At 44.7% G+C, this 60,948-nt stretch overlaps 1 protein-coding gene across 1 annotated transcript; it reads right to left on the reverse strand.

Moving 5' to 3' along the window:
* Positions 1 to 16,026: 16,026 nt before the first annotated feature.
* On the reverse strand, positions 16,027 to 43,868 carry GJC1 (gap junction protein gamma 1). Its single transcript, XM_066628210.1, has 2 exons — positions 43,830 to 43,868; positions 16,027 to 17,320 (listed from the first exon to the last, which is right to left on the reverse strand). The coding sequence occupies exon 2, from the start codon at positions 17,299 to 17,301 to the stop codon at positions 16,120 to 16,122; it is 1,182 nt and encodes a 393-aa protein (XP_066484307.1). The 5' UTR covers positions 17,302 to 17,320; positions 43,830 to 43,868; the 3' UTR covers positions 16,027 to 16,119.
* Positions 43,869 to 60,948: the final 17,080 nt, after the last annotated feature.

Here is a 60,948-nt window from a genome sequence, read left to right on the forward strand (position 1 = left end):
ATACCATATACAAAAATGCAGTATAAACATTTGGAAGAAAATATTTGCACATTCCATTCCATGTTCAACAGCAGATAGGTTTTTCCTTAGAACAGCTATAGTTTTTTGTTGCCCATCCCCATCCTAACAGCTACTAGTCATTAACAAGAAGGAAACATTAGAGCCACTGCAAATATGTTGATTGTCTTCATACTCAATAATAATACATTTCTTGTTCAGATGAGATAGCTTGGAATTCCCCAGCAATTTTCTCCTACAGTGACAAAGACCAGGGCTATGGCCAGGCACAGCTTCCACAACTGTTTTGATTATTATTTTCCAAGGTTCTGCAGTACCAGAAGTTGCAGTCAGCCTCATTGGTTAATGAATCATCTTGCCACATGAAAGTACGTTAGCAGAAGGCAGACCTGCTTACATATGCAGAAATCTTTTGTCAGTGTAGAATAGTGGTTCCCAATCTTACCAAGGCCACGGCACCCGTCTTTTGCAGCAAACTCTTCTTCCCAGCTCTCCTGGATGCCTCCATCCTGATCCAAGATGGCAGCACCCAGGGAAGCGGGAAAGAAGAGGCTGCTGGGGACATCCTGTGGTGCCCCTGTGAGTGGTGCACTGTTTGGGAATTACTGGTGTAAGGTAACACACTTCATAATCCAACTAAAATCTCATAGGTTAGCAAGCTTGTGAGATCTACTGAACTTCAAACTAGATAAGAAGAAATTGGAGAAGGGATGGAGGAAAGAGACAAGATGGGAAAGAATGAGTGCATACATACAAGGAAGCATCTTTTCGTTTTCAGATCTAGTTGTGCAGGGAGGTGATCCTGGCATACATGGTGAAAGGGGAAGGTTCTGTTCTTTTTCCATGCACTGTTTTCTTTCAGAAACGCACATACATATCCTGAAGGTGCAATTTGTCCCAGAAGGGGCTATTTTCTCACACGACTTCTTCAGCAACAAACTTCAGTATTCTCCACAACGTACAAAAAGTGCAGGTACCCTGCTCATCATTTTTAAAATATTGGGGGGGGGGGGGGCACTAAGCAGCCCTTGGTGCAACCTGAAATCTGTTTTGCAGCCAGAAGAGCCTAACTTACCCAATATCTTCTGCATGCCATTTAAGGATTTTTACAAAGTGCAGACTTTGGGGCTTCTACATAATCTTCATTTTCTGTCTCCCCCTATTTTGCTTAACATTCAGCTTGAAAACAACGTGAATCCTGATTAATCAATGGGACTGTAACTACTAACTTTTCCCACATGCCCAGATGTGAGTGGGCATAATCAACAGGGCATAATCAAGCTTCACTTTCTTTGGCTTCACTTTTCCATTTTATTTCATTAGACAAAGACTGTAAACAATAAAGCAACTACTGTGATTATGTATAATAATATTAATAACACCATTTATATAGCATGGTCCAGGTGATCACAGTGCTTCACTTGCATTATTTCAAGAATCCTTCAAAAAACTTGTAAGACAGACCAGCACTATTACTCCTTACTGAGGTGAGGCTGCCAAGATATGCTTGAGAATTCATAGTCGGGGCGAGATTTCCCATGGTGGGCTTTAGCAGCAGTCCCACTCATAGCCGCTGTAGCCCTCTCACCTTTAAGGAACATGGTCACCTTTCATCAGGATCCTAAAGAAATCATCTTTACCAGGGTAACACAATATAGAAATGGTGGTTGCAGCTTTTTTAAGTTGCCATCCATATAGTCAAAAAGCAATCAGATATAAGCCAGACAATTGGCTGAAAAGATATTATTGTTCATAAGAACATAAGAAGAGCTCTGCTGGATCAGGCCAAAGTCTCATCTAGTGCAGCTTCCTGTACCTCACAGTGGCCTACTAGATGCCTCAGGGAGCACACAGGACAACAAGATAAATGCATTCTGTTGCCACTCCCTTGCACCTGGCCTTCTAAGGTAGCCTATTTCTAAAACAAGGAGGCTGCACATACTCATCACGGCTTGTAACCTGTGATGGACTTGTTCGTTTGACTTAACTGCTTGCGTTAAAGGGTAAGAAACAAGAAGATGCAGAGACAGGAGTTCCACTAGTGCAATACTACTCTACTCGTGCATTCTCCCTACAGGTTCTTGTCATTGATACAGTATCCTGTGTCTCTGAAGCTGGTTTTAAAATGTGATTGACTGATTTAGGGCACAATCCTGCCCTTCACTTGGGCCGGCGCAAGTTCCTTGTGCTGGCCCAGGAGGGTTGCAAATGTGCCGTAAAGGCTGACACAAGCCTCTATGCTGGCTTCACAACACAAGGACCAACACAAGGCTCTGGGGTGGGCAGGGAGGAGGCGGGAAGGAGGGAGGTGGAAGGGAGGTGTTCCTGATCCGGGGGAGGGCGGGTGGTGGGCGGCCCCGAGGCGGATGGGGAGAGGGAGGCGGGGCTGGGATCCAGCAGTCATGCTGGATCCCAACCCCTTTCCCAGGGAGTTTGTATCGGCTTCAAGACACTCAGCTCTCCTCAGACTTGTGCCACCTCAGGAGGTGGCGCAAGTCTGAGGATGCCCACGGGGCAAAGGTGCTTTATCCAGAGGTAAGGAGAAAAGTTTCTAGTTGAGTCGCTTTGGGCCCCTATGCTGCACTGGATACAGCGCAAGCCTCTTGGCATGCCTGTTCCAGCGCAGGGTAGGATTGTGCCCTTAAAGGAATAAGCATGTGGTAAAAAACGTTGACTTTCTCAGTGTCTACTTTAAATTTTGCCCCCCTATGGTGAAATAAAAGTACAATTTCATGGGAAAAGAGCTAAAATGGGCAAATGGAAGAAATTCTATGGCTGAAGCTCTATTTCACTACAATACAGCACATTTCTTAGCTGGTAGTAACCACAGAAAAGGACAGGACAGTTGGGGTTTCCCTGTTAAAAATTATTTGTGTAATTTCCAGCAAGGATTTAAAACAAAACATGATGAAAAGTGAAATTAGAGGACTCAGTAAAATGATAGGATTTGTTCTGTGATCTTAGGGAACCAAACTGGTCCTTATTATTTCAACACAATTTCTTAAAAAAAAATTTCAAGATATGAAGAGTTGCCATCTGGGCACAAATTGAAGCTTTCCTAAAATTGTTCCAATACAACAATCCTAACCCTGCACTAGTACAGCCAAGGTGAATGGTACTTGCTGTATCTTACACAGGGTTGGAGCGGGCTGGAATAATGACTCAGACTCATGGCTCAAAAGCTGTGAAAGTTTTCTTATGTTGTGACGGCCATGCACTATGACTTGCGAGTCGAGTCATGGGGTCAGTGACTTGTGACTTGACTTGCAACTCAAGTTTAGTGAATTGAGCACATTCCTGCTACTCAATGTATGAACACATCTATTTTGAGAATAGCAAAAGTACATTCAGATCACACTTGGCATACTTGAAATGTTTTGTCTGTCTTCACCCTGAGATCACACAGTTCTAGAACGGGCTTTCCATGATTCAGGGACAGTTCTCTTCCACTCTTCCAAGAGGTCAAAAGATCTTCCTTATTAAAGCAATAATCCTCATATGTTCTCTCTGTCCCCTTCAGCTCTTTCCTTTCCCTTTCCACCCAAGGATTTGGTTGACTTTGCAAGACAGTTCTGGATATGATAGGAAAAGCTGAGAGGGACCTTTCTGAAGAAAGCTGCAGAATCACAAGACGAAAAAGAAGGATGGTTGTGACTTAGAAGGTTGAATGGACACAGCCATCTGATCAACACATTTGGGTTATGGGGTAACATTTAAGTTACAGGGAGTGCTGTTCTTCCGGAGTAGTCATAGAACAGTTTAACCCTTCCCATATGCCTTCATCCATCTGCAATCTTTTCAATTTTTTCTTAAATGGAGTATTTTCCAGATATTTGATCTAAAATATTTAATTGCCCGGTGCATGTCACACAAAATGTTTTTTCTAGATGTACCCCTACCATGTTTCAAGCACACACCTAAAAATGTAATGTATGATATTGAAACATGAGCATCACACAAGAATGTCAGGGAACTGTGAATGGCTGTGGCTCCCAGCTGAATGTACACTCAGATTCCAGTCCTGTCCAATTTTTCAGCACTGATGCAGCCATGCCAATAGGGTGTGTGATGATCTTGCAGTGAGGGTGCAGACATGGAGACCTTGGGGCTGCATTGGTGCTGGAAAGTTGGATAGGATTGGGTCCTCAACATCTTTGTGGCATGTGGCCTTCACTAAACTGCATTTTTAGGCTGGTGCTGGATGTGCCCTAGGAAGTCCCCATATTTCAGTTCCTGTTGACTGCAGTCCTGGGAATTCGTTCTCTAAGCTGTACAGTAAAATAGGTTGTGTTCTACCTGTTGAAGAAGATACCACAAACTGAAATCTCAGGTTAGTAGATCTCAATTAGGCTGTCCACTTTTCCTTGACAGATTCTCTCACTACTGTCAAAAGACTTGCACTTTTGCTACCACCAGCAGAGGCAGAGTGAGCATCTTCCAAGTTAAATGCCCTTCCTCATTGCTCTGGGCAAATATCCAGCTCTTGGGAGCTGCCCTGGGCTACAGTTACAAAACCAAACCCAAACCAAAAGAATGGGTCTTCCTTTCCCTGCTCCTGACTTGTTTTTGTTAGCATGTTGAACTTGCAGAGCCAAAAACCACGTTGGTTGGGTTTTTCATAAAAGAGTTGTTATTATTATTATTTTACTGGAAAAGTATTTTTTTAAAATGCACTGTAAGGAAATATTCACACTAAGGGCATAATCCTAAGGTGCCCTTGGGCCAGTGCAAGTCCCTTGCATCCAGCCTCCGCGCCAACTTCGCAGGGAAGCCATGCATCAGCAGATGCAAGTATCCAGGGAGGGCAGGGAGGAGGAGGGAGGGAGGCATTCCGGGGCGGGTGGCGGGTGGAGGGCAGTTCCAGAACAGGTGGGCGGAGAGCGGAAGGCAGGGCTGGGACCCAGCAGTTACGCCGGATCCCAACCCCCATTCCCGAGCAGTGTGGAGCGGCTGCAAGCCACTCCACTCTCCTCCTGCTTATGCCACCTCTGGAGGTGGCGCAAGTTTGAGGAGACCCATTGGGGCTACAGAGGCTTACCTGGGATAAGGGGAAGAGAGATAAGGGGAAGACTTTGGGCCCCTATCTTGCACTGGATACAGCGCAGGCCTCCTGGCCTGCCTGTTCCAGTGCAAGACAGAATTGCGCTGCACAGGTGTTTAAATGCTTTGTCTTTTTCCTAACCTTACTTGCTCCCTAAATCTAAGAAAGCTCAATGAGATGCGGGAGGCCTACATAATGATGGTGGAGGGGAAGCAGCAGTCACAGGAAATGGAGATCTCCTTCATCCATCTCCTAGTTTGGGGATGTTTGGCAGATTTGAAAACTCTCATCCAATTTATTACCACAATCTCAATTTCCAACATAGCAGGGAATTTCTTTTTTGCCAATTTTCCTTACAACATTAATATTTTCTCTTTTCATTTTGTATTCATCTCTCATTTGTGCTTTTAATGTTGTGATCAGTTACAGGCTCAAGAGCTCTACAAACCACTTTCCAGCCATGCTGGTCTGCATTACTTACCATCGCAACGCCTGCAAATGTTGGCTTACGACCAGCAGATTTTTTCCCCTCCAGTCTTGAATGTCTGTTAGCATTACATTGACCTCCATTTTTTTGCACAAGTCTGCATCATAATGTATACAATTTCTGTGTTTCCAGGGTTTAATTTTAGTACTGGCTGCGAGTCTGCTCTGTGAATGCTGGAACTCATGTCTGGACCAAATCAGATGCTGATAACAGAAAGAGCATTTCTGAGCACCTGCAAAGTTTTCTAGGACTTTGCAGGGCTTTAAGGAGGATAGACAAGGAGCCTGAGGCTTAAAGCCTATCCATACTTCCTTGGGGCTTGTGTTCCATTGAGCACAATGGGGCTTACTTATGACTAGACATGCACAGGATTGGGCTGTAAGAACCCAGGGAAGTTTACACACACACACACACACACACACACACACCCCAACATTCTTTTTTTTCCTGGAGTTCAAATGACAATATAGTAACATGAGTATTAATTGTAAAAAGTTGAAGTGCTTAATTCTAAACTCCTAGAACAAGAGAATGAACAATTTCAACTAGCCTTCATACACAAAAAGGAATGGACTTAAAAAAAACCTACTCTATTAATGAAAGAAATTCAGCACCCAATCCTATTCATCTTTCTAGCACCGATGAAGCCGCAATGCAACTCCGAGGAGGAGGCATCCATGACTGCCCCCTACCACAGGATACAATGCACTTCCTGTTGGCTGTGTCAGCGCTGGAAGGCTGGAAGAGTGGGTGTCAATGGGCAATTTTCACAATGGAGAGAGGTGAAAAGCGGTGTGCCCTAAGGATCTGTCCTGGGACCGGTGCTTTTCAACCTCTTCATAAATGACCTGGAGACAGGGTTGAGCAGTGAAGTGGCTAAGTTTGCAGACGACACCAAACTTTTCCGAGTGGTAAAGACCAGAAGTGATTGTGAGGAGCTCCAGAAGGATCTCTCCAGACTGGCAGAATGGGCAGCAAAATGGCAGATGCACTTCAATGTCAGTAAGTGTAAAGTCATGCACATTGGGGCAAAAAATCAAAACTTTAGATATAGGCTGATGGGTTCTGAGCTGTCTGTGACAGATCAGGAGAGAGATCTTGGGGTGGTGGTGGACAGGTCGATGAAAGTGTCGACCCAATGTGCGGCGGCAGTGAAGAAGGCCAATTCTATGCTTGGGATCATTAGGAAGGGTATTGAGAACAAAACGGCTAATATTATAATGCCGTTGTACAAATCGATGGTAAGGCCACACCAGGAGTATTGTGTCCAGTTCTGGTCGCCGCATCTCAAAAAAGACATAGTGGAAATGGAAAAGGTGCAAAAGAGAGCGACTAAGCTGATTACGGGGCTGGGGCACCTTCCTTATGAGGAAAGGCTACGGCGTTTGGGCCTCTTCAGCCTAGAAAAGAGACGCTTGAGGGGGGACATGATTGAGACATACAAAATTATGCAGGGGATGGACAGAGTGGATAGGGAGATGCTCTTTACACTCTCACATAATACCGGAACCAGGGGACATCCATTGAAATTGAGTGTTGGGCGGGTTAGGACAGACAAAAGAAAATATTTCTTTACTCAGCGCGTGGTCAGTCTGTGGAACTCCTTGCCACAGGATGTGGTGCTGGCGTCTAGCCTAGACGCCTTTAAAAGGGGATTGGACGAGTTTCTGGAGGAAAAATCCATTATGGGGTACAAGCCATGATGTGTATGCGCAACCTCCTGATTTTAGGAATGGGTTAAGTCAGAATGCCAGATGTAGGGGAGAGCACCAGGACGAGGTCTCTTGTTATCTGGTGTGCTCCCTGGGGCATTTGGTGGGCCGCTGTGAGATACAGGAAGCTGGACTAGATGGGCCTATGGCCTGATCCAGTGGGGCTGTTCTTATGTTCTTAAGGTTGGATAGCATTAGACCATAAATATGCTAATTTAGTCTGTTTGGAAGCCACATCCTGTGAGATGATATCCTTCCAAAGGTAAACTGTGGTTGTTCAGTGTGATAAAGGAATATACTCTGCACATGCACGGGGTTGAGATGATCAGTTGATCGGTTGAGATGATCGGTTGATCAACCCCGATTTAGATTATTGTTAGTGAACCATGCCTCCTCTTGGGCTTACATGTTCTCCTCTCAAGTCTCTTCATGCTCCAAAGGAAGAATGGAAAGCTTCTATGTTTGGATTTGAATTAGCCACAGTTCTCCATGCAATCCAAACTCAGGGAATTGGCTTGTTCAAACAAATCAAGATCAAGTCACAGTTGAAGTTTGATATCTGGGTTTGTTGAACTGGCCCACAGCATCACATTTTCCTGAGCTGACACTGAAAACCAGTCTGGGCAAAACCCCATTTCAAATTTAGCGTCGATTCTACAGCAATGCTAGAAATAACATCTCCAATCTTTCTCTTCCTCCACTTCTCACACAAACAATTGGGGGGAGAGCACTCTAAGAGCTTTCTATGTGACATTTCCTCAGCATGAGAGACATCCTCACTTGGAGCAATGCACACTCCATTTTAAAGTAAAATGAGCCTTACATCTTGCAGCTAAAATACATATGAAACAGATATAAAAAAATAATCAACTTTTTTGAAGAATCAGCATTTTTGAAGAAAGTTTTAACTGTTGATAGTACATTTTGGGGGTTCCCCCCAATGCAAAATGCAGGTGCAACCTAATGGAAAGTACTATCTCCTGTTTGAGGGAAAACACAAGGACTTAAGTCCAAGGAGGTACTTTTATAACAAGCAACGAGAGAGCAAAAAGGTTGCCTGGCTCTGCAGGAGTTAGCAAAACTGACAGAAACGGGGAGGAAAGACAACTGTGCTTTTCAGATTTTCTGCCTTTAGGGAACCTTTCCGCACCAACTTATCTCCAAAGGAAATCCCATGTGTTGAAGAGGATTCTGGGGTGCATTCTGAGGTAAACTAAGCAGGGCCCAGACCAGGCCTGTTGCCAGTGGCGTCACACTAGGATTTGTGTCACCCAGTGCAGGAGGCCTGCGCGTCACCCCGTGCAGTGGGCGGGGCAATGGCCCAGGTGGTGGGCGTGGTGATGTGCCATCGCCCCTCCCCCACTGGTTTTTTGGCTGTACCTTTTGATAGAACGCAGATATTTCAAAGTGGTTTGCTTCATTGCATTCTGCATGAAATTACGCATCGATTGATATATAACATGATGGTATTATTCCTCCAGACTCTGATTTTAGTGATTTTGAAAACTTGTAGAGTTACATACACTTGCCCTGTGTCAACTTACTAACAACTTATTGCAGCAGTTCTCAAACTTTTAGCACTGGGACCCACTTTTTAGAATGACAATCTGTCCAAGACCCACTGGAAGTGATGTCATGGCCAGAAGTGACATCATCAAGCAAATTAAAATAAATAATTATAAATAATTAAATTAAAATAAAAGAAATCATTAAATAAGGGGGAGCCAGTCCTGTTCCACCAAGTGAATCTACTCTGAAGTAAGTCCTATTGTGGTTAATGGGGCTTACTCTCAGGAAAGTGTGGGTAGAATTGCAGCCTGTGAGCCCAATCCTATGCATGTCTGCTCAGAAGTAAGTCCCATAGTCAATGGAGTCAATGGAGCTTACTCTGTAGCCTGCCTGCAATAACCCCCCCCCCCAAAAAAAAAGAATCAGTGAGATTTCCAGCCCTCCCCAGTGCCCAGTTTAAAGTTCTTCTGCTTCAAGCATATCAATACAAAGACCCACCTGGCTTTGCAAGTGCAAAATAGAAAACTTTCCCCTTACCAGTTGAAGCTTCTTTTCTTTGTCCTTCTTGGGGGGGGGGGAGGCTCCATGTATTTTTTCTTTCCGGTTTTTTGGCCATAACTTTTGAATGAAAGGAGCCATTTCAATTCTGTTTTTTGCATTGCGTTCCGCTGGACATTCCACATCCAACGGTGTGTAGCATGACAAGATAGCTCCTGAAGCTGCGATGTTAGCACATCCTCCCCCCAGGGCGCATCACCGCCCCCTGGTGCGTCACCAGGTGCTGCCCGCACCCCCCGCACCCCCCTAGCAACGCCAGTGCCTGTTGTGCCTCACAATTGCCCAGTAAGGATTGAGAACACATCTTAGGACGTTCCCCAAACTGCCCTGCCACTGCACCCTTCACTGAGAAGACTGGGCAAACTGTCTTTCAACTTTTCTGCTAATTCCATTCTTCAGAGAGCCCACTGGCAAGCTTCTGAGGAACCGCAGAACATGGCTGGAAAACCACTGTTCTTGGTTTAAATTTGTGTCCCAATACATCTATCACTTTCTCTACCCAGCGAGAGTTACGTGCACATGGAACAGCCTTTATTTCCACACAAATTCCCTTTCTTGTGATAGTCCCATTTGCAGCATCATGCCTTGAAAATGTCCCCTAATTTTCTAGAGAAGACTGATGAAGCTCTAGAGTAGATTGATGAAGGAGCCAAAGAATATGAGAACCACTCAATTCAAGTCCTGCTGGGTTCATTCAGAGGCTCCTGAAGAAATTCCAGAACCACAAATTATTTTCCAGACTTTCCAGCAGATGTGTTCTGGATAGGAGCAGCGGGTGACTGGATACTTGTTGCTGGCACTTAGGTACTTGGCATGTTTTTCCAGCCCTCTGCAGGACTGTCGCCTAAAAAAAAATGAGGAACTGCCTTCGATATGTTAGAAATGTTTTCCAAGTCGGTCCTGAAAGATTGGTTCAGGTTATGATCACCTTTTATGACTGTTGGTATGAACTTCCAACCCATTAAAATCTTCAGAAAGGGCACTCTTCCACCTGCAGTCTAGTCACTTCAACAAAGTATGGAGCTGAGCTTTCTTAGGGATAGCCCCAATGCTCCTTCCCCACTGAGGCCTGACTAAGCATCATTACACTAATGGCCCAATCCTTATGGGCCTTTGACGACAGCAAGACCTGCATCCTGCTGGCGTAAAAGGCCCTGAAATGGAGAGATGATCGTGTCTGCCAAGACATTTGAGGTCAGTGCTGCAAGGCATGCAAGGGGAGTAACTGGATGGAGAGGTAGAGCAACTAGGGTGGATCCAGATCCTATCCCTATTTTCCAACCCAACATGCCCCAGGGTCTCCTTGGACTTGCACCAGCTAAAACACTGGTACAGGTCTGAGGAGACCTATACCTCCTGAAGGCTGTCCGGTTGCTGCACGCCTTAGGGCACAATCCTAACCGGCAGTTATGCCGGCATAGGAGGCCCTGGAGGGTCGCAAATGTGCCATAAAACACGTTTGCACCTCCATGGCTGGGAGCTGCGTCGGCGCAATCAGATGCGCAGAGGCAGGTAGAAGCCTCCACGGCGGCTCCCACGCCACTGCTTGTGTCAGCGCTCTCTTGCCGACGCAAGTGACAAAGGTAGGCGTGGGGGGCAGGAGGGGGCATTTTTGGGTGGGGGGAGGGTGAGCAATGGGCAGCCCCAGGGGCGGGTGCAGGGGAGCCAGGGGCGGGGCTGGGACACAGCGGTTATGATGGATCCCAACCCCCCTCCCCAGACAGAACGAAGTGGCTTCCAGTCGCTCCGCTCTCCTCAGACTTGCGCCACCTCCAGAGGTGGTGCAGGTCCGAGGAGACCCATAGGGGCGCGCAGCCCTTACCCATGTGTAAGGGGAAGAACTTCCCCTTGCCCGTGGCTGAGCCGCTGTACCCCACAAACCTGCGTTGGATGCAGCGCAAGCCTCCTGGCTTGCCTGCTCCAGCGCAGGTTTGGATTGCGCCCATAATGTGGCAGGGACAGGATTGGGCTGTAAATTCTCTACTTAAGTACAGGTTATGTTCCAAGGGTCTGTACTTAAGTTCAAAAATACTTAAGTTTGAAACATCTGATTTTTGCCAGCCTAGTGCTATAAAATCTACATGAAAGCACCACCAAAGGACGTATTTTGCTTGCACAAAAGCACCCACACAGCTATCCATAACTTGGGAAGTCAATGTATTTTATTCTTCAGAAGGCAGCACAATAATTTCCTTTTCAAGAAAGCTTTAAGGTTTTGATGTTCTGAATCTAAGATATTTGTTTCACTGAATACACTGCAACAATTGTATTCAATTTATTTTTTCCAGCTGCACTAATTTTGGAATAAATGAATTTTAGCCTTGTCAGTTTGACTTCCGTATCTTAGATGAAATCAGAGAATAATCTTATGTAGTATAGACTCATACCATTAGAAGACAGGGAGGAAAAAGCAGCAACAGCCTGAATTCATCATAAATATTAATTGAAATCAGCGTACCCAGTAGATCAACCTTTCGTCTCTCTTCTCTCTTGCCCTTGCCAAAAAGACATCACCAAAGGCAGTAAACACAGCATTCGCTGCTGTCTAATTATAAATCAAAGCTGAATGCCAAAACCCAACTGGTCTCCTGGGGAAAACAAAGCCAGAACATTTTTTAAAAATTATTTTCTCACAAGTTGTGTTGTTCTAAGTGAGGAAATGGGGAAAGCAATTTTGACAAAGCAGCCCCTCCGTTAAGCAGCACTGAAGAGTGCACCAAACAAAGCTATGCACACAGGGTAATTTTTTTGAGACTTGAGCCCCAATCCTAACTGAATCCCCCTTACTGATGGAGGCGTGCACTGCATCCTATGGTGGGTGGACAGTTGCAGACATCTCATCAGGGTGGGAGAACAAGAGCCTCTGCTTTCCCTATGGGTCTCCTTGGTTCTGCTCCAACTATTTGGCTGATATATAACCAAGGAGAGTAAGGGGCAGCAGGATACAGCCCCCATATCATGTGTTCCCTCCGAAAGTTTGACAAAAAAAGTTCCACCAAAAGGAACCCTGTTTTCCCAACCATGGTTTGACCCAGTGGAGTCGCTAGGGAGGTGCAGGTGATGCGGGCTGCACCAGGTGACACGTACGGGGGTGTGATGTGCACTGGGGGAGTGATATGCTAAAATCTTGGTGGTTAGGTGTAATACCATCATGTTATATACTGTTGAATGCAGACTTTCCAGCCAAATGCAATGCAAAAAACCAGAGTCAAATATCTCCTTTCTATCAAAAGTTATGGCCAAAAAACTGGAGAACAAAAAATGAATGGCGCCCTATGGAAAGCAAAACTGAGCTGTATCACATGTTTACTCGCAAGTAGGCATCCTTGCCTTAGTCTGTTGGAAAGGGCAGGATGAGAGGAATCCAACAACACCAGAATGGTCCTGATTCAATGAATAGAGCCCCCCAAAACATCTGAGAAGGACGTCTCTCCCTCCAAGCAGACAGTGCTGGAAAGCACTGACATAAGGGGTTAGGATTACGCCCTAAGTCTCACAGTCGTGTTTACTCACAAGTAAGCAAATGCGTCTTGGCTGGTAGTAAGGCCAGGCAAAGGGGAATGTGAAGCCACCAGAATGGTCCTGGTCTGATGCAACTGGAGCTCAACCAATGTTCGAGATGGCAGCCTCGCCCCCCCCCCCCCACTAAAAAGGATCAAAACAGAGGTTTCAGCTGATAAGGTGAACTTTTTTGAGACTTGCAAAGCCAGGTAGATCCTGACAGTGATCTGGTTTAAACAGAAGTTCTTAAATTGAACTGGGCACTGGGTAGGGCTGAAAACCTTACTGATTTTGGAGGGGGGGGGGTGCTATTGCAGGCAGGCTACAGAGGAAATTCACTTGGTGGACCAGGGCTGGCTTCTGCTTATTTAATTATTTGTTTTACTTTAATTATTTATACTTAATTATTTTAATTTGCCTGATGATGTCACTTCCACCATGACATCACTTCTGGTGGGTCTTGGACAGACTGTCATTCTAAAAAGTGGGTCCCAGTGCTAAAAGTTTGAGAACTGCTGCAATAAGGTGTTAGTAAGTTGACAACCTGGGAGGGGGTGTGTGACACCACTAGTGACCAAAATCACTAAAATCACAATTTGGAAGAATAACACCATCATGTTATATATCAATCAATGCGTAATTTCATGCAAAATGTGTTCTATCTTTGTTCTATCAAAAGGTACAGCCAAAAAACCTTTGGGGGCAGAGTGATGGTACATCACCACGCCTACCACCTGGGGTGCTGTCCCGCCCACTGCACGGGGGGTGACGCGCTGGCATCCTGCACTGGGTGATGCAAGCCCTAGTGACGCCACTGGTTTGACCCTCCTTAATCCATAAACAATTTAAGAATGGACAGCTGCTGTGGATGCAGTCTAAGGTATCAAAGGTTTGTATTAAACAATCAGGTTACAAAGAGCATGTTGTCCTGGCTGTAAAGCTCCCAAGAACTTAGAACCAACACACTTCAAGCTAGATAAGTATTGTGGGATCTGAAATGCCAAGCAGGTCTATACAACAAATGAGTACTGCAGAAACCAACCTTAAATTCACTCCAGTTTTTGACTCAGTTTTAAAAATTCTAGAATACACGTTGTACCACCAATTCCTTGTATATCTGAACAAATTTCCTGCAAGCCTAAACTGGCTGAAGTCCTTGATTGGTGGGGGGGATCAGGGCCCATGAAAGAGGGTGCAGGGGATAAATTGTACCCACGTTCAGGGTCAAAAAGGAAGCCCAGGCGCCAAAGGAGGGGGCCCAAAAATTTTCTGCGACCTTACAGTTTCCGATGGGACAGGATAAACTTCAAGAAAGCTGTTACCAGTGGTGGAAGAATCAGGTTTGCGCAAGGTGCCAACACTACTGCATTAGGGAGGTCCAGAGTCTGGAAAATGTTAAGTGAACACAGGTATCTACAACATGGTTCTCACCCAAACAGAGGAGACACATGTTGCACCCATAAGTAGAGGAGAGTTTTGCCCCACAGTAGTAACATTTATAAAGGTATGCTCCTTGCCAGACAACAAGGTTGGGTTATTTAACCTACTAACTACTACATTAAAATGTTTAAACTTTCTCTGTAAATAAAAACTAACAACTATTAACACAAAGGTAGAGGGTAAAGATGAAAACTGAGGTTAAAATAGCTTAAAACAATGTTTCTCAAACTGTGGGTCAGGACATTCATTTCAATATTTTATCTTTAATATATTAGACTTGATGCTACTATAGTATGTGACTGCATTTGGGAAAATGTGACAGATCTGTACTTTTAACAGGCTAGCATGTATATGCTTTTAACAATGATAGTAAATGGGACTCCTGGGTAAGCAAGGCTAGGATTATTAAAAATTTTCCTGTTTGATGATGTCATTTTTAGGCATGGCATAACTTCCGGTGGGTCCTGACAGATTCTCATTCTACAAAGTGGGTCCTGGTGCCAAACAACTGAGAACCACTGGCTTAAAATGTTCTAAGGGACAAAAGACAAAGGAAAGTGTTTCACACAATGATCCTTCAGTGACAGTTGAAAAGGAACTAGGGGCTAATAGTTCTTCCTCTCCGCGAAGCACATGCTGTGTACGTAGGTTCCTCCACTTGAAAACGATGGCAGAATGCTCGACAAAGCTCTAGAACAGCGGTTCTCACACATTTAGCACCGGGACCCACCAGGACAGAATGAGAATCTGTCAGGACCCACCGGAAGTGATGTCATGACCAGAAGTGACATCAACAAGCAGGAAAATTTTTAACTATCCTAGGCTGCAATCCTACCCACACTCACCCAAGAGTAAGTTTCCTTTACTATCATTGTTAAAAGAATATACATAGTAGTTTGTTAAAAGTACAGGTCTATAACATTTCCCCAAATGCAGTCACATATCATGGTGGCATCAAGTCTAATATATTAACAATAAAACATGGAAATGAATGGGAACCCCCCTGTAATTGGCTTGCAACACAACTAGTGGGTCCCGACCCACAGTTGGAGAAACACTGCTCTAGAAGGTTGTGAGGTTGGCTCAACACATTAGTAACATAGCTACAGGAGGACTGGCACTGGAAGTATTGCAATGCACGGCCCCTCCCACCTGCTGCCAGAGCCATTCTGGGCAGTGACAGCAACATGCTGACATCGCGACAAAGAATGGCTCCACTTACACTGTGGAGGGGCCACTTACACAGTGCATTGCGGCACCTGCAATACTTACCACACCACCCCCCATAGCTACGCTACTGTAAAACATGTGCAGAACTCCACTACAAGTGACTGTACAAAGACTGTACAAAGACCACCAAGAATAACTATTTGTACTGTACTTCACTTTTTGCCCCCCAAGAAGCCATAGAGCAGAAAATTATCTATAAGCCTATGAAATGTAAGAAAAAGTCTTTACAAAAATACTCAAAGATACCCAATTTTCTTAGCTTTTAATATAAAAAAGTATAACTGGAGAAATCCAATGTACAAATACAAAAAATTGTGCATAATAAAATGTACCATAATACTGTACATACAGTGTAAACCGCTCAATGAGAATGATTTTTTCTTATTAAATAAACCTGGGTCATCTCCCGACCTGGAAGAAACAAGAATAAAAGTTCTGGAAAAACTGGTATATGAGCACGATGCTTCCCACCAGCCCTAACCCCACCCATTTTGGACAGTGTCCCTTGGCAACAAGAATCACCCCTGAAGTTAAACAAAGCCAAATATTTATTCAATGGAAGTCCTTATTACCATAAACTGTAAGGGGAAAGTAACAACTCATTAAATCCCAGTCAAGAAGCATCAAATCCAGACTGAAGTCTTTCCATCCCCTGATTTGCTACTGCCGCTGCTTTTATTTGAGCTGCCTTTGGGTTTCTTCTCCTTGGAACAAGTCGGGTTGTTCTGGTTATTATATGCTTGTATGGCAAGGTCTAAGCGTTCCTGAGCAACTTTGATTTCCCGCTGGAGGTTCTCCAAGTCAGCGGGAATGTTCTCCTCATTGCTCCCGTATTGCTGTTCTTGTGCAATGTTGGCCTTGTTCTGTTTGTAGGCCATTTTGGCATTAGACAGTTCCGTGTACTGGATCTGGTCGGGCTTCACAGCAATATTATAGCCCGGAGGAGCAGATGGCGTATTCCAAGTGAATGGGTAGTTATAAGTTCCCGAGTCCTCCAACTCTTTCCGCTTACTGTTCAGTGTGTCTCGGATGGTGCCGAACCCCAAGTGAAGCATTTCCCAGACATTCAGAAGTAAACATAAACCACTCACGCCGTACATGATGAGCAGGAAAATGGTTTTTTCTGTGGGCCTTGAAATGAAGCAGTCTATTGTGTGCGGACAGGGCTTCCTGCTACAAAGAAATCTTGGGCTGACTTCAAAGCCATAGAGGAAATATTGGCCAATGAGGAAGCCAATCTCAAACATAGTCCTGCTCAGCAACTGCAGTATGTAAATCTTCATGAGCCCATCCTCCCGAATTCGCCTCCTGCCATCGTGCTTTGCTTTGGTCGGGGGTGGATTCTCCTTGTTCTCTCGCTCACTCTCTAGCTCAATCTCTGGGTACATCATTGGATCTTCCTCGTGGTCATCCTCTGCTTCTTCTAAGCCCCGGTGTTGTTTCCAGCGCATTGGGAAAGGCTTGCTTCGGACCTTCCTCTCCGTTTCACCATGCTCTACCATCCGGGCAATTTTGTGAATGGCATAGCCCAGGTACATCACTGAGGGAGTGGAGACGAGGATGATCTGAAAAACCCAAAATCGCACATGCGAGAGGGGGGCGAAAGCATCATAGCAGACGTTCTCACAGCCCGGCTGTTCCGTATTACATACAAATTTGCTTTGCTCATCATAATAGATGGATTCCCCTCCCACAGCAGTGAGAACAATGCGAAATACGATCAGCACCGTCAGCCAGATCTTTCCAACAAACGTGGAGTGGTTGTGGATCTCCTCTAATAGGCGCGTCAAGAAACTCCAACTCATGGTGGTCAAGGACTGTTATCTAGGGATAAAAAGAAAGGGAAGGGGAAGAGAAAGAGAGTGGCTTTCATTACTTTGGCATATACAAAGCAACTACTTCTTAATAATCGGCCACCTTTCAGGGCTGTAGGAAATTTCAACCAGAAATGTTAGAATACATTTTAACATTGCAAAGCAACAGGAACTTGAAAGAGTCAAATGGTCATTTGTACTTGCAACGAACAATGAAAATAAAATTATTTTCCAGTTCTGGAAATCATTTTTCCACAGACATTTTATACCTACATACACCTACGTCTACCCATTACTCTGAACTTAACCAGGACAAAACATGCTTGAATAATGTAACTGTTTTATCAACTCTCAATTTTTACTACAAGCAAAGGGCCAGAGAGTGAGAGAAAAAAACAACAGCATCCCATGACAAAAGAAAAACCTGGAAAGAAAACTATTCTGCATGACAGTGCAGCATTTTAATGTAAAAAAGGTCCATCTAGTCAAGTTTTGTTTGTTTGCAACAGTGGCCAGCTAGGCTTCTCACAAGTACGCTATGACTATGACCAACTGAACAGCTTTAAATCATGCACAAACATGCACTCAAAGAAGGACTCATTTATTTAAATGCACTCATGAGTTTAAAGGACTCATGCACTCATTTATTTAAATCTCAAGTTCCAACTTTCATATATTTTCTGTATGTGCAGACTAACTGGTTGTTATCATGATTTTTAAAAAACCCTCTATTTGCAGTTGAACAGAACCTCTATAAATTGTTAGCTGCCTTGGGCATTTGCTTTCAGCGGAGGAAAGGTGGGGTAGAAATCTTTTAAATAAACAAACAAATAGTACCCAAGCACATCATCCAAATCCACAGGCCACAGTGACCTACATGTCTTTTCCATAATGATATATACATGATAAGGGGAACAAGTATGAAAAGAAGGGTTTTTGTTTAGCTTGCTCTATAGCAGTGATTCCCAAACATTTTTAGAGGCCCCAGAGGCTGCTGTCTGATTTATAAATGCCAAAGGGGTGTGCCAATAATGGTGACTGGGCAGCTGTGCTCTCCACTAGTAGCACACAGTCTAAACTGCCCTGTCAGTTTTGTGACCCAACAAACACTGGGTCACAATCCACTGGTGGGTCCTGGATCCACAGTTTGGGAACAGCTGCTCTATAGTCATTCAAGAACTCTAACAGCCCAATCCTAACTAACAATCCTATCCAATTTTCCAGCACCGGTGCAACTGCAATACAACCCCAAGGTAAAGGAACAAATGTTCTCATACCTTAAGGAGGCCTCTGTGACTACCTACCCACCATAGGATGCAGTGCTTGTCCCACTGGTATGGCTGCACCGGCACAGAGAAACTGGATAGGATTGGGCCCTAATAGGTTAGGATAGGGCCCTAACATCCCAGGGCCAATGCTGCTTGTGCCAACAGGGTGCATGATGCATCCCATGACGAGGGGGCAGTCATGGAGGCCTCCTTAAGGTAAGGGAATGTTGTGCTGCATCAGCACTGGAAAGTTGGTTAAGATTGTGCTGTAAGCAAGTTCCCTTACTTGAGCATAGAACACCAGACTTTCGAGAAGCCGCTGGGCAGAACAATATCCATGCTGATTAGTTAACAGTTTAATTTGCATAATTTTCACAAGTATATCAACTTGATGGAAGGTTATAGATTCAGTTGATGAATCTGGACTTTTATTTTTGTATGTTCAGAAGTAATTTTAAATTCAATTATTTTTAAAGACTATGACAATAGAATGTTATTTTAAAGCACACACACACAATCCTATCTGAATGTTTAAACAATGGTTTAAATATGGAACTTACTTATTAGCAGCACATCAATTTTATTCACCTTGGAATGTGATTTTGCGGTCGTCTATCATGATATCTGGAATTCAGAAGTATATTGTCCCTCTTCATGGCTAACAACTAAGTGTGCGAGAGCGGGTGTGGTGTGGTAGGGAACAATGCTGGGCCTGGACTGAGTGGCCTGGCTTCAGATCCTCATGCATCCAGGAACCTCACAAGGAGGCCCTGGATCAGTGCCACCCTCTCTTGGCTTAGCCTTCCTCACAGGGTTGTTAGGAGGATAAAGTGGGCAGCCGCGGGATTGATACATACTGCCCCAAGTTCCATGGAGAAAGTGTGAGATAAAACGATAGTAAAGAAAAGCTATTAGTAAGTCTAGCCTCTGTGCATTTGTCCAATCCTTTTTAGAAATGTCTTTACCATGTAAAAAATATTACTTCAGAATGAGCCCGCAGGCAATCCAAACATGGACATATACAAATTGACCTTCTTCCATCCTAGACTCTTATCTTCCATACGCTTCTCTTCTTTCAGAACTTGGAGAAAGGTCTTGAAGAGACCTAACTCTTGCACAAGTCAGACTAACATGCCTTATTAGGAAAAGATTGATTTGGGCATGAGGGAACCTTTCCTCTTCTAAGATTCTTTCAGCAGTGGACTGAGCTGACTAGAGGGTTTATGAAATGGCCTTCCTTTGGGGTTTCCCCTGAACAGGCCTCACATTCCCTTGACAAAGTCATGCTTTCCCACACATGAGGCTTAAATCATCTTTTCTTTAAACAAGGCTGTAATACAAAATACAGAATCTGCAACAGAGGACTGCATTGGAGCTCTCTTCCATGCTCTGTCCCAAATTAGTCATAGTCCCAAAAAATACAGAAGAGACTGCACAGCACCTTTAAAACTTGTAAGCATATCTCCTATGAACATTCAGATCTGGGGGCCCTGTCCTTCCCAACCTCTCACTAGACAGTGATACTACAATATTTGTTATTCTTTATTATTGTATTGTATTGGCAACCTTCAGTCTCGAAAGACTATGGTATCGCGCTCTGAAAGGTGGTTCTGGCACAGCGTCTAGTGTGGCTGAAAAGGCCAATCCGGGAGTGACAATCCCTTCCACACCGGGAGCAAGTGCAGTCTGTCCCTGGTCTGTCTCCCTGGCTATGGGCCTTCCTTCTTTGCCTCTTAGCCTCAGACTGTTGGCAAAGTGTCTCTTCAAACTGGGAAAGGCCATGCTGCACAGCCTGCCTCCAAGCGGGCCGCTCAGAGGCCAGGGTTTCCCACTTGTTGAGGTCCATCCCTAAGGCCTTCAGATCCCTCTTGCAGATGTCCTTGTATCGCAGCTGTGGTCTACCTGTAGGGCGCTTTCCTTGCACGAGTTCTCCATAGAGGAGATCCTTTGGGATCCGGCCATCATCCATTCTCACGACATGACCAAGCCAACGCAGGCGTCTCTGTTTCAGCAGTGAATACATGCTAGGGATTCCAGCACGTTCCAGGACTGTGTTGTTTGGAACTTTGTCCTGCCAGGTGATGCCGAGGATGCGTCGGAGGCAGCGCATGTGGAAAGCGCTCAGTTTCCTCTCCTGTTGTGAGCAAAGAGTCCATGACTCGCTGCAGTACAGAAGTGTACTCAGGACGCAAGCTCTGTAGACCTGGATCTTGGTATGTTCCGTCAGCTTCTTGTTGGCCCAGACTCTCTTTGTGAGTCTGGAAAACGTGGTAGCTGCTTTACCGATGCGCCTGTTTAGCTCGGCATCGAGAGAATGAGTGTCGGAGATCGTTGAGCCAAGGTACACAAAGTCATGGACAACCTCCAGTTCATGCTCAGAGATTGTAATGCAGGGAGGTGAGTCCACATCCTGAACCATGACCTGTGTTTTCTTCAGGCTGATTGTCAGTCCAAAATCTTGGCAGGCCTTGCTAAAACGATCCATGAGCTGCTGGAGATCTTTATTATTACGTATTATGTATTAAGTATCACACATATACTTAAGGAATCATAGACTCAAAAAATTATAAGGTCAGCCCAGGTTATACTTTTGCCATCAAAAGGACCCCATGTGATTAGAAGTGCGTGTTCACATCCTGCCCTTCCCCAAATTCTGTGGGAACTTTGTCTAGATTTTGATAATCACAGAATCAGTGGGAGGGCAGGACGTACCACACAGGGTGGCAGCTGATAACTGAACAACAGGCAGGCAGATTCATGTGGCGAGGGAGGGTCCTGCAAATATCCTGGTTCAGGGCTTTAAATGCATAACCAACATCTTGAATGAAACCCAGATGCAGACCGGCAACCAATGACACCAATGTAAGCTGGGAATAACTTTTGTGTATCAGAGGTGTTGCTGTGAATGCTGGGAAGCTGGCAGGCAGAGTTGCTATGTTTTCTGTAGTTTATACAATACTGCACCTTTTTTCTCTTTTTTGCTGGGGTACACAAGACTCTGATTAAACTATACTGACATTACATCAGCATAAGGGGCCAATTGCACAGCTGAGACAATAAGACCCCTTGGCCCATCATGCAGTCACTACAGCATACCAAATATAAGCTGTAAGAGGGAGCTTCATTCTCTTTCTTTGTCACACAGAAAGTCCTCACTAGGAAACTGTAACTTTAAGCAAAATGACTTGTCTGAGTCTCTCTTTACCTGGTGTAGCCGACGAGCCACAGACCCTGTCCAAGACTGCTCTGTTGAGGCCTGGCCCTGCAGTGGCTACCAAGAGCATGCTGGAGGCCATAACCGCCTGCTCTGCAGCTTGGATGAGCTGGCGATGGTGTCTGCGCTGCAGGGCATTCTGGGGAAAGCCAGGGCCCCCAAAGGCCAGAAGTCCTGGCCCACTGCTGCAGTACTCACTCCAGCCATGGGATGGGTCGGCAAGGCCCTGAGGAGGTGGCCGTGGAGTAAGCCACTCCTGGCAGCTGCAGGGAAGTGCATGGGACAAGCGGCAGTAGCAGACAAGTGGACAAGAACATACTGGAAGCCCCAGTTAAAGGGACCAGCAGGAAGGAAGGAACAGGTCAGGGGACGAACCTTATGTAAAGAATGGCAGCCAGTTGATGAGGAGGCTCGGCAGGGATGAGGAGGCCTGACCATCAGGAGGTCCCAGATACCCAAAAGAAGAGCTCAAGGCTAAGGAGGAGGACATGGGTGCTTGAACTCCTCCCCAGCCACATCTGAGGCCTGCCTTGCCTAAGGGGGCCACTCACACCAACCTCAAAGGCTGCCTTGACCCCACTGCAATCTGAAGTTCTGCATTCCTGGTCAGACTCCTGTCTGACACACGGGACCCAGGCAGACTTATAAAAAAGCAATTGTACCATAGGCCAGTTAACATATGTAAACAAGAGTTACATTTCTACAGCATATTTCTGGTCACAAAAACATCACCAAATTTCTAAATAAAGACCCCAAACACTTATAATGCTAAACACTGAAATAAATGTGAGCTTTCCAGTCCAGAGAAAACCCACACAGTCATGCAGAGAATGTGCAAACTCCACACAGACAGTGGCCCTGATCAGGGATCAATGATTTTTTTTCCTCATCAACTTTGTAACGAAATAACTTTAAGTGAGGACATGCTGTACTTTCACTGTATTGTTGAGGACGGCAAAGGCTTTTTCAGAAGATACAGGGAAGCTGAAGTAAACAGCATATCCTTCTGTCTGCAAACCACAGCTGTTTGCTGGCTCAGCTGCATGTGTTTAACAAACCAATATTTTGCAGCCCTGCTGTTCAAGGGTCATAAATCTCTAAGGGATGAAAAGGCATTCTAAGGGCCAGTTTACATAATTAACAGAGACAATTGTAAAGCTTCTCCAGGAATGTACCACAAAGATGAGTGTGGATAGGGATTTCATGCTTGAAAACTTCCCCATAAAAATAAACTTCCTCCATACAGAAAGCTAGCACACAAGGGAAAGGAGTTCATTCTAGCCTTCCCTCTTGACGTGCTCATTTTCTATATGCAGGGAATCTAGCTCTGGTTCATCTTCAGCAACTGTCTCGCAGTAAAGCTGAGTTGAAGTCTGGATTTAGCTATGGCTACCCGCAGGCCCAACTAGAATCCAAAAATGTGCTTTGCTACTGCCAAAACAATGTTTAGCATTCCTGTACAAACTTCAGAAGTGAAACAGTTGCTGCCTAGAAGGCAAACAGTCTCCATTACAGCAGCACTGATTTTAAAAAACAAACAACTGTGCCTGTATAAGAAGCAGGGAAAGAGCAAGGAAATCCCAGGTGGGTCACAGGCAGGTGGTAATTTCAGTGCAAACTGGCAGACAAACCATGGCATATGTGAGATTTGTGTCTTGTGAGATGGCTGTTATAATGGAAATGCACAAGATCCCTCGAGGAGATAGTGTGTGGTGTCAACAGTGGCCCCTTGCTCTGGCAGGCAAGCATGGGGTTAACACCAGGGCCTTAGATTGCCATGAGTGTGCTGCACAGCTGCAGCCACTTGGAGGCAAAAAGGCCCACAAGGATAAAAGCAGCACCTGGAAAAAGGTGTGGGTGCAGAAGGAAGGAGCTTGGCAGAAAGAGGATGGAATGAATGGAGAGTGTTGTGTGGGTGCCATGCCCAGGAGCTGCTAGGAACCAAGGTGTTGCTGCAGTGGCTGGAGAAGCTTCTAGCTGGAGAGTACAGGAAGGAACAACTCTGCAGGCTGAACAGGTGAGCTATGCTGATGGTGGGGTCCAGTAGTGCTTTCTGCAGGATTAGGGCTATTTTGAGTGAAGAGGGGAACTAATTAGCTGAAAGTGGGCAAAAATTCTTTAGACCAAGTTTGGAAAGGGGATTTGGCAAAACAGTTGTCTTTCCAAATATCAGAAGGCATTCTGGCAGACAAACCATAGCATATATGAGATTTGTGCCTTGTGAGATGACTGCCTCTTTCCAAATCGCAAAAGGAATTCAATTCTAAATGGCAGAATTTAGGGCCCAGCTTCCTTTAGTGTTGATTTGTTACAGCATTCTTTGTCCCACAATTCTAGCCCATGGGTCCACTGCATTTCAGGCCAATCAGCTCCTGTTTTCTCCCTATCAGATTAATAATACATTCCACAGCGCTGTTTTGCATACAGCTCAACTTTCAAGAATGCTCCCCTGCATTATGAAAGGTATCACTGTACAGCAATCTGCCCTGGGTCAGTTTTTGACGGATGAGTATCCCTACAGTGCCACTACATGGGCTCAGTCTTGTCCCCAGTATCTCATATTTGAAGGCAGACTGCCATTATACACTGCGGTTTCATTTAGGTCTCATGGTTAACAGCTGTCCCTCCTCCAGGAATATGTCTAACCCCTTTTTAAGGACATCATCACATACTGTGGTAGTGAATTTCCTTACTTGTGCAATGAAGTACTTCTTTATGTCTCTCCTGAACCTACTGCTAATCAACTGGGTAATGGGAGGAGCTCTGAAAGCTTGGGGCAAGAAGACAAGAGCTTTCCACCAAAGAAAAAGCAAGGGTAGCCAGGCCCACAGGCACCTTTAAAAATGGGAGAAAGTCAGTTACAAATAACGGCACATAAACAGAGCACCACACCCATTTCAAGATGCCCCAAACCCCATCCCCTTAGTGACCTAAAACAGTTAAGCAAGCAGACAGCCTCAGCCTCTGTAGAATGAGTTACACAGATACAGGAAGCTGGACTAGATGGGCCTATGGCCTGATCCAGTGGGGCTGTTCTTATGTTCTTAAGTCCCTGCACATGACTATTGCATGATGATCAATGACAAACGAAAATCACTTACTCTGAGTCTTTCAATTCAGACAGGTTATAAACTGGAAACAAATTCCATATTTTGGGGGGGGGGGTGACAGACTATGTATGTGCATTTTTCAGAGCTAATAAACAAGCAATTACTAATGCTAGAGGCACTCAAAAGAGAAATTCCTGCAGCGGCCACATTCTATTATGTCTCCTCAGTTCAATTAGATTCATTCATTCAGGTTGTCCTTGTATGAATGCCCAAGAGAAGCTAACTATAGTGTCACTTCATGTTCAGGATCAATTGGTTTGGATACCAATTGATTTAACCCATCTTTGCCTGGCCCACAGGTGTACACATGTGGTCCCTGTTGCATATACGCAATGTTGCACAGAAATGGCTTAATTGCCAATCTCTCCTGAGATTTAGCTGGAAAGAGTGTTCATTGGGTTCCCCTTCCCCGAGGAACAGTAAAAATGAGTAAGCCTAACCATTCATTAAAATATCATGTGCATCTCCACCAGAAGCATAAAGACCTCTGGCCATAATTCTGAGGATGTGGAATATGGCCACTTGTGTCCGAATGAGATGTGACACAGGAGGAGACCTACAATTGGATCTTTCAGTGTCATCTTCTTAAAAGCAGTCACCAGGGGGCAAGTTCAATCAGTGCTACAACACAAAAGAGCTCTCAAACTTTTTACCCCTCTGCTATTTCTTAAATTTTCTCATTTAAATTACCTTCTCAAAACTGCTGTTAGCTATAGAGGGGGGGAAGACATACCAGCACCTGCCCTCCTTCCTCACTGCAGCTCCAGCAACAGCTTAAGGAGAGCTGTTTAAGACATTTCTGCCCAACGTTGCATATACGCAACAGGGATAAAACATGTATACCTGTGGGCTGGGCAGAAATAAGTTAAATTGGGAAAACTTTAAGAAAACAAAATATCTCCTCTGCTGCTTTTCTTATTGTCCCCACAGGTGCTATTTACTACAACAAAGGAAGGGCAATCATGTTTAAAATGAAGTTTGCTCCTCAGTTGAGTGCTTCTGCTGGAGGGTAATCCCTGGTTCTGCCAACTTCGGTGGCTGGGAAAAAAAACTGTAAGTGCTTTGCTGTAGGGCAGGTGGCTGTGTTACTGCCACAAACACCTACTGGGTACTGCTCATGATTGCCTTGCAATGGTCACCAAAAGGCCTGCCTGTGGCCATTTTTAATGCCCTACCAATTTAAAGCTGATGCCCCCTGGCTCTTTTCTTTCTTTGAAGGCTGCAGATTCAACTCCCACAGCACTCCAGCACACACCTCCTGTAACTTCACTTTGGAAACCCAGCTCTCCCATCTGCAGCAAGACTAGCCCTGCTGTCCTCCGAGATGTGAGGATGGGAAGATCGCTTATGATGTTAAAGTACTACAAGGAAGTACGGTTGCCCTCAGGACAATAACCTAGTCAGAAACAGCCCTCAAAAACAAGGAAGGGGGTGTACAAATAGCCTTTCTACTTTTTAACTTACAGTTCTGTGGTCATGCCCCTATAACCCATAAGGCTCTCAAAGGGAAATGAAACATAACACAGGGCTTGAGCAGACCCAAGAAATCATCTCCTCTAATCCCAATACAAAGAGATGTTTTGTTTTCATACAATTTTACCATAGATCACATTCTAAGACTGCAATGGGACAACATTCACATAAACACACTTCTCACTTCCCATATATAATGCCACCAAAGACAGGGAGTAAAAAGGAAGGAGACAAAGACCGCAGTCCCAGGCATACTCAGTTGGAAATAAAGTTCCTGAAGGCAATGGAACTCGTGTCAGAGTAAATGGTTTAGAACTGAGAAACAAAAGGCTCCCACATACTGGAGAATGTGACAGGTTCTACGTTTGTAATAAACTACATTTCCAAACTGTGCGCCACAGTTGTGTGCCTGTCCTGTTAGAGAACTGCTAGTATGATCAAGAAATAAAGACTGCAGTCCTATATAAATCTATGTAGTGGCAAGTCCTGTTGAATTCATTGGGGCTTAATTCTGAGCAGACATGCATAGGATGGTACAGAAAACTATTAAGTACAGAGAAGACTTCCTGCAGCATCTCTGCAGGATTTACTGCTCCAGTTTTGCCTTCTCCCAGTCACCCGCTGCGGCAGATTGGTAATTCTATGTGACTCCATTGTCCCTGATGCAAACGTACCACAGAATTATCTTTTCTCTGAGAATATAGCCTGTTGCATCCCTACAAGAGTCATCTGCTCAGGGTTTGCCCCACTTCAATCAGGACATACCCAGATCATTAACTTGCAGGATGAAACATGGGATGTGTTCCTTTGAGGGAAAGTGATAGTGTTACGTACTCTAAAAACTATGGAAAATCTTTTAGGCATATGGCAAAGGTTTTCAGACTTGGGCATCGCAATGCCCTAGCCTGAGGGCCCTAGCCTCTTTGCCCTTAAGGGGCGGGGGCAGCCAGGAGGCAGGGAGGAGGTGCTTGACTGCACTTACCACAGCCTCCTGGGGGTGCGGGGAGTCTTGCACGACTGTCCGCAGGACTCCCTGAGGCTTCGAAAGTGAAAGTCGGGTGATTGTGCCCCGCCTCCGCTAAACTGGAAGCTGAGCGCGATCGCTTTACTTTCACTTCTGACAGGGCTGAAGGGACTGGGGTGCACTCACGAGTCCCTGCAGCAGCCGTCCTGGGGTGCAGGGAGCCCTGCACGAGCCTCTGCAGAGCTCCCCAGGTCAGCAGCAGTGAAAGTGGAGCGATTGTGCCCCACTTCCGGTTTTGCGGAGGCTGAGCGCGATCCCTCACTTTCACCAAGTGACTGAAATGATTACTGGGCTGGGTTACCTTCCTTTCCTGTAGGAAAGGGTACAGCATTTGGGCCTCTTCAGCCTAGAAAAGAGAGGCCTGAGGGGGGACGTGATTGAGACATACAAAATTATGCATGGAAAAGATAGTGGAGAGAGAGATGCTCTTTACACTCTCACATAGAACCAGGGGACATCCACTCAAATTGAGTGTTGGGAGGGTTAGGACAGACAAAAGAAAATATTTCTTTACTCAGCGTGTGGTCAGTCTGTGGAACTCCTTGCCGCAGGATGTGGTGACGGCATCTGGCCTGGACGCCTTTAAAAGGGGATTGGACAAGTTTCTGGAGGAAAAATCCATTATGGGTTACAAGCCATAGTGGGTATGTGCAACCTCCTAATTTTAGAAATGGGCTATGTCATTGGGCTGTGCCAGATGCAAGGGAAGGCATCAGGATGCAGGTCTCTTGTTGTCTTGTGTGCTCCCTGAGGCATCTGGTGGGCCACTGTGAGATACAGGAAGCTGGACTAGATGGGCCTATGGCCTGATCCAACGGGGCTGTTCTTATGTTCTTACTGCTGCTGACCTGGGGACCCTGCAGAGGCTCGCCCAGGGCTCCCCGCACCCAGGGACCACTGCTGCAGGGATTGGTGAGTGCACCCCAGTCCCTGCAGTACCCCTGAGTGGCGCAATCCTGGGGATCACGCCACTGCTTCCCCCCACCCCCACAAGGACTTACTGCGGGTTTCAAAAACCGCAGGCATATGTATAAGAGCATATGTATGGTATGCCTCCACGTTTAATTCAGGAAAAGTCTAGTTTGCTGAAGTTTTGGGATGGCTTGCTCTAAAACTTGTGTCTTTTCATTGTAATTGAGGATTTTGGGCTTCCATACCTTGAGCACAACTATTCACATTTACCTTCAGGGACAGCCCAAAACATTGACAATTCATGTTTCAAAAGCCTTCCTCCTCATTCTTATTCAGAAATGAGAATTCTGTAAGAATAACATCTCTAAACAACCTCCTATCTCTGTGTTCTTATGTAAGAGTTAAGTGAGGTTCTCAATATAGTCCTCTTTTTTTGCAAATGTTTTCCAAATAAAGGGTTATTCATCCCATCTCATATGACATGCTGTAAACAGAAGACAATTTTTTTAAAAAGTCACTAACGTCAATGTCAATTTGAACACGACTCCTCAAGAGACATTTGGTTTGACAAGAAGCCTTTGCTCTGCCTGCCTAGTCTGGGCACTTTAACAAGGCATGGCTGATCTCCATCACATCATTTTGCCAACAGACTAAAGGCACTTGTGAAATCATTAGATCTTGGATCTCTGTTCTGCATGTAAATCAAGATGTCAAGATATCTGGGGGGGTAAGGGTGAGGGGAGAAGCCGCTACAGATCCACAAGATGTTTTTTCGCCGTCAAAAAAATTAGGATGTCGACTTAGTTGCCTTGCTCTTCCAACAAATCTAATCACATAGAGATGGTTAGAAAACAAAAACAAATTGCATGGCCAGTATGACAAATTTAAGAGACCCCTACCATGCCCTCTAGGTTCCAAAGAAAAAAGCAGCTAAAGTGACCTTTGGTTCAGGAACAGTTCCCTTACTATTCAAGTTGTACTACTTGCATGCAAGTGTTCCACAGCTACTACATTTTTCATTACTTACACAAGGCAAGAGCTCTGTTCAAGAGACTAGGATCTACCTTATGGTAGACATAACATTTGGTCATAGCAGATCATTCATCTGTTATGCAACTGTGGTTTTGTAATCAGCATTATATACATACAGGTTGAGTCTTATCCGTGGATTTGGCTCAACATGGATCCATTGAGCCAGACGTGGCTCAACCCTGAAGCCTTCGAAGGTGACCAAAGCTGTGCTCCAGTTGCTTCTAGAGGCTGATCTGAGGGCTGATGCTCAGAATGACTTCTAAGGCCTCTGGGAAGACTTAGAACAGCTGTTTTAAACCACTGTGCTGTTGGCACACTGGTGTGCCACAAATGGTCTGCAGGTGTGCTGCTGGAGTTTGGAGGAAGATCATTTATTAGTAGGGCCATCCTACTAATGCGAGCCCTCCTCCAACAGCATGGTGCGCCTTGTCAATTGTCAAAAAACTGATGGTGTGCCTTGACAATTTTAGTACTTTGTTGGTGTGCTGTGAGCTGAAAAAGGTTGCAAATCACTGCCTTAGAAGGTCACTTTCAGTTTTATGTTTAAAGGTCTTTGGAGGGCCAAGGAGGGCTCCCATGATTTTCCAGATTGATTTGTGGCCATTTAAAAAAAATAAAAATAAAATGCAATTATAGAACTAGCCTGCTTAGTACTATCAAGGCTTTTCATGGCTCCTGTACTTTTAATTAAACACTTTTATTTGTTGATCCCAGTCCAGGAATTATTAAAGATTAGCCTGTACATTGCCTCATGAGGCAACCTCTTTTAGCTGCTCCAATAAAAGTTTCTGCAGTTGTGAAGAGTCTTTAATTACTGATTTTCTCTCATTAGCAAAGTTAAATAAGTAACTAAACAGTGAGAAGAAATCAGCAATTAAAGACCACCACCATCCTGCAGATACAGAAAATGACAAGGGACAAGTCACAAACTGGGTAATTCAAGGGGCAGTTATTCACCAATCCTCAGTGGGGCTAAACAAAAAGCAACAAAGTGGGCTGATCTTGCAAGCAGTTAATTAAAGTTGCCAGAGTCCTTAGCTGAACAGAACTGGCTTAAGAACAACATTAAGGATCTTAACGGGACAGAGCGTTATTGGATCGTATAGTACAGGCCAAACCACAACACAGTTTGTGAGCCACATGCAGCTCTGACACGTAATGTGTGGCTCAAGGAAATATGCTGGCTGAGTTCCTTTTGGATCACAATTAATATAAAAGATAATTATAGAACTTGAATGTTTTTTAATTTACTGGATGTAAACTGATAGTTCACTGGATTAAAACATGAAGTTTGCTGTTCATGTTGGGTAAATATAAGAATTTTAATGTTTCTTAAATATTGCCACTCTCAAACATCTCAAGTTTATCATTTGTGGCTCTGGTGTTAAGAAAGTTTGGCCACCCCTGGTATAGTACTACATTGAACTGCTGCTAGAGCCTCTGTTTTAATTCCATTTCCAGCCAACAGCAGAAAAGCAATGCCTCAGTGGCACAAAAGGTCTGCATTATCAGTGGCCTAAAAGGAAAAACACCACCAACTCTTGACAAGCTTCATAAGATGTTCACAAAACTGCCATATAGCATAATCCTGGCGGTGGCCACTCATTGGACCATCACCTGCTATCACCCTGTGCTAGGTCTGCATGCTGGGTTTGACTGCCAGCATTGCACTGAGGTAGATTGTAGTGACTGGCTCCTTGCCAACATTGGGCTCATGGGGGAGCTACCACTCCATGATTGTGTCGTGGGGGTTCCTTGGTTGCTGGCAGTGTTAAGCGGAGGGCTGCGCCAGCATGGAACTGCCTGGGCTTCTATTACCCCATCCCCAATTGTGCTGGAAGGGTTTGATATTAAATATTATTGATGTTGCACTGCTTTGTAGCAACAATGATGGCACAACTTTAGTGTTGCATTGTACTGTTAATCATATCACATTCATCCACCAATGAACATTTCTCACTCTAAAAGCCAGAAAAGTGGACTCAGGATCCTGTAGCACCTTAAAGATTCACCAATTTATTTCAGCATAAGCTTTTGTGCATTACAGTCCACTGCATCAGATACATGAGGTTGAGAGGGGTAAGCAAAGCATGACTTGTCTTTCATCTGGTTCCACATACTTCCCTATATACACTACTGAAGAGATATCAGAAAATCTTATTTCCAACATAGAACTCGGTACATAAAAATACAAAATAACAGCCAAATCCTGAGCTGCCCAGAGCATGGGGCTGCCGCGGCGCTGAAAATGACTGCCGCAGCATCCTAAATGCCACTGGACAGACACTGCCAGCTCCCCAGGGGACGGGAACGTTCATCCCCTTCTCCCAGGTAAGGAAAGTAGCCCTGCAATGGGGTTACTTGATTCTGCGGCAGCTCTAGAGCTGCCGCAGAATCAAAGAGTTTGATGTCCAGCCACACAGCCTAACACAGAGCCCAGGATCTGGTGGAGCTGACCTACAATGGTCCCACTCTCCTCCTGGCATGCCTCCTCCCCACCTCCCTTCACACCCCCACCTACCTCTCCTCTGCCCTGCGGTTCAGGCAACTGCTAAGCAGAACATCACCTGGCTGGTGCTAAGCCCCACAAATGTGCCTTAGGGCATGTTTGCAACAGTGCATGCTGGTGGTAAGAGCTCAAAATTGGGCTCCAAGTACTCAGTTTGTTATTTTGCTCAAGTTTTTCCCCTTGTCAATTCCAGCATGCTAATAGCACACATTTCAAAGCTTTAAACACAATTCTATACAGTAGCTTCCTTATCTAAGAACATTCAACTGAAGAACATTTCAAGATGCACACATGCCTGGCCAAATGACCATAGATGGTGTTAGCCCCCCATTTCCAGCATTCCAGAACATTACCCATCATATTCCAGCCAGCCCCAGCAAGTCATTTGCCAACTTGTCAAAGTAAGACCACACAGTATAGAATACTGTACTGTAGGTGTACTGTAAATTCATTTTTCCCATAGTCACATGTTTGCCAATGAAAGTACTGCAGTAATGCTGGGGCCGTAAGAACAAAACTTACAAACAGACCCCTGAAACCTAACCTGTTCTTAGGCAGTGGAGCTTCTGTATTCGAAAGTGCCAGTCCTATGTCCCATTTAAGCTTATTCAGAGTTGCTTTTGCCAACTCTTGGTGGCTTTTTCTCTCAAATTCTAGCAGTGTTTTTCTGCTTCTTAAAGGTACTTAGATCACAATACAATGTGTTGTTCATAAAAAGAAACAAGGGCACTGGTAATGTAATTATCTTGATTAGGCTATCTTCCCCATTCACAATATTCTGAAACAAAGCAAGAGCCTATTCTTTTCCGTATCTTCTGCTAATAATCTACCATAGTTAAGTTGGTCAATTACTGGCAAAGGCATCTAAATTCTAACATTGTGATATCTACTTGGAGAATTTCTCCTAGAGGTTTAATATTTACCTGCGATTTTCTCTATCAATTCCCTCTTTCTTCCAAAATGTTTAAAAACACATCTCTACCTGTATTGTGAGACCCAGTTCATGAAGAGCAGGTAGCAATGCTGCAACTATGGCCTGTTTGCTGGGTTGACCTGGATCATGAGCATCAGACCAATGGAAAGAGTTCACAAGCTACACCACGGATGCTTCTACTAAACCAGCGCTGGAACAAATACTAATACTGTGAGCATTGTGAAGCATCTGGTTGAGTTTAAGTAAATAAAACGTTTTTGCAGTCCAGTGATTCCATAGGGAAATGCCTCCTGCATCAACCCATCTGATTCAAATTTTCCATTGCATTTCAACTTACACACATACAGTCATTTCCTCCCCCCTTTCCTATTTATTTATAGCTTGACGAGGAAGCCCCAGTTCTTATCATAAACTCGCAAGGTCCACATCTGCTTAATTAACTGCACTGCCAATTTACAGTTCACCAGAAAAGGCTATGTACGTTCTGTGATGGCACTGCACCAACGTACAGGAAGGCACTGGATGAAGAATTCTGCATCCCATGACTATCAGCTTTGTTTATAAAACAAACAAACAAAAAAGGTTTCTAGCCCCTAAGGCTCCAAAGATGAACTTCAAAGAAATGTGAGCAATTCCAAGTAAAATCCTGGAGGGGGAGATGGGGGCTTCAGCATAGTTCTTTGCCCCGCCACATGACTAGTATAATTATGAAGAAATACGAGAACATTTGCTAATTGTGCATATTTTATACAGCTTTTATATATATATATATATATATATATATATATATATATATATATATATATATATATATAGCTTTTCACTGTGCAATTATTTTCCTGAAAAATACGCACAGTCAGTGAAGCATTAAGTCAACCTTAGTGTCTGATAAATTTAAACCCTTTTTGCCAATATTCTTCTGCCATAGGAGACTCCTAAAATGTGTATGGCATATGAAATTTGTCTGCCTCCAACAAAGTTCTGCTAATGAATTTATCTGCTTAGGCTTTAGTTAGCTGAAAAGACACTGGAGGTGGCATGGCCACACTTAAACCAGCTCAAAGTATCAGGTTGGAGCAAAGGAGTAACTGGTCCCTAATAACATCTTTCCCCTATTATTATTTTAGACAGCATCAACAATGTTCATTTTTGTACACTTACAAAACTGTGTGGCGAAACAATGCATCCTGTTCCCGAGGAATGCAAACCCTGATTTCCCCAGGGGGGAGGGAGACAACAGACGAAGGAGATGGGAAGGATGGGATAGAAAAGACAATGGTGGCACGGAATTGTGTGGGCAAATGGCTTGGTTAAATCTAGGGTTACAGGTTGATGAAGGATGAAGCCAAGGGCTTCAGAGAGTAATTTTTCCACTTTACGAAAGAGCAAAGTATGATGTACTGTAAGGACAAAGCCTTATGGAGGATTTGCCTGAGTTTCCTCTACAGTGAAGAGAAGCATGCGACGTGTAGGACTGACCCGATTAAAGAAATTTCAGTTGACAGATCCTTTGATTAAAACTGATAGATTAACTATCAGACTCTGAAATTAGTCTGAAGACAAATGCTCGATTTCTTTGTTTTCCGATGACACACGTGCAACACAGCACTCCTTCTAAGGTGAAAAAAGAGCAATGGTCCTTCCAAGGTGGAACCCACCACTTGGGGTTTTCATAAGCATCTGTATTGAAAAATGTATTTATTTTGAAATCTGCTGTCTGATTAATCCAGGGCCATTTTGTTTGGGCTTCAATCCATTAATCTCTAACTGATGAATCAATTAACCATCACAGCCTAATGTTGTTGTGCTCATTGTTTTACTGCCACTGCTCCGATTCAGTTGCCACTTCCAAGGGGCAGGGAAATGCTCAAGGCAATGACATCACATATTTTTTAAATAAATAAATGTTACAGGGGAGACGCGTGGAGAAGATGTGGGTCAGCAGTAGCTACACATCCCTCATGTCTAGTTAGACTCATTGACAGACACTGGCACCTCAAGCAAGTGTTATCACAAACACATAACTTAAGGGGTTTTGGGGGGGGACCCTCTTACAATAAGAAGCCAGTTCCATTCTTTCACTAGCTCTTGGCTAACCACATGCTTCAAAGATAATACTCTTAAACTCAAAATCCAGATTCCAAAACTGCCATTTAAAGGCTATCTCTGAAGCAAAATTGAATTCCTGATCGTTACAGTCAGCACTGCCAAGCAAACCTTCAGTCATCCCTCTATGTGAAACTCTGCACAAAGTCACAGAGCACAGTAATCCCTCACAGGATTCTGCACCATGAAGTCATCATTAGGGGGATATTAACATGCCATTCTTCTTAATGAGGCAGACTCTGGGAACATGGGAGGGAGGGGCAAAAAAACCAAAAAAAACCAGGATAGACAAAGATAAAGAGCCATTCATAAGAAAAAGGGTAACAACCAACAGGGTTGTTGGTACAACAACCACACAAAGATGATGTGGCGCTATCCTGCTCAAGTGGCTATTGTTGGGTCCTAGCCACCCACTCTCTGACGAGGGACCATCTGATCCCTTGTGACACATGCAAATACTATGAAAAGAAACATACTTCCAGCACAGCTCAGCAGCAGTTGAAGTGTCTAGCCTTGTGGGAAGAGAGGCGAGAAAACATTATATTTATGCTTTCTGTAAGGAGAGCTCAAGGCGACTTACTATCTGGGCACAGCATAATCAATAAAAAAGCAATAAAAATGTAAGCAACATTTCAAGTAAAACATAAAATAATAGAACAACGAGCAACAATATAGCAAAACCACAACTCAGAATAGAAGAAGCTGAAGCAACAATATTCAGAACCAACACAACAGAGAACAAAATCAACTAAAAGCAGGCAGGAAAAAGGAATGCTAAACTTTGGGGCCAATTAAAAAATGATCTACTTTCTAAACTGTCTCTGTAGACCTCCATCTACAGTGAAAAATCTATACATGAGGAGACAATTTGGAAAATGTACGATTAGACTTATAGGTGATGTACAGTATCAAAGCTGTCTGCAGTAGGATAAGAAATAATGTTGCTTGCACAAGTTAAATGGGAATGCCCCTCTGGAGACGCTTTATAGATTCTTATCTGGCAAAGTAAGAGGACATATATACTGCATAATATACACACACAAAAGAATTTGAGAAATAAAGTCATGGGAGGCTATTCATTCTGTATTTAAGTCTGGAACAAAAATTTGATAGGAAATGGTGGAAAAACTTCTGCCTCAAGGTTACACCCTAAAGTTATTCTTGGATGAAGATAAGAGCAATTTCTTTAAAAAGGATAACATTGTTGGTTCTGTTATTCTTGATGGTATCTGGAAAGTAATCTTTCCACTCTAAATATTCTTTATGTCAGGGTTTCTCAAACTGTGGGTCACGAAGCTAAAACTGACAAGTAGATAGCTGAAAAGGAAATGTATGGAGCCTATGGAAAGTGAACCTGAGCCACATCGTGCATTTACTCATGAATAGATGGCCATGCCTTAGTGCACTGCAAAGGGCATGTCAAGAGGAATCCAATGCCAACAGAATGGTCCCAATCTGATGAATGCAGCCACCCAAAAACTCTGGAGAAGGAAGTCCCTCCCTCCAAGCTGACCAATGCATTGAGTCCCGTGGAAAACGAAACCAAGCTACACATTTGTGTTTACTTGTGAGTAAGCAAAAATTCTTTGGCTCTTGTTGACAGTTAGGCAAAGGAGAATGCAAAGCTATCTGAATGGTCAAGATACAATCGAAGTGGAGCTCAATACTTCTTTAATAATTATTTTAATTTGCTTGATAATGTCATATCCGGCCATGACTTCACTTCTGGTGGGTCCCGGACAGACTATCATTCTAAAAAGTGGGTCCCAGTGCTAAAGAGTTTGAGAACCATTGCTTTATGTGGTAACCTCAGATACAATTTTTGCAAATATTACATCAATGGATTTTGACTCTCTGTAAACTGAGTAAGATCTGTAGCAACTGTGATGACAGCTGCTGGCAACATATGCAAACATTAACAGGTTTTTCTCATAACTGTGGCAGTGTCCTATAACTGAGCCAATATGGAAAAAGCTAATTGGTGCCATCTCAATACTCACTTCTTTAAAGTTGTGTTTAAAACCTTTGGAATCCTTTTGGACTACATCAACAATCAGGTTGAACCAGGAAAAACAGAATTAAGGCCCAATCCTATCCTTGACATATGTCAGCACACCAGTGCAACAATAGCCCCCAGACATAAAAGCCCACTGCTGACCAAAGACACTGGTGCAACATTGGGAAAACACTGCATTGATGTACCTCATACAACACTTGGATGCCAGCACAACTCTGCCACCGGATAGACCAAAACAGGGAGGAGAGCGGGGCGTGATATGGGAGGGACAAGCAGTCTTCCATGTACACCATAACCTAACCACCATTCAGATAATGGGCACATTGTCAAAGCTAGTAAAGCACTACACCAACAACAGAGCTGGTGGAGGTAGGAGTAACCCCATAACAATGGCAAAGGGAAAAACAGCAGAAAATAGCTCCTCTTGGCACCCCCTGCTCTATCTCTTCCAATGAAGTACAGGATACAGACTACATCTGGCAGCCAATCACAACACATCAACCCTAGTATTTAAGCCCCTGCCAGGAAGACTACATCTCAGATGAGATGTGGCATGGGGCTATTCCTCTCTGGTTATGTGAACCATGGTGAAAGGACAAACACTGCGCACAAAGGGAGTACTCTGAACAAACAATGCTTTGTCCCTCACAACAAATATGGCAAGATATTTGGTTAACTCTTAATCTTCTCAAAATGCTTACTGCAGATATTCTGCCCCAGGAGGACTCCACACACAAATACCCAGCTGGAACCTCTACCTCACCACTTCAACAGGCGAAGGCACCTGAATGCACCTGAAACAGGAAAGGGGGAAGGAATCCTGCTACATCTCTCCACCATACCTCTATCCCTTTTGACCTCTAAAATTAGCAAACATGTCTCCTCTACCAGCTGTGTTGCCTGACCATCCCTTCATTTTGCAACAGCCAGCCAAGCGCTCCTCTGAATCATTTTAGTGTTTGCTTTTTTCCTCCAAGACCACCCCAGTGTCACAGGGAGGCTGAACAGTGGTCCTCTGAAGAGTTCCATTGCAGCCCACAGGAAAGAAAAGGTAATGTCCCAAGCCACTGTGCTCTGGTCCCAACAAGGAACCACTGCATGTACACTCCAATGGCACCACTCTGCCTCAAACACTGAGTGTGCATCACAATCCTGAGAACAGGGGTGACTGATGCTGTTGTCAATCCCTCATCACACCCTCACAGTTTCTCCTTACTCCCCACAGGCAGTTGTCTCACAGGTGAAGACACTGTGTAGACCCCAAGGGACGTCGACTGACTGCCTGCCTGCCTGCCTGCCCTCAGTGATCAGTGGGAGCCAGCTGCTGCTCAGCTAGTTTGCTGACCTACTTTTTTCATTTGAGCCCTGTGGCTTTGCAGACTTCAGGACAGACAGTGAACCAACTGGTGCATCCAGATATCACCGGCACCTTTTACTTGCTCATATGTTGGATAACTTGCAACAGCACAACAGCCCTGCTAGGCAGAGATGGTTGGCAACCTCACTTTATGCTTCCCTTTCAAATGTTCTGTCATAAATACCATTCAATAAAAAGTTTGGCTGGATCACCCTTGTTCTCTCTTCATTAGCAGATAGGGATCCCATTTTCTCACCCTAGTTGTTTCTCACCTCAGCTAGCTTCAGGCTGGGGTTCTGTGGGACGCAGCCTCACTACATTCAGGGTGTAAAACCTTCTCACTTTGTGACTCATTGGGCTCCATGCTTCTCAGTGAGCATGAGCACCCTGTTTTCAGCTACCACTGGTCAATGGGACAAACAGTGGCAGGAAGGGCAGTATACTGACAGCCATGCCCGCAGGTGCCAGTGATAAAGCAACAGACAAGGGTTGTGGGTGGGTGTGGCCAGGTGGGTGGGCCACTGTAGGAAGCACCCTGAGTCACATGCCAGCCCACTGTTTGGTCTATGCAGTGAACCCTCTGATCTCCAGAAAACTGGGCCCATCAGATTCTCCACTGCTATAACTTATCTAGTACAGTGGACCCTCCACATCTGCGGATCCTGTATCAGCAGATTTAACCACAGACTGATACCGAGGGTCCCCACATGGGTGTCTCCAAAGGCCTCCCACAATTACTACCTAGAGGCCTCTCCTGGGTCATACCAGGCCAGCAACCTACTCTATTTGCCTCTATGGGTCTCAGAATATCCTGCAGAAGTCTCCAGAAGCTACTTCTGGTTTTCAGAAGCAGACTTCTAGTTTCCGTCCAAAAACCAGAAATAGCTTCCAGAGGCTTCTGTGGGCCATTCTGAGACCTGCAGAGGCCAACACAGTGGGTCACCAGCCCAGCACAACTAAGGAGAGACCTCTGGAAGCTCCAGGTAAGTAATTGTGCAAGCTTCAGGAGTTTCTTATCTGGGGTTGGGGGGGAGGGTCTGGAACCAAACCCCTGTGGATAAGGGGGACCCACTGCACCAGTACAACCCATCCACCTGGCTATTCCTGGCAGGGACAAGAAAATGCTCAACATTATATCAGACCCAAGATTACAGCACTATATAGCAAGGAGAGGAAGGGGGAGAATTCAACTCAGATGGACCTTTTCAGCAATATTTCTTATAACATGTTTGACACTTTTCCACACTACCCTAAGCTCTGCAGTTGCAGCATCAGTTTCCACATCCAACCAAGCAAAATTTAGTTTCACGTCAATGAGTTAACTGAAGAACCCAAGTATTGCCATGATAAGTCAGACCAACAATTAACTGAATTTCGCATCCTGTTTTGTGCCAGACAAGTAATTTCCATTCCCAGGTGTCAACTTATATTCCTTCTCTGACAATGGTTCTGACTTTGAAGCAGCCACTGCTACTTTCCTTTCCCAGATCTAACCTTCAAATACTCACCTAAATCTTTCATGACACCATTTAGGCTCCATTCCTTATGGATTCTACATACAATTATGCTCCCCATGGCCCACAGTTGCTGCTAAACCTATTCCTCAGGTACTCACCTCACCTTATTTTTACAGCCATTTATTCAAATGACCACCGACATTTCCTGCAGCAATGAATTTTGCAAGTTCACCATGTATTACAGAAAAAAAACCTATTTAAAATAGAGTGGTGTGTGTATATGAGAAAGAGAGATTGGATGTGTAACTCTGGCAGGTTCTTAGCCCTAATGCACCTGCCATGATTCCCCCTTACTTTGCAGCCCTGATCAGGCTGCTATTTTTTTTAAACTAACAATCCACTGGCCCACATTATGCAATAATATGTAACTCTACCCTGGGATGCTGCACCGAGATACAAGGAGCAGTGGCCTCATTCTGGCAATGGTGAACTCGCAAATTCTGTCACCTTGCCCAGTCACAAATGGTAAACATTTGGTTGCTTACCAGTAGCTCTGCTGATTCTTTTCCCTGCAGATTGTCAATCAACCTAGTTTACCATAAGGGCAGTATGAGGGGCAGGGGAGCAAGGCAGACAACTGCTGAGACCTGCCTATTGCTCTTGGTGGTGCTTCCATCCTTAGCATGATTAGAGGGATACGGTAGAGAACCATCTGTTCTCTTCAGTGTGTTCCATCAAGAAGACAGCAGAGATTTATAGCCAAGGTATATCCATGTGGGGGGGAGGGGTCAGCAAAGCACCATCAAACAATCTCAGCTTAAACAGACACAGCTTTTACTGAACAACATTACTGAGTGAGTTCTGACAGTATTATGAACAAATGAGGATGCCAACTGCTCCCAGGGCCCATACACTTTTGAAACCTCCCATTAGAGGCATAACACATACATACTGGATATAACATGTTTACTAAGGCTTTCCCAGCCAAAGTCCCTAATTATATAAACAGTTATCAAGTTAAACACAGTCATCAATTAAAAATGAGTACTACCTTTACATTTCACCCACTGTCTGTGGCAGGCTTCTTCAGAAGCCACTATAACTCCACAGAATAATGCCTCTTCCTTCACCAGCTCTTGTACCTACCATTTATATCCCTAATGAGATGTTACTCCTTGTCCCTCATTAACTACTAATCTGCCAATAGCTCCACCCTTGAATTTAAAGACCCAACAACTTACTACTTCACTTATTTACTCACCTGAAAGCCCATCAACTATGTACCTGCTTAAAGACCCAACCATTCATATACTTTATTTACTTTACAGTAACTCAGAGCCCAATCCTGTGCTTACTACACGACTCCGTGCCGCCGAGCACTGTCGCAAACATGCCGTAAGGCACATTTGCGGGCCTCACCACCAGGCTCCCTCCCATGGTAGCTCAGCACCGGCCGGTGCTGGGCTAGTGCAGGGCGGTCACCCAGCTTCCATGGCTCGGCAGTCTACCGGACCGCCGAACCGCGGCACGGTAGGCGGGGGAAGCCGGCGGGCAGCAGAGAGAGGGTGGGGGGGAGGCATGCTGGGGGGCGGGCAGGAGGCGTGCCGGGGGAGGGAGGCAGGTCCATGGAGCTCTGCTCCGCAGGATCCAAGGTGCTCGTGTTGGGCTCTGCGCCCTACATGAGTGCCTTTACTTTACTGCCGACCTTTTGGTTGGCGGTAAAGTGAGTTTTTGCAGGCTGCCTACCTTACCTGGGAGAAGGGGACGAAAGGCCCCTTCTCCCGAGATGCCTCCCGTGGTAGCCCGGGAGGCGCAGGATCCGGCGGCAGCCCTTCTTGGTGCTGCTGAGCCTGGGCACCCCCAGGCAGCTCAGGATTGGGCTGCCCAGCATTACACAGTGGAGTTACACTGGCTTCTAAAAAAACCCACCACAGACAGTGGGGAAAACATAAATGCAATACTCATTTTTAATTGACATTGACTTTCAACTTGATAATGGTTTATTTAATAGTACTAGATACAGCGGCCACAGTTACATTTCTGACTATCTGCACTCTGGACAGGCGTGAGAGCCTTGCAAGAATGAAAAGGTGGCAACTGATAGTGAAATAACTAGCTTCCCTCTGGTCTCTGCTGCTGCTTTAGGCCTTCCTTGCAGGTTGCCTGGCAAGGAAGGATAAGGGGCCCCATCCTTGTCTCTCCATGCATTGAATAGCTACATAGTTGCCTGTACGCAACTTAGAGAGAGACACAGATGATGATGAATAACATACAATAGTCAGTTCCTGTGACTAGGTGCTCAGGATAATTCGTTGGGAAACAATTAAGAAAGGTTGCTTCTACCTTGAAATGCTATTTCACGGTAGCCACTAGAATCAGAATCCCCAGAATCAGGGGACATCCACTAAAATTGAGTGTTGGGAGGGTTAGGACAGACAAAAGAAAATATTTCTTTACTCAGCGTGTGGTCGGTCTGTGGAACTCCTTGCTGCAGGATGTGGTGACGGCATCTGGCCTGGATGCCTTTAAAAGGGGATTGGACAAGTTTCTGCAGGAGAAATCCATTATGGGTTACAAGCCATGATGTGTATGTGCAACCTCCTGATTGTAGAAATGGGCTATGTCAGAATGCCAATGCAAGGGAGGGCACCAGGATGCAGGTCTCTTGTTATCTGGTGTGCTCCCTGGGGCATTTGGTGGGCTGCTGTGAGATACAGGAAGCTGGATTAGATGGGCCTATGGCAGGGGTCAGCAACCTTAAACACTCAAAGAGCCATTTGGACCCATTTTCCGGAAAAAAGAAAACCTTGGGAGCCACAAAACCCTTTTGACATCTAAAATGAAGATAACACTGCATATATAGTTTGCACTCCCCTCTTATAGGTCCCAGTTATACAATACACTCTCCTCTTGTAGGTCCCAGGTATATAATACACTCCCCTCTTATAGGTCCCACTAAAAATCAGGTCCAGACCCACAGTTGGAGAACAACTGTTTTAGACTGTGCACAGGTGAACTGCTTGTGAAGGATACTGTCATTCTTTACAGTCATTTACTTCTGTACTTTTGTAAATGCCTTTACACACAATACTACCTCTGAACAAGACCACTTAGTACTACTTAACACTGTTCACAAAAGTGCTCCTGAACGAACAAGCTAAGAGTTCAAAACTGCATAAAATAAAAGGCATACTAACAGTGATTACTTCCCAACAATGAAATATGCTTTGGTGCTACATATACAGTATGTTACACATACAGTATACAAACATATACAGAATACCATCTGGTGCAGGGGTCTCCAAACCCCTTTCAAGTTTCCAAGTGAAGGAAATGGAGCAGTGAGAGTGTGAGTGAGCGATGGGGGGATGCTGAGTGGGGAGCTTGAAGGCTGTAATCCTGTGCACACTTTCCTGGGAGCAAGCACAATGGGACTTACTTCTGAGGAGACACGCACAGGATGGTGCTCAGAGCTTGGGAGGAGGACAGAGCAGCTGCAGTCAGGAAATGGGGCAGTGAGAGGGTGAGTAAGCCATGGGGGAATGCTGAGTAGGGAGCTTGAAGGCTGTAATCCTGTGCACACTTTCCTGGGAGTAAGCACAATGGGACTTACTTCTGGGGAGACACGCACAGGATGGTGCTCAGAGCTTGGGAGGAGGACTGAGCAGCTGCACTCAATTGCTTGCTTTTGCGCTGCGGCTCGGGCAGGAGGGAACGTGCGGCAGGGGCTCGCCCTCAGCGGCGGTGCGGGCTCTTTGGGCAGGAGCTGCTCCGCCAGCCTGTTCACGCCCTCTCCTATGGGGCGCAACCGCAGGATGCGTTGGAGCTGCGCTCGTGCGCTCGGGCTGGTGAGCGGCGGGTGCATCACGGGAGGGGCGAGCCCCTCCCCCCCAGATGGGTTGGCCCCGCACGGAGCCGCAGCAGAAGGCTGAAAGAGCTGCTTGCGGCTCCAGAATAGCAGGATGCCAACCCCAGGCCTATGGCCTGATCCAGTGGCTGTTCTTATCATTCCTCGTTCAAGTTCCCTCCTGTTGGTCTTCCCTGATGCCTATGCTTGGAAAATCACTTGCTGGAAGAGGCAAACTGCTCATCCATACACCACTCACCCATCCATCCAGGCAGCTGCACTTAAACTTGTTTTTAGCGGCTGTTTTCTCTGTTCCGTGTGCCTGGTCTGGACCTTTTCCTGCAAGAAAAATGAGTCATGAGAGCCTGGTCAGCAGCAGGGTTGAGTGGAATGTTTGTGTTCACCAAGAAAAATGGCTGTAATCTCACTGCCTTCACAAGTGCATCATGGGCATGCATCCCGGGACTGTGCACATCGGTCATGTTGGGGGGGGGGGGAAATGGATGGAGGAGGTGCAGGAATCCTGTTTTTTGAGACACCTCCCCTTTCCAAGGACTCCTCCTATCTTGCTTATCTTTACGGAGTACCTGGTTCCTCGCTCTCGTCCCCCTCTGCAGGAGTGGAGTTGAGATTCCTGGGGTTGAATCTGAAGTTTTGAGGCAGGATACCTGTAAGGGTTCTAAGAAGATACCTTGAGCAGTTTACAGAAAGGTGAGGCAGAAATCCAAGAAACACTGACAAGCTTTCTCTATATCTTTTTGATCTCCCTGGTTGTTGAGTGTTTTTTGTGCAAATTTCCACACCACCACATTTCTTATCACTGAGCTCTCTACTTGCACATTCCAGTTCTGTAGAGAGATACGGGAGAGTCATATATGACCACATGCTATGTGTCTCTGAAGCTTATAAAATGCTAGTGACGCACCAAAAGAGTTGGCTGTAGAGTTGGCTTCCGTTGTCTCTGTGCTCTGGGGGCACAGTTGTTTTGGTCTCTCCACTGGCTTTAGTGGAAGTTTAAGCCATTTCTGCCCAATGCTGCATATATGCAACATGGAACAAATGCGTCACCTGTGGGCTGGGCAGAAATGTTAACGCCACATATTCTGTGGACATAACGTAATACTATGCTGTTGCAGGAGGTGGAAATGAGCCCTAGGAAAGTAGAACATTCCTCCTCTTACCCCAAACCCTGGTTCCTCCCACTGTTTTCTCCTTGTGCTTGACTTGTGCAAATTCAACTTCATGCAGTTGGCAGACCAAAGAAAAACAGCAGTTTAAATAGTGCATGTGATTCCGCTTCCCATTCCACTTACTAAGTACTGTATATGCGCTGCAGTGAACCTGCAACAAGCCGCTGTTCCCTTAGTTCACACCTGCCCCTTGCACCTTTTAAAGAGACAGTACACATTTTTTGGATGTCAGGTTTTTTAAGGTAATTTTCAGTATGCACAATTTTAGCTTTATGTGCCAAGTCTGGAATGTAACCCTTGTATAAGATGAGGGGTGATTGTATTCACTATCTGTATTTCATTGTGCAGTTTTTATCCATCATTATCAACCACCATGAGCCAGAAAGCATGGTAAGAAGGAGGTCAGTTAAATAAATAAATGTGTCCGTGTTCAACTTGCTCAGCAACGTGTTTATTCAATATATAGAAATACGTTTGGTTTCAAGTATATCAAAATCACTTTTTGATTTTGTACATCAGAATCACTTTCTTACAAGTGATGGAGGAGTGAACTGATCCATACAATGACTTTGTGGTGGAGAGAGACTTTGAATTCAGGTGTCCATCAGACCACAAATGTATAGGTATGCGTATCTCTCCTTGTCTCCTAAAATTCTGTATTTATAATCAATATTTGACTATGTAGGGAAAACGTTAAGCATGCACAATCCATAGAAAGCAAAATACAATCAAAGTAATGAATGTCTTCAACTATAACTGGTTTGTTGACTACAATAAAATCCAATCTGGTAATTACCAACTTGTACCTATGCAAGAGGCAACACAGATTGGATTGAGTAATTTCCAGATTTTCTATTTCCAAAATATGGTGTACAACCATTTTTCTTTATTCCAACAGCCCTTTGTGTGTAATGAAACCATCTAACCCAGTGGTTCCCAAACTGTGGATCCCCATGGAGCCTTGGAAATTAGTCAGGGAAGCTGCTGGAATCCTCACGAAAAACCTGCTAACCCTATTCAGTGTATAGGATTATACACTGTATAGGATAGCCACCAGTCAAAGAAGTTTGGGAACCACAGTTCTACCCTCCAGAGGCTGACTCAAGTCAGTGTATAGGATAGTCACCAGTCAAAGAAGTTTGGGAACCACAGTTCTAGCCCTCCAGAGGCTGATTCAAGTCTAAATAATCCCCCCCAACTCCACCTTTAGATTCTTCAGACTGCTGGGACACTGCCAACGTGCCCCTCCCCCATCAAGCTTGCGCTTACCATTCTAACCTAATCAAGACTTTATAGAACTCAAAAGCTTGCTGTTTAATGTTCTGCGACTCTTTAGAGAATCCCAATAAAAAGTATTACCCAATTTTGGATTGTGGATTTTTCTTCTGATTAACCAATGTAGCGACCTAAGATTATAAACTTTGTTAAGTGATCTGAATGAAGTTGCACTGGATGGGTTCTTGGATACACCTAAGTCCCACACTATGCTATGCTCACAACACTGCTGGCACAATTATTTAATAATAAACTGCATAATTAACACTGAAAAGGCAACAAGTGGTGTGTGGTCATGTCACAGACTAGGAGGCATTAAAAACATTTTAGAGGGCAGATTTGTCCATATTATCTTGTATGCTTCAGCCTCTAAAATGTACAAAACGATTTTGATAAATGAAGAGAAAGACTGTGAATAGCAAACTGCAAGGACAAATGTTAAATCTTACGCATAAGAAAAACTTCTTTAAAAAAGCAGCAAAACAAAGACAAGAAGTGCAGTGGGATCTGAAAAGAGGTGTTGGTTTACGACGGCACAAGTTTTCCTAGGCAAGAACTACTTTATCAGATGCACGGAGTGGATTGTGGAAGTGGCGAGTATAAGAAGGCATGGCTTGAAGTACAGTGGAAGATCTAAGATTGTGCCAAAGGTAACAGAAATGTCAAACCCTGGAGAGCACTAAACACAGACACAAGGCACAACTTACGAAAAAAGTCCAAAGATATAGTTTACACAATGCATAACCTAAACATTTCAGGGCCCAATCCTATCCCATTTTCCAATGGGGCGTGTGCTGCGTTCTGTGGTGGTGGGGGAGTCACAGGGGCCTCTTCAAGGTATGGAAACATTTGTTCCCTTGCCTCAGGGCTGCACTGCGGCTGCACTGGTGCTGGGAAGTTGGATAGGATTGGGCCCTAAGTTGTGTATGAATGATAAAACTTTGGCGCACTAAAACAAAAAGCAATACATAGCCAGTCCAGTCATTTGCTATAATGAAAGAAACTCCTTTCCAGCCTTTTCACTTCTCTGAGAAGTGCCACCAAGTTTGTTAACAAACAGCAGGCTGGAAGCCTTCTAATCCAATTGACGCCTTTACATTTTTATTTATTATTGGCTGCCAGCTTTGGAAAATTCACAAATCTAGAAAGCGATCTCTGAAACAGTTATTCTCTGGATACCCTTTACTTCAAAACAGCCAACAAAGCATAAACACAAAGCAAACTGACTATAGAAGCATGTGTTGAAGAGAGAAAAAGAAAGTGTTTTGGAAGTAAACTAGCTTTGTTTTAGAGTGGATCTCGTTTTCTTACATGCAAGGTAACTGCTCTTTATGTTTTTTTGTGAAATGGCAATACCCATGCTAAACAGTATCCAAAAATGTTTAAACCCCCCCCCCCCCAACTAGGATTTTTTAAAGATTAAAAAGACAATGACACACATAAAGGCATATGAGTATTTCATTCAAAATTTTGAATCCCACAAACTTTAGGAGGCAGAATGGAGGAAAGAAAACAGATCCTGATGACTACAGTGAAATGAATTCATTTTTCACAGAAGCTCGTTTTTGTCTGCTTCTCTTCAAAAGTGCAAGACAAAAAGAATGTCATTCAATAACTGTCACGCTCGCTCCCTTACTCAATCTCCAGCCCTTCATATCTCCACATACCCCCCAAAACACTTGAATTTAAATAATGGTTTGACATCAGTGAAATCCAACCAATAAAGTTCATACAATCTTTTGTATGCAATTGAAAAACTAAAAAAAAGATTGACAAATCCTTGTAATGCTTACACTAAACTCATATGGCAAATTTTTTGCTTTTGAACAATGTCCCCTCCGTTCATAAAACCAGATTTAAACTTTTCCCCAATGAATTGACGGGTCTTTTGTTTAAAGGAAGAGGCTGCACATGCACCTAACACAAATACTTACAGTCTCCTCTCCAGTGGTTTCCAGAAGGTGAAAAAAAAACAGCTCAACCCAAGGAGACATTAAGAGATGTGGGACCAAAAACGAAGCGAGATGCTGAACGAGAGCATTGCTGAGCGCGGCAAAATGATCATTAGGACAGCACACATTCTTGAGAAGGTTAAATGCTCTCTGCACTCATGAGAAAACAAGTTTTGACAGCCGAAGAAAGACGGTTCAAACCTCTATTGTTTGAGACAATCCAGCACAACCCTTTTCTCCTCCCCCTATTACAGTGCATGAACATTATATGCATCTCAACTGCTCAGCAGGGGGACACGAGGTTTTCCTTTCACGGTGGAGCTTTATGAATAACAAGAACGTGAAACGTGCGGTCCAATCTCCTTCCAGCTGTGGCCTTGCAAGCTTCCCCTCCCTTACAAGGCAAGCTGATTATTTTATGAAAATAGTTGGGTAATAAAACATGCGTTAATCCTTTTGCTTCCCTCCTCCCCCATAATTAAACAGCTACTCCAACTTCAGTCAGCTATCATGGACAGAATCCCAATGGTAGGTAGACAACAAGAGGAGAACCATTCCAGTATGAGACAAAGGCTGCCATCCTGAGTTGATCTACTAGGAAGTCAGTCCAACGGAATTCAGTGTGATTTATTTCTGAGCACACACATTTTACCACTGGGCTGAAAGCTGCAAAAAATTAAATGTACAGAGCTAGAAAATGCCTAATCTAGCTTTATGGAACTAGAAATTATACAGGTACACCTCATAAGAAAATAAATCCTATATGTTCTCTACTATAAGTGCAATCAGAAGGATTGCACTTTCATATTCTGTCATGTACTATTTAGGTATCTTCCAAAATTTCCTTTAATTGAAAGTTTAGAATTTCTGCGGGTCACTTCACATGTTACAGACGTTCCATCTTTTGACACAAGAAGAAACAACTATTTGTGCAGGAGTAGTTCACATGTGATAATCCTTTACACATATAAAACCCGTGATAATCCTATACACATAAAATACGTGTGATAAGAAACAATGGCAAATCACAGCTTTCCAGCATGAACTCCCATAGGCATTTCTTTGTTAACTATTAAAACTTACACACAGGAAAGGCAGTAATCCCTACACAGAAATGGCTTTAACAGAGGAAATGTGAATCATGTGATGTTTCACATTTCTGCATATGCAGATGTACTCAAATTTTGATTGTGAACTACTTGGGGTAGGTACCTGTCTTCACCAATTTAGGGCGCAATCCTAACCAACTTTCTAACCAACAATCCTAACGAACAAAGTTGTTTTTCAAGGATTTGGGAATGTAGGGGGTGGCGGAATGTCATAAGTTACAAATGTGCATGTACAACAAGGAACACTCGGGGTAGCTGTAAGAGTAGCTTGGTCACCATACCAGATCAAGCAAATACCTTGTACAGTACGCATATATGTGTCTAAGGATGCAATCCTAACCCCTTATTAGGATTAGGGTGCAATCCTAACCGCTTTCCAGCACTGGCATAGCGGTGCCAATGGAACATGTCCTGCATCCTGCAGTTGGGTGTCACTCACGGAGGCCTCCTCAAAGTAAGGAAATGTTTGTTCCCTTACCTAGGAGCTGCATTGCCCTTAGTGCTGGAAAGCACTGACATAAAGGATTAGGATTCTGCCCTAAGCCATATACAAAGAGTGTGCCAAAGCTGTATCACACCGCCACATAGGTTCCAGGGCACCATTGCATTGGGATGGGTGTGGAATTTAAGTCTCCCAAACCTATTAAGGAGAAGGGGGCAAATGATTAGAAATGTCCCTCGTACATGGTGCCCCAACTGTCTTTATGAGAAAGGTTAAACCATTTGGGACATTTAAGTTCAGAAAAACAAAATGCAATTGAACAATCACATGACAGAAGTTTATAAAATCACTAATAGTGTGGAAAAAATGACTGGCAAGCATTTTTTTTTTTCTTCCTTAGGGTTGCCCACTGAAAGTGGTGTAAGGAACGTTTGGTAAATACTTCTTACACAACACAAAAACTATGGGCTTTTCAGTCATAAACTGAGGTGCTGACCACTGGCTTACATAGTTTTAAAGGGAGATTATCCAAATTCATAGGGAATATGTTTATCAATGGCTATTATCCAGAGTGGCTTAGTTGAGCTTCAACGTTTAGAGGCAATTCCTCTCCGAACTGCTGGAACTTGGGACTCAGCTGCCTTGCCTTGCCTGTAGACTTCCACAATGCATCTGGCCTTTGCTCCCTATTCATTCTCTCTTCTGGGTCCCAAACATGATGATCAGCCCAGGTCCCCATTAACTGCCTACTATCCCCTGAGTCCCCCTCCACTCATCCACAGCTAGAAGGAGCACCCCCATTCTTGGAGGCCCTCTTTCCCCTACCCCTTCAGTTCTCTTTCTCCTCACATCTGTGGTTCTTGTTTTCATCTGTTTTATGTTTTCATGTTACAAACTGTTCATTGTTATTTTTATGTTGTGAACCACCAGGCGTAGGGCAAAAAGTACTACAGTAGTACTGTACTGCAATGAAATGGTGAAAGCAACTCCTTCTCAGTGGCTTCCCAAGGCCTCCCATTGTCCTCCTTCCCAAATGCCTCTCAACAACTTCTTTTCCTACCTTTGGCCACCTTGGACATTCTTTGCGCATAGAGCACACCTCAAAAATGGACCTATCCAAAGTGCAATTCTCCACCTGCCCCAAGTATATTCAGGTACAGAACCACAATGGACCAGTGCCATTTAACTCTCACCCTGTGCTTTCCCCCTGCTCCCTATGACCCTCACCCCCATCAGTACCTCCAAAATCCCCCAGGGACCCCCAATCTCTACCCCCCCACACACATACTCCATTTCCCAGAAGGGAAACCCTAGCTTTCCCCCCATCCTCTTTGCACCCCCACCCCAAAACCCCGCATTGGAACCCCCCACCCCAAAGAGTGGGTTGTCCAAGCTGATCCTGGAGCCTGGTTCTTCCAACGCGATGCAATCCTGTACTTCCTGGAAGCCCAGCCAAGACCTCCAGGATTGCTTCCAGTGGTCAGCTGGAGATGAATGCTGAGTGCCAGAGACCCCTGGTCGACCCCGGGGTTCTGGCAACCCAACCCCTGCAAGCACCCTTTTCCCACACCACAGGCAGCCCGCTACTGCTCCTCACCCCCACAAAGAGCCCCCCATGCCTCCTTCCCGGCCATCGCTTGCTTCTCCCGCACCCACCAGCCCTTGAGCGCCCCACGCACCCCTCTGCCCCTTGACTCACCCGCCTTTCTCACGCTCTCCCCCCCCCCCACTGGGGGTGGTGGATGTATCTGCGCATCCGGAGGGGGCACAAGCCCCCTCCCAGCCCCGCTCCGCGCGGCTCCTCGTGGCAGCTCCAGACAGCGCGTCGGATGCGACCACCGGGGATTTCCCCTCCCCCTGGTTCTCTCCCTCCCTCTCTCCACCCCCGAGCAGAAAGGGTCGGCTGGGGAGGGGGGTTGCAAAGGCATCCTCTCCCCCCCCCCCACAGCACGCATGCAGGATACGACCTTCATGCTCCAGCTGTGGCTCCATCAGAGAGAACCCAAAAAGGTCCCAAACCCTCAGATGTGAATGAGTTTGGGGTGCCATCAACACACATGCACGGCGTGCATCGCAACATTCTGCTTCATCGTCGTTTGGAAAACTCTTTGCCACTGCCCTAAAAAAGTCAAAACACTGCAAAAGTCCTAGAACGGAATTGTTGCAGAGTGACACACAAAGGGCAAGTGAGAACCGCCTGGCCCCACTGCTGATGCTGCTTGCAAAACCCCTTGGCTACAGCAAAGTAGATCTGACTTACAAGAACCTGACTGGAATTGGTTAAGGGTGGCCCAAACACACACACACCAGTGCAGTCCTCATGCCTCACTATTCACGATTGCTGCATTGCCAAGTTATTTGACAACTGCAAAGCCTATTGAACTGAATTCTTTTAGGGTGTCCCAAACACACGCACACACTCACACACACCGAGTCCTTATGCCCCACTATTCATAATAACTCTATTGCCAAGTTATCTGACAACTGCAAAACCTACTGATGTAAATTGTTTTAAGAGTGTCCCAAACACACACACGCACACCAGTGCAGTCCTCATGCCCCACTATTTACAATTACTGTATTGCCAAATTATTTGACAGCTGCAAAACCTATTGATCTGAATCATTTTAGGGTAGCCCAAACACGCACAAATATCTTGCCACTTTGAATGCCCTTCGGGGAGATAAAGCGGGGTAGAAATTTAGTAAATAGTAAAATACCTTGCAATTTGCAGCCTGCAACCACCCCTGGTGATACTGAAACTCCCCCCAAAATTTGGAATTGCAAAACTCATTGTTTTCTGTTGTTTCTGGCTACAGCACAAACATTCAAGCACATTACACACAGAAGGTGCAGTCCTCAAGGCTTTCACCATTCATGCCAAATGCAGACACTTTCACTTCAGCACAGTTTACCTTGTGGATTATGGCTACTAGGTGCATCACAGAATCAAAATGGGAATTTCATAATCGAAACCTTCACACTTTAAATGGAATGACTTGCTCACTGACTGCTTCCTATATATTATGCACCCCAAATGTCAACTGCTCAGAATTTTCACACTCAGCTCACATTGCTGGTTGTGCATCCAAAAATGCCACTGTGCAATGCGGGGCTTTTGTATGTCAGATGCTGATTATGCATAAATTACAACCTTCACACTCATTGCATGTTGCATGTCCAAAATGCTATCACTAAATTCCTGGCAAATTTTGCACACACACAAACACAGATTCCTCAGCCTCAGGCCTAGTACATGCACTTTGCACATTCAAAGTGTCTGTTCACATACCTGGAGCACAGTCAACATAGGGTAATTTTGCACAATCCTGTCCTTTGATACTTTGCCTTTGATTAACATAGAGGGTGCCTAGGTGGCTGAGGAGCTTGAAAACTGCACTGCACATGTTCACCATACTATTAGAGCATCTAGGAATAGTCCCATTTTATCAGATACACTGACATTTCCCAGTTATGTCTTTTGGTACACCCCGAGTACAGTCTTAATTTTTTCCCCCTTTGTCCTGACCTTCCCTTTGAACCATACATACTTTTTAAAATCAGTTTTGGGACACATGCTGGCACAGAAGTTGCACGGTCTGTCCTGGAATAAGCCCTTTCTCCCAGTGCGGCTGTATGGGGACCCATCAGTGCTGAGACGTACTGCGTACTCAAGAGGCCCTCTCATTTTAGCATCAATTCACAAGACTTGGGGCATTGAAAGCTGGTTCTGGGGCTAAAGTCTGGCTTGAATTAAGCCCCTAAGTAACATTCATTTTTTTCTTTCACATTTAGCTACATGGAATGTCTTCCTGTTATTCACCAGTTTGCCACAGTGGACATTTTTAGCTCTTTTAATCTTTTCTCAGAACATCATCCCTGGAGGGCCTGGGATCAGTCGCGCGGTGCTCGTTCTCTCCACTCTTCCCTCCAGTTTGTCAACGTCGTTTTGTTAATGAAGCACTCAAAGCCCAAACCAATCACGTATTTTGCTACTCAAGCTCTGAAAACCCTAACCCAGGCATTGCCTGCTGAACATTTGCAGATTGTATGTATAATGGAAGCCCACTTCCAAACTTGTGCACAAATCTGCTCACCGTCTAAGACCAAGTGGAGAGGCCCACAGAAAGTATTCTTCATCCTGGAGATAAAATTCTCCATCATCCCAAGGACAGATGTAAAATTGGTAGGGGTGTGGTATAGGTAGTGTGTTTCCAGTGCGTAAGATAGGATTACAGCTCACGTCTTAACTGAACACAATGGGCTTACTTTTGAGTAAAATAAATAACACCGTTTCCAAACACCTCTAGGCATAGCAGAACCTAGTTGTAATTTATCCCTTCATACAGGTTAATGGGAGATCATTTAGTTGTTTTATGTTGAGCAGATACGTTACATATCATTTTTAAGCTTTGCAAGTCATTTTGACAAAGCAACCTATCAATCAATAAAAAAAATTAACCTCAACTGTATGAGAAAGGACTGTTTAGCCAAGGCAGGTTATCATGAACAACTAGGCCAGTATACCTCAATTCCCCACCCTGCTGATTTTCTTTGCCAATTGCCCTCAGTACACATAGGCGTCCTTCTCCCATACTAATAAGAGGGCCATGCTTTTTTACAATTTGAGAAAAGAAAAAATACCGTCTTTAGATGCAATCCTGCATGGGTGTTTGCATGCAAAACATCAGGAAGAATGACAAAGTGTTGGGATGGCATTCTTGTTCAAGACTGTTCAAAAGCAGACCATTTCCACCCCATTTTCCCCCATCCCATGCAATACCATCATGGAGGTCTTCTCTTGTAGGCCTCAGCTACTTCATTCAGGCTCTGCCCAGCCAAGGAAAGGAACAGGAGGAAAAATGTGGGACTTAGGGACTGAGAAAAAACTCCCTGTTCACCGTCCCTGAAGTCTCTCACTCACTCACTCTCCTCAGATTCTACAAGAGGAAAGGAGGTCAAATCACCCTTGCCCTCCTCTTCTCCACCAAGGCATCTTCCCAGAACCACCATTCTCTAGGCAGGCCACAGAGCTCTACTAACCTCTCCTTCTTCTTGCAGCATGTCTCCTAATAAGTTTCCAATAACTCCCAGCTGTGCCCAGCTTCCCCCATTCTTCCTGTTTTAATAACACCTGTTCCTGCCTCCTGGTTGTTCAAGCAATCAGGGAGAGGCAAGAACAGGGAACTCACCCTTTGCAAGTATGCCAAGATTGCCCCTCATGAGTAGTCCCAGATTACGCCTTGCAAATAGGCTAGGACATACATTCCCAAACTGGTGACTCATGACCCACCAGCCTGGGCAGCACATGCCAATGCCTCTTTAAGGGGCAGGGGGAAGGCAGTGACACGATCCCCAGGATTGCACCACTGCTGGGACAGAAGAGTGTTTTTCTTCACTTACCTTGGGTAGCACTGGCATCTGGGGGGTGCGGGGAGCCCCACAGACACCTCTGTAGGGCTCCCCAAGCCTCTGAGCAACTAAAAATAGAGATCGGAACCAACTACTCATTTTTGAACAGTCATCCTTGGACTTATCAACGGTTGCTTGTGAGTTATCTGGTGTTGCAATCGCATTGAAGCAAAATTTTACACACAAAAAAATTCAAAACTCAGAGTCAACTTTGCATATTTTGAACATATTACAATTTTGCTTCCAACAGTAAATGTTGAGGAAAATGTTTAAAATAATGTACACTTTAGGTTTTCGTTCATTCAAGGCTAAAATGTTAAATAATTTTCACCACATTTGGTACATATACAACATGTTATATAACGTCCCCCTCAACACAGCAGTACATTAGCATTCATAAACTGAAAACTGAGAAGAAGCAAGAGCAGTAGCCAAATCTAAATTTTTCCAAGTCAGGAAAATTCACTTGTGCATACTGTCTCACTCCATTTGTTTTAGTTCTAACTTAAATGGGTTCTGAAGGTGTCCAAGCTCAGGAACTGGTAAAAATCCCAACATGTCTCTCTGCATCCCTTTGTTATCCCAACTTGAAACATGGATGGTAAACACAAGATGGCCCTCTTGATCAATCTGAGAAACTGCCAGTTGCAGGTGAAATGACAGTCTCTTTGGTTTGCCCAAACCCCTTTAGGCTTTTCAAACAATAAAACTTTAAAGTAAAGATGCCCAGAATAAAGAAAAGTCTTGCAGGATGAAGACTGAGGCCAGACCTGTTTCCCCTAATACAAATTTACTACACAGGTTGTTGATCTTTTTTGTAATAGTTTAACAAATTGATGCCTTAACAAAAATCTTCTCAGAAATAATATGAAATTATAAGTGAAATCTACCAAGCACTGCCTCAGCATGTGATCCATTTTTCAACAGGCTACATGCGACAGTAAAGCTCAGCCAGTTGTCCCCAAAGGGAGCAAAAATTATTTACGTTACTAATTTAGCAATGCAGTTTAGCCCTAAGAAAAAGAAAAATCAACCCAGTTTTGAAATGTCTCCATTTTGTCCAGCAGTACCAGTTTAATTAGTTTGCTTTTAAAATGTATTTTTAAACTCCCCCTTCACCTTTTGTACTGTTTTACATTTGCCCTTAAAGGCTCAATAAATTTGAATCTATCTATCTATCTATCTATCTATCTATCTATCTATCTATCTATCTATCTATCTATCTATCTATCTATGTTTTAGGAGACAATCCTGACCTGCCGTAAAGCACTTTCGCGTTGACATAAGTGAGGTTAGGCCGGCGCATGGACTTGTGCCAGCCTCCCCATGAGTTGCTTTGGCTGAGCTTGGCCAACACAGGGTTCTGGGGATGTGTTTCAGGGCAGGGGGGAGGGTGGTTGGTGGGTGTTCCCGGGGTGGGCAGGCGGGGAGTGGGAGGTGGGGCCAGGATCCAGCAGTTATACCAGATCCTAACCCCATTCCCAGGCGGCCGGGGCAGTCCTGGGCTGCTCAAATTTGTGCCACCTCTTGAGGTGGCGCAGATCCAAGTAGTCCCATTGGGCCTGCTGTGGCTTTACCCGGGGTAAGGGGAAGCGATTCCCCTTGCCGTGGGCTGAGCTGCTTTCAGCCTCAATCCTGCCTTGAATGCAGTGCAGGCCTGCCAGCCTGCCTGCTCCAGAGCAGGTTAGGATTGTGCTACTAGTAATTTGTTGATGCTTGGTGCGAAGACCATGTTTCATGAAGGGCTAAGGCACCACCATTGTTGCCACAAGGTGATGAGGCTGTATGAGCCAGAACTCCACACCAATGTTCCAGGCTGCTTCCCTGAATTTTCAACTTTATTTTACAAAAAGAAAGTAAGTTGCTAGAAGTTTTCTTTGCAGAGATGTGAGGAAATGCATGCAATTAAAATTCAATACAATTGTTCCCTAGAAAGCATACCAGCTCCAAATGATGGGCATATTTTGGCAATTGGCAGGTAACTTTTTGTTTTTGGAAAATTGAACTTTTTAAAAAGATTAATCACTTATGCTAAATATGTGTGTTCATGGGGGAATGGGTGTGAATGAGGTTGTATATGAAAGGGAATGGACTTGGGAAGGACAAGTACTGTACAGACAAAAGCATCAGTGTTATGAGTCCTCACATGCATAATAATTCACCGTCGAGATTTTGCATTTAATGCCCCCTATATCGATTGCCCACCCACTCTTTCCCATAACAATCCAGTTCCTATACCTCCACAGACACAAACCCATTGCCATCTGACAGTTGCCTACCATTTTAAACAGCGTGTGAGCATTTCAACAGTGCTGCTTCCTCTCTCCTCTGCCAAATGTTGTGTGATACTTAGGCCAGCCATTTTCAACCACTGTGCTGTGGCACACTGGTGTGCCATGAATGATCCCCCAGGTGTGCCACAGTAATTTGGGAGAGGGTCATTTATCAGTAGGGCCATTGGGGGATGTGAGCCCCCATTGGCAACACAGTGTGCTTTGTCAATTGTCAAAGAACCAATGGTGTGCCTTGACCATTTTAGTGCCTTGCCAGTGTGCCGTGAGATGGAAAAGGTTGAAAATCACTGCCTTAAGCTGAGTGGGTTGACTTTTTTTTTAATCTTCTGAGCAGCTGGAATGTTCATATACATCCCACAGCGCTTCAGAAACACAGCTAGTATAGTTTCACTTCAGTATTATAATGCTAGGCCTCTTAACAGACGGCCACAGACCATCTGTGCTACAGCCCCAGCCCCACCTGGAGAAGAAGCAGCACTGGCGGGGAGGCTTGCACTGCCCCATCAACACCGCGAATTGACCCCTAGCAGTAAGCAGGTAAGCACTGAGTTGCATGGGGGGCATGGGGAGAGGGCAAGGGGAGACATTTCTGGGAGGGGGAGGACAGAATGGGGGGAGGGGCAGGCCCAGGACAGGTGTGGGTCTGGCTAAGGTCTCCTCCACTGAATCTGACACAGGGCTTCTTGAGACTGTGCCAGTGATATAGCCCCATGGAGTAAGGTGGGGCTTAGGGAGACAAATGTCCCCTTCCCTCAAGAAGTCTGCACCAGCTATATCACTGGCAAAGTCTCGAGAAGCCCTATGGAATAGGATGGGGCTTAGGGTAAGGAGGCAAATGTCCCCTTCCCTCAAGAAGACCTGCAGTCTTCTGAGATCCAGCACAGGGTCCAGTGGCAGCTGTTTGGAGCTGCTGCTCCTGTTGCTGGATAACACTGGACCCTGAGAGGCTTTAATGCCTATATCCAATATTTATCTTCCCCCCCTTTTTTTTTAGCAAACTAGTAAAAACTCTTTCCTGCCAATTGACACATTCTGTGTTTGAATCTGATAGCTAATTCATCTCTGTATGATCATAATAAATGTCCTAATACATCATCTGATTCTGCCTTGGGCCTCACAGATAGATATATGGATATGAATTGAATAACTTGTATTATAGCACATTCCAGTGCACTCTTTTCGGGGAGTAAACCTCATTAAACACAAAAGGACTTAATTCTGAGTAAGCATGTATCGGATTGAGTCCTTGTATTTACTGCTGTTTTGCATTCACTTTTGATGCCCCCCCCAACTTTAATGTGCACTACAAAATGTTTGACTACAGGCACATGAAATAATCACCATGTGGAAGTCACTTTCTTTTACTCCTTATGGGCAGCTGTCTCAGTGTGGCAATCTTTTCATAGCGACTGAGTCATCACCAAGAAGCCCAGCCAATTGTTCTCTACAGCTTTGTGTGCATTTGCCCTAAACAGTGAAGGCTGAAGATAACCATAATGTACAGGAGTGGCAGGAATACCACAAAACATGCAAGAATCACTGACTTGGACAAGAAGAGGCCAGTACAAATGTTATAGGTTTGGAAGGGCACTCTGCACTCTGCACATGCTCAGAAGTTCTCCTCCTCTATACCATTGTTTTGTGCATTGCAAAACTCAGAGCCCTTACACTGAGAACAGGTTCCAGTGCTGACCCCTGACATTCACTTAGCTCTGCTCACAAGGTCAATTTCCAAGGCACAGGATGAAACAAGCAAGGAAGGCTCCATTAACTGAAATAAGCCCATCATCACCAGCAACAATGATGACACAAACTGAAACAGCATTTTCTTTTTTTATTCTCTCTCGCTCTCTCTTTCTCTCTCTCGCTGCAGCCTGTTCCCAAGAAGCCTATATTTAGCGCAGCTCCCCAGCTTGCACCAAGTGCTCCAGGCAGCTATCAGATCTGCTAGTTTGCTTTGCTCCAGCAAGCCAGGCTGCCAGAGCAGGGTCACCCACAACCACATGCCAGCCAATGGCCTGGCCCAGAGCGCCAGTTGCTAACAAAAATTAATGCATACAAAGGTGGGTGGGTGGCTGGAATGGGGAGGTGGATGAGATCAAGAGAGTACAGAGAGTGGGGTTTTGTGGGGGAGGGGTTGTATTTGGGTGAAAGAGGAGAGGTCAGGCAATTCATAGGCAGATGTGCCACTGATAGAGCTCTGCCAAAGCCCTGATGGTGTCTCCATTGCACCACACTTTGCCTCCCCGTCGTCTCTGCTGCTGCACTGTTTGGCTAGGAGGAGAATTCTAAAACCTGCCTGTCACACACACTTCACCTACAGTACTAGAATCCAGCTATTGGCACAGGACCATGTTGGTTAACTACTAACAAGTCAAAGCTGAGGCTAATTATGTAGACATGCCCAGCTTCAGAACTGCCCATTATTCTCAGACTCAGATCTAAAAGTCTTTCTCATAATCCTAGATTTCAATGGGTGAGCTGTGGCTACTCAGTGAGGAAGGAATGCTCTCTCCACATGCTCAGAACAACTCTTTTTTATTATGATCTCACATGTTTTAGGAAAGAGTCCCAGCACTGAAAATAAACTTGGACGAGGAAGGGCTGAAATAGATGAATGTTGAGCCAAAAAGATGATTATTATCAATATTTATTTACTGTTTTCAACCCAAAAGTGCATGCAGCAATTTATGTAAATAGATAAATGTTGCAAGATCTCCAGAATGTCCAGAACAATCTTTCAATGTTTCCAAGCAGTGCTGGTACCACAATGGCCATCATTGGGCCCCCGATGGCCTCCTACCCACCCTCTGATGTCATATTCTGTGCTACAGCCGGTACTACTACTGAGGGCTCAGGGGTTGGCCTGCCCAGGTAAGCCCTCTGATGGGTGTGGGCCTTTGATCAGTGTCCAACCTGGCTAACTTGTGACACAACCCCACTTTCAATGGGGTTGCAATGGAAAGAACCAAGATTATAGGCCCAATTATCTAGTAAACAGACTCTTTGAAAGATTTAAACCAGAACAGTCAGGTGGACTGTTAATTTGAACCTTTTTGAACCAAATTAATTTGGTTAATTTGAACCAAATTAAAAAGTTAATTTGAACCTTTTACCACATATGGTTACTGATATCTTCCTTTTTTTTGTTTTGTTTTGACAACAAAACACACTGCATGACACCTTGGTAATATAAGCTACACTGACTGAAAAGGAATGGACACAAAGTTATGTTTGGAACGTAACTCCTAAATCAAGGGCGTCAAACATAAGGCCTGGGGGCCAGATGCGGCCCACAGAGGTTTTTTATCTGGCCATCGGGCTCTCAGCTGCTGAGCAGTACTGAGGTGTTACTGCTGAAAAGGCGGCCCACATGAAAATTGAGCTTTCCCATATCTTGAAATACGATCAAGATTTGTCTATTTTCTCTTCTGTCATTTGCAGCTAATGAGTTTCTATGTGAGAACAAATTGTTGATTTCTGGCCAGCAGCTACTTAATGATGTCACTTCTGACCCTCAGCAGACACCCTGAATGCTAGCTTCGGTCCTCTGTATGAAATGAGTTTGACATGCCTGTCCTAAAGCATCCCTTTGCTCTTCACAGAACATGTATCCATACTGTTATCTCATTAGTATTTTTTTTTGCCTTGCGGGTATGTACAAGTGTATGTCATGATGCACCTGTTGGATGGACGCCTGTGTT

This window comes from Tiliqua scincoides, chromosome 5 (assembly GCF_035046505.1).
Source record: "Tiliqua scincoides isolate rTilSci1 chromosome 5, rTilSci1.hap2, whole genome shotgun sequence".
Lineage (NCBI taxonomy): Eukaryota > Metazoa > Chordata > Lepidosauria > Squamata > Scincidae > Tiliqua > Tiliqua scincoides.

Coding starts and splice junctions, on each gene's coding strand:
- GJC1 (XM_066628210.1), bottom strand. CDS start 17,301: ATGAGTTGGAGTTTCTTGACGCGCCTATTAGAGGAGATCCACAACCAC.